Genomic DNA, 72,089 nt, shown 5'->3' on the forward strand with positions numbered 1-72,089 from the left:
GCTTCCTCTATATTGGGAGTTTTAGTAGACAATGGTTGAGTACCTAGAGCCTGAGGAGTCGACATAGTGGGATTTGCTTCAGTACCTTCTATTTCACTCAAGAAGGACAATACCCGTTGAATCGCTTCAGAAGACATGAGGGAGGACCTATGCCCCCAGCCTATGCTGCTACCTCGGGCTTAGCCTCCTTCTCAACCTCAATCTAAACCTCTTCCTCAACATGGTCCTAGGGTTGGGGGGAGGGGGTTCTTGTCTTAGTAATACTCCTGCCTGAGCTGCACCCCTAGCGACTATTGTCCTTTATCTGCTCCTTCTCTTACCTCGCACAGTTGGCTCTACTGCTGGAGTTACTTTCTTTACACTGTTATGTTTCGTGTCAACCATCTGCAGATAGAAGAGTGAAAGAAATAATTAGATACCAATTTGGATCATCATATACCAATCAGAATCAAGTTATAGCACAAAAGAAGAAAGAAGAGAGAGTTTTCCTTAAGTCTTGTAGCCGCTTGAAGAAAAATACAAACGTCTCTTCTAGAATCATTTTATTACAATAAGATCAACGAACCTAGGGCTTTGATACCAACTTTGTCACTATCCCGGCTCACCATGAGTCACACCCGTACTAATTGTAACACCCCTCAAAATTTTCCCTAAGATTCGGGCCTTCTTTGTATACGTGTGGGGGCCATCGTATTTATTTCGAAGTATGTGCTTGAGTTAAGATGAGTCCCTGAGGAATTTCAGAGCGTTGGAGGTGATGTGGGGTCATTGAGGACCCCTAGGACCGAGTTAAGTCCAAAGGATCCGTCGTGGCTAAGTTTAGGACGAGTTCATGTAAGGGTCAACTTTTAACGACCCTACCTTTGGAAGGACGTCAGTTTGGGTGGACCATGACCTATCAAATTAAAGGTCGTCGAGTCTTCTTTCCAACGCCACCAAGGACGTAAATTTTGGAGTTCGGAGTCAAAAGATATGACGATCCGAAGATGAACTAGCACGACAGGAATTCTATTTTGTCCTGGGTTGCAACTACTGGGGAAATGGTCTTGGTGCTGTAAGGGCGCGACGCGCCACTATCGCGCTAGAAACATGCCTCAGTAGTTTGGTCCCTGACGCGACGTGCCACTAAAAGTTGTGCAGGGTTTTTCAGGCCAAATTCCCAGAATTCAGAACAATGGGCTTGGCGCTGTAAGGGCGCGACGCGCCACTATCGCACCAGAAACATGCCTTAGTAGTTTGGTCCTTGGCGCGACGCGCTACTAAAAGTTGTGCAGGTTTTAGGCGTGATTGGCCTTGGCGCTGTAAGGGCGCGATGCGCCACTATCGCGCCAAGGGCGTTTTAGCCTATTTTCAGAACTTTTGAGGAGGGGCAATTTGGGAACTTACCCAAATTATATATATGTAACCCTTGGTCTTTTGGGAACCCATTTGGCAGCCCCCACTCTCTCTCTAAAAAGCCCTAGGAGCTTCTCTCTCTCTCTCTTCTTCATCTTCTCCATTTCCAACAAAAAGAGTCCAAGAGCTTCAAGATTTGAGTCCCCCATTGAAGACCCAACATCAAGGTTTCTTCAAAGTCTTCAAACAAGGTATGTAAGGCTATCCAAAACATGGGCTAAGTTCACCCATGTGCCCTATTCTTGCTTGAGGTTAGATGTTCATGAAAAAAATAGAGTTCTTGGTATGGTGTATGTCTATATGAACTTTGTCTCCTATTTATATAATGCTATATGTGTTGATGTTGTTGAGCCAATAAGTCCTTAAAATTTCTTCATGATTAGTATGAATTGATGGAGATGAATTGTTGTTATATTTTGTTGACCTCTTTAGCCATGTGAATATGTTGTTTGAGTCAATTTCCTTAAATGCGTTATTCTATTTGAATGGTTGAGTTGAAGTCATAGAGTTGTGTTAAATCTTGAGGAGATGTCATAAATGTTCATATAGAGGGGGCTTGATTGAGTTGATATGAGGAAGGAATTGGCAAGTGGACAAGGTCCTAAATGAGACTTGTCATTGTGCCTCAATTGAATTGCAAATGAGAACCGAGTTGATGAGGTGGTATTGTACCACATGAAACTAGCCGTGAGGGCTTGTTTGAGATGATTTGAGGAGTCTTATGAGCACAGAGTCATGGGAGGAGTATCGAGCACCGAAGCAGGTGAGAGTATAGTCCATACTCGAACCCCAGAAACTACGCCGCCAACGTAGGTAGGGATGGAACCGTTAAAGTCGGATGCTTCCCGAGGGATTGGAACCGTTAAAGTCGGATGCTTCCCGTGGGATCGAACCGTTAAAGTCGGATGTTTCCCATTTGTATTGTCCTGAAATGATAGGACTTGACTAATCGATGGTACTCATGATTAGAGAGGCGTTCATACCCTGGCACGGTATGGACGGACGTGGCAACAACGTCGGATTGTTGTACTATCACCGGCTCATAGGTGATGGTTGTCGGTTAAGAGAAACTCCCATTTAGGCCTTGTTAGTGCTCCGAGTCAGTTGAGTTAAGTGGCTTATGAGTTAGTCCTGTCTAAACTATTCTTGTTGGACTTAGGACATTGAGTGAGTTGTGATGTATACATGTATGAGTTGAGGTCCTGAGTTGATATTGATGTTTTCTTAATGTGGTTTCATCCGGCCATTTTACATACTCGTACATTCCATGTACTGACGCCATTTGGCCTGCATCGTTTCATGATGCAGAGACAGGTACTAGAGATCATCAACCGGCGCTCCGTTGAAGATCCACATACACTTCCAGCCAGTCGGTGAGTCCTCCTAGTTCCCGGAGGATATTGGGCCTTCTTATACAGTTTTGTTGTCTCTTCTTTTATTTAGATTGTTGGTAGCCATGGGCTTGTCATTGGCACCTTTTAGACTTGAATAGAGGCTTCGTAGACTGGAGTGTGGGGAGGATTAAACTGTTATCTTGAGGAGTCTTAACTTACTATTCTTGTTGGGTTGTAAATGTTTAGCCTTCGGCCCTTATAGTATGAAAAGCATTTCATTAATTGAGTTCCGCTAAGAGAATGTGAATGAACGAATGAGTGACTAGACCAGGTGGTTCGCTCGGGGGTCAGAAATGGCCTTCGGGTGCCGGTTACGTCTAGGGTACCCTCCCGGGGTGTGACACTAATCCTCCTATGGGAGAATAATTATTAACCCAACTTAACCCATTTATGAACCCAATCATGCGATTTAAAAATAATAAACACTTTTAAGCAAATTAGGACTGAATTCTCATAAACTCAATCAATAACATAAAATACTTTATGGAAAATACCCTCTAAAATCTGAAGTCATAGTACAAAAACTTTAACAGGGTCCAAAATAAAGGAATGCAACCCCAACAAGAAAATATAATCAAAATTCTAAAGTGTTTGTGCCCAAAGATGGACAAAGAAATAAGAGAAATCCACGACATCCTGAACGAGATATATCACCCTTGGATTCAAATATTGGAAGTCTCACAGTTGAGGTCTCTCAGTAGCCGTCAGAATATATCCTATACTCAACAAAAAAAAAGTGCAATATTAGTACATAAAATACGGTGTACTAGTGTGGTATCCATTCCACTGTTAGTAAACCAACGTGGCACCCGATTCATTCACAATCACAATCACAATGGATAAGAATCGCACTTGTACACTAAAGTAACACATTCATTGCATGCAATTGACAACATTTAGCATTTCAAATCATGATCTTTTATTTTTTCTAATCATATATCATGCATGCAATAATTATGATGTAGTAGACAAGAACATATAACAAAACGGGAAAGCTACAACCATCACCTACCTCGAAACAAGCCTGAATGTTCTAAAGAACTTGACTCTCTCCTTTTTCTAATGACTTGGCTTGATCTTAGTCTAAAACAATAAAAAAAAAATACCACCATCAATTAACAATGACCTAAAAATACCCAAATTATACTCAAATCTTAAATTCCAGTCCATTCTCAAGATCATCCTACCCAAACCAGGGATTTTTTCCACCATTAATCAAGTTAAAACCCTCCCCTAAGGTTTTCATCATAGATTCTAAAGTCTAAAAATTGAATTACAAGTTAGGAAGTAATAACTTACTTTTACCAAAGATATTGGCGGAAAATTATTGAAAATCGCCCTAGGTTAACGAAATTGTAGAATACAGTGCGGTTTTGGGACTTTTCTGTTTTAAATCCGCGACTAGCCCGCTATAGTGGTTCTTAGCCCACTATAGCAGACCTGCGATATCGGAATTATGTCCGCTATAGCGGCTTGCACGGAGATAAAACCTCAAAATTTTCCCCTCAAACCTTGACGTTCTAAAATCTCTCTAAAGTTGGCACGACTTTTCACTTAGATGCCACAATTAAACCTTGTACAGTTTAAAAAATCGTGGTAGGGGCCCCATTATGTGTCATTTTTACACTTTTTTCTGACATGGTATGGTGAGAGTGATACACTCATTAATTAACTGCGCGTAAGAGGCTTATTTAGCTAATTTTTATGGTGAAATAAATTTAAAGAAAAAAGTGACAAAATTTTAAAAGATGTTGTGCTTCTGTAAAATATTTTTTTCTCAAACTAATTTTTTAGATTTGGAGAATCAAAGACAATAAAGCCCCATCATTTGGAGAATATTCATTAAAGTCCTCTTTCACGAGTATATGCACAAGTGTATGGAAATTCCTTATATTTCATTTCTTATGTAGAATCTGTTCACATGTGTGAAAGTTTCAATTTTGTTTAAAGTTGTAATTAAGGTGAATTTCGGTGTGCGGTAGCGGGGCATGAGGTTGTTTCTACAAAATAGGTTGTGCTTTTGTAAATAATTTTTTAAAAGTCTTTTAAAAAATGCCATGTGTCACCGATTTATTGGTCATATTTTTTAAACTCAAAAGTTATCGTTTAAGAATTATTTTTTACAAATGACAAATGTCCTCATTTAATTCAACATTTTACACGTCATTCGCAAGAGTAACATACATATTATATATTTTTTCTAATTGTAATAAAAGTGTCAAAATGACACATCAAAACCTAATTATCGGTGTTTAAAATGTACAAGACGTACTTAAGGAATCTAGGTGAAAAGTCATTTTAATTTTAGGGAGCTACCCATCGGTCCACCCTAACTTTAAACATAGTACCTTTCTTCCACCATGAGCAATCTCCTTCTTTGATAAGTAAGGTTGAACTTTGAAACCAATCAAATCATGAGCAATTTCTAAATGACTCCATCTCACTTGTTACCTGTTGTTTGAGTTTGATATTGCCTATTCCTTCTATCGCAATATTAGCAAGGAAATTTGAAGGAATAAGCATAATTCGACCAAAAAGTTGTCTTTCATATATTCTATAACGGCGCCGAGACAAGTTGTGGTTTGAAATTCTGTAAGGACCAAGTTCTGTTGCATCAACTAGGAAAAAAAAACTATTATTCTAACCACGCGTTTCTCCATAAATTTCAAACATTTTTCACAAGGCATAATACATAAACATACCCTTCAGCTTGTCCTCCACTCACATTTATGTCCTTCAATTTTGGATATGCATAAATAGACATTTAAATTTATATAAAGTTGAACAAATAGACACACGCATCTTATGAGACATCTTACATGACAATTGTGTCCTACGTGGCGGTCTACGTGTATTATGTCACATACGACTCATATGTCTACTTGTTCAACTTTATACAAGTTTAAGTATTTACTTGTGCAAACTCAAAGTAGGAGGGCATAAGTGTGAAATGTGGTCAAATTAAAGGGCACATTTATGTATTATATTCACAACTTAGCTATTATCTGTTTGACCATAGATATTTCCAAAAATATTTGGAGAAAAACTTGGCACATCTTATTTGGCCATATAGTTTGTCATTATTTGACAAATATTTTTGGCAAACAATCCAAATTTTCAAATACTAGAAAAAACTAGTATTTAAGCCAAATACTATTTTTTTATGGGTACTTTTAAAAATTTAAAAATTACCCCAACACCTTATATTTTATAAAAATACCATCAAATATAATTATGGATTGAATTTAAGTCCTAGTTCATTGTACAATTTATATATATATTAGTTTTTATCCGAGCTTGCTTTCCAAAATTACTTTCAATTACAAGTAGAAATAATAATTTTTCGTATACAAATCAATGGTATTTTTCTTTTGTTTTCTTCCTCTTTTTTTTTTCAAATTCAAAATTGTGTTTGTCGCCATCACTTTCAATTACAAGTAGTAGTAATAATTTTTCGTATACAAATCAATGGTATTTTTCTTTTGTTTTCTTCCTCTTTTTTTTTTCAAATTCAAAATTGTGTTTGTTGCCATGACTTTTCACAGAACATGTTCATTATAAATGATAATACAAACTTATGAGTATTTTTAATAGTTTTTAGAACTTATAAGTATAAATCATATTTCTTTAAAAAGTCAAATAGTTCTACCAAAATCTATGGTCAAAGCATGGTGAAATTTCACTCAAAAATAACTTGTCAAAAATATTTGAAAATTTATGGTCAAACGCTAGCGTAATTGTGTTCCTTCCTGCCTGCCTGGTTGTTATGGGGATACTTTGTTGGATATTTTGCATAATCACGTTGGATATTTGAAATCCATAACTGTTATTTTGCGTTCTTTTGCCTGGACGACAATGGTCCAATTGATTTGATAGTTCCTTTTTTTAGTCTATAGACATGGATCCAGTTGACCACCTGTTAACTGTCTTCGTTTGGCAAATTGAACTCACTTAACTCGACTCTCTAGGCCAGTGGCAGAGCCATATATAATTGAGGGGTATCGACCGATATTCCTTCGTCGAAAAATTACACTGTGTAGCTAGGTAAAAATATTTTTTATATAGTACATATTACATATTGACATTTTTTGACTTCTACGTGATTTTACTTCTTTATATTTGACACCCCTTCATTGAAATTTTGGCTCCACCACTGCTCTAGACATGGAACATGATGATTTAGGGTAAATTACCTATTCATCTTAAATTATTTGGCTAATTCAACATATGTCATCAAAAAATGGAGGAAAATTGTTAATACTCACTTTTAATGATGAAAATGGATATAATAATTCTTATTCTATGCAATACAAGCACGTTCAAATAAGGAAGAGAAACATCACACAGGGAAAGACGCACTGGTACTCAAGTAAAGTATAGTATCAAATATTTGAAGATTAAAAGCTAGCTAAAAGGAAGAACAAATCAATCATATAAAACCAAAGATCGACCAAAAGAAAAGCAGTTTGGATAGGCTGTGTATCAACTTAGAGAATGATGTATAGTTAGAAATATCACAAAAGACACTTGTACACAAAACTTCAAAAAGTTAGCCCTGATTGAACTAGGATTCACGTTGAATTCGAATTAGTATAAAATATCGCGTGTCAATTTTAATTTGTGCACTCAACAGTATGTAATTTATATCTTTCTGCTTATTTCTTAGCTTATGTCGACTAACCATTCAAACTAATAATTGAAAAAAAAAACAAATAACCAACGTAACCCACAAATATGTACATGGAGAGCCAACCCTACAATTCCTGTTTAAGGAGTTAGACGAGTTTGCTACTGAAGAGGTGTGGGGGAGGAAGCACCACAACTAAAGTTTGATATAATAAGTAGTATGAAAATAAATTGGACACGAGAATTTTACGTGGAAACCCCTCTAACTGATAAAGGGGAAAAACCACGGGGTAGAAGGATCTCACTATTTTAATATGGAGTACACAACTCTCAAATACAAGGAGAAAACAATAATTAACACTTCTCTCTTGTAAAAGGAACAACTACTAAAGAGGACATTCAAGACTACAATATTTATCTTGGTGTATAACTCTTTTTGTATTCTTACTCTTTCTTTCTGGGATAATTTAAATGAGTGCAAGAGGCCCTCTATTTATAGGAAACAAGAAACGCATTTCTGTCAAAAGAGGAATGCGTTTTCTACGCGTTAATTGTCAAAAAGTAGAAAATGTGTTTCTGCCAACACGTTTCTGCCAACTACAACCAACCCTTTTTTTGACTTTTTGCATTTTGTTTTTCTTTATGCTTTTCCCTTTTTTGACTTTATTTTTTTTCTTTCTTTTCTTGCATTCTCCCACTTGAAGATTTAATGTGAGATCATAAAACCACTCTCACCTGCCACATCATCACCATGTAAGCACCACATCACTGTCATGTCAGCACCACGTCATTAATTTTATTTATTTCTTTTTATTTATTCTTTAAGACTTCTTAAATTAATTTATCCTAATTAATTAATTAAAAATATATATTTTTTAAAATCAAAATATAAAAATGGCTCATTTTTATTTTCCCCCCACCCCCACCTACCCCTTACTTCTTTCTTCTTTCTTTTTCACCATTTTTATTCCTTCATTATTCCATTTTTTTTTCCTCTTCACATTTTTGGCTCGATTTTTCCCCTTCTTTCTTCAATTTCTCAAATTCGCCATTGATGAACATCTTAGTGAGAAATTAAGATACATCAATGGTCTTTATTTTTAGAGAAAAAAAGCCTCCATTCTTATTTGCTTATCTTATTTTGAGAAAAAAAAGAAAGGAAGAGGATAAGGAAAACAAGGAGGAAAAAACGAGCCAAAAATCTGAAGAGGAAAAAAAAGGGAACAGTGGAAAAATAAAATGGTGAAAAAGGAAGAAGAAAGAAGTGAGGGGTAGGTGGGGGTGGGGTGGGGGTGGAGTGGGGGCGGGGGAAAAATAAAAATGGTTCATTTTAATTTTTTGATCTTAAAAAATATATATTTTTAATTAATTAATTAGGATAAATTAATTTAAGAAGTGTTAAAGAATAAATAAAATTAGTCAAAGAAAAAGATTTTAAAAAAATTGTGGCGAATAAGAAAATTTACATATTTTAATAAAAGTTAATATATGAAGAAAATAATATTTAAAATATTAATTATATATTGACCTATAAAAAAATGTCATGTGTATGATTTTATAATTTCTTTTAAAAAAAACTGTCTTCACTCGTTTTAAGGAGAGTGCAATCACTCTCTCTGCTACGTTACCTTTTAGGGTGATATTTAATTCACTTGAAGTTGTTAAGGGGGTATTTAAACGTCCGTGAAGTTAAAGTACTAAAGTAAGTTTTGTTGCCAAGTTCAGGGGGTTTTGATGCCCAATCACAAAGCAAATAATAACAATTACATCCATCTCCAATTTTATGTGAAGTCCGCATTGTCACATACTAATAGCTATTCCTCCACAATTAAAATAGCTAAGTTGAGCTACATTTAATGCACGATCCATACAATTTGTCCAAGGTAAATTTTTAGGAAATATTGAACTTTCAATAAACTTGTTATGTTGTCACGATCCAAAAATAGGTGTGATGTCACTCATTTTTTTCCACCAAGATAAGTCATCTAAAACCCAACAAAAATGAAGATATGTAGAAATGAACCAACAATAATAACATAAGGGCGCAAAACTTAGTCATTCTCAAATACTCTCAAAATCTGATTGTCACATGTACAAACCACTAATATAAATACAGGACTAAAAGATAAATATAGGTCTTAATGTCTTTATTTTTCAAATAGAATGAAACATAAGTAAAGACACAAGAGGGGCCCGCCGAGATGACAAGCAGCTACCTCTCAACGTCTCCTCAATAAACCTCAAAAAAAGATGAAGAAAGCTAACACGTTTATCCGAGATCGGAACCTACACAATTGTAGAAGCAAGGAGTGAGTACCAATAACACGGTACTCAGTAAGTAACCCAATAAAATAAGGAAAATCTAGAAATAATACGAGAACCCCTTCCATCCCAACTGAACCACCACAACTGCAAACTGCACACAAATCAGCCCAACTTAATTATTCACAGTGCATAGTTTAGAAGTTTCATAATCACAATCTAACTATACAACTCACTATTCACAAGTATCACATTTATCAAATACAAGTATCAAGAATCATCAAACACAGATATCAGGATTGTCAAGCACAATTATTAAATGGGACTCATGGGGATCACCCCTAGTTCCGTATACTTGCAGGAAAAGACTTTGGCATCAATAACACTTGTCGGTAATGACCTCGAACTCTATACCACTCCCTAGCAATGCGGTATCAATAACACTTGTAGGAAATGACCTCGGCATCAATAACACTCGTCGATAATGACCTCGACATCAATATAGTTGTTATACCCCCAAAATTATTAAAATACCCCTAGAGGATAGCACGTATAACATATCATCCCTAACTTTTTTGGCCAATTCGAGGTCGAAATATCCATCAGGGGAAAGAATCATGTGGGTAGGGGTCTCGACTGAATGTTAGGTCAGCCGGGTCAAAAAAAATTATTTTGGGGCAAAATTGCATCTCCAGAAGGGTGTGCGACAAGTCCACATCGCGAAATTGCTCCTACACAGTGCATTTTTTCCCAAAATTCGAAAAAAAAACAAATTGGCCATAAATCGCACTTGATGTATTTTATGAGTTACTCATAAATGCATTCACTGAATGCGTTTTATGTGTATTTTGTTCACACATTTTTCAGTTTCAATGAGGGGTATTTTAGTCTTTTCTCCACCTTTTCCAAACTTAACCCAGATCATTTTGGAACTAAATTTAACCTTTTATCAGTACCCAAAGGGATTTTCTTCTCATTCACCCTTAGAAACTTTTGAGAGCGAGGAGTAAAGTGGAGGAGAAGAGCTAGGGTTCTTGAATTTCAAGCGAGTTCTTCAATTTTTGAGAAAATAATCATTGTTTCAGGTATGTAAGGCTAAAAGAAAGCATGGACCTTGTTCTTCTATATGCCCCATAATTGTGATTGGTTGATTTGTGAATGAGTTGAGTTCTCATGATTGTATTTCTTGAGAATTTCCTTAAATTTAACATGTTTTACATAATATTGTGTAATTGATGTTTTCTACGAACTTATTTCTTAAACAAATGATTTAAACTACTTATTTCATAAATCATATAAATATTTTGACTAATATGGGATGTATATGCCTAAAGATTGAGTCGAGAGTATTGAACTTGTGAATGCATAATTGTGATTGGGATGTGATCATGATGATAGTCTTGATGAAACTTGGTAGTCCTTTATATCTTCATAGTTGAACCCAAATGAATGGTCTCAACTGAATGTTGCCATAAATGATTGTCCAAACTACTCTCAAATAAATAATTGAGAATGATTGGATAATTGATTGGTTGAAAGAATTGATTGGATAGAACTGATGAACTGATAAGAGTTCATATAAAACTTATTGATTGGTTTGATTGGGATTAATTGTCTTATAAGCATTGAGTGTTGGGAAGAGTATTGAGCGAATTGGGTAAGAGTGAGTAACAAATCGAACTTAATAACTATACAGCCAAATGTAGGAGAGGATTAAACTGTTAAGTCAGATATTTTTCTATTTTATTGTCCTGACATAATAGGACTTGATTGATTGTTGGATTCGTGATTAGTTGATTCGTTCTTTGGCAAAGTATTGAACAGACGTGGCAACAACGCCGACTTGTTGCACTATCACTGGCTCACAAGTAATGATTGTTGGATAAGAGAAACTTTCATATATGTCTTGGTAGTACTCTGATTAGATTGGATTGTATATGATTAGTCTCTGTCTAAACCTTACTCTTGCTTTAGACTTATGACATCCTGATAGAGTTCCTTACTCTTGATTAAGTTACTTGAGTTGATTTTATTCTACCTTATGCATGTTTCATTCTGCCATATTACATATTAGTACATTCCACGTACAAATGTCTATTTGGGCCTGCATCTTTTAATGATGCAGGGACAGGTTTTAGTGATCATCAAAAGGCGCACCATTGAAGATCTTTTCCATATTCCAACTGATTGGTGAGTCGTTCCTACTTTTAGAGGATACCACTCTTTTATCATATAGCTTTAGAGTTTAGACTTTTACTTTTATTTTGATTAAGGTAGACATGAACCTATCATTGGCACCACTTAGACAGTTGATAGAGGCTTCATAAACTAGATTATTGATGTGTTGATTGGATATTGTCTATTGGCCAGTTGATAGAGTCTTGTTGATTGGATTAGATAGATTATTGGCCTTTGACCTTATTCTATAAGTTATCTATTTGATTATCATGTTGAGTTATTTTCTTGATTAGTTAAGTCTTCCACTGATAGAATGTTGATTGAATGAATGTGTGGACAGGCCAAATGGTTCACTTGGGAACTAACAATAGTCTCTGAGTGCTAGTTACACCTAGGGTACCCTTCTGGAGCGTGACAAACTTAGTATAAGAGCATAGAGTCCAAGTGTCCTAGTGTGTCTATGAATCCATGTCAGTAAGATCTTGCTTTTGTTTGTGAGGGCTCCACTTCTATAAATGAGGGTTATAAACATTTAAGAAAAGTTTCCCTTCTTTCAAATCCTAAATCATGCAATAGAGTTGTCCCCTAAGAAACTTATCCAAATTTGTGCATTCTCAGATCCATTCAACTACCACACATACTCAAGGTGGTTAGAACAGTAAAGCTTATATCCTTATTGATGAGTTACTTTAAGATAGAGTATTCAGAGGTTAAAGTCACTGCACCAGTCTTGAGAGGAGTTGATTAGTGTGCACATGTCTATTGATTTGAAAGAATGCACCCCAATCCATATGAATCATACATTAAGCTAGAGCAAGATGTATTTCCATACTCTCTTCTCTTAAACCTTGATTTAGATGTTATTCTCGAGAGGCAATTTATGTCTTTAAATGATTAGTGATACCATCCAATAGAATGTGATTTGATCCATGGTAAGCTATGATTCGTAGAATGATCCTAGAGCTAGAAAGATGGAGTTAGAGGAATAGAAACCAAATAGTGAGAATAGTGGTTGATTGAGGCATGTACCTAGAGTTAGGTATCTATAAGGTCAGCAATGAGTTGGAAGTCAAGTCCCTTCGGGTTTGACTAAAGATGTAGTAAGTATCGCCTAGCTTTCATGATAAAAGGTAGAGGAAGAGTTGTTGGTTAGAATGAGTTAGAGTATACTTGAACCTAGCATAGAGTGATATGTCAGCGTGTTAGTAAAGACCAGTTGGAGGTAGTGGATAGAAGAGAGGAGTAGTCATGAGTTGATAGATTTAAGCTAGGCTTATGATTTTGAAGGGAGAGCCCTAGGATATTCATAAAGTTATGATCCTAATTAGGCAAATAGGTATAATGAGTGGTGGATAGTACTTAGGTTATGAAAGGAAAAAGAATAATAGATTATAATTAGCCAGACTATGAGATAGAGATCGAGTACTTGTCATGAGGTTTTAAGTTAGTGTAATGTTTCTCAATTTTATCTAGTAGCTATAAGTTAAAGTATTATGCGAGGAGTGTGAGGATGTGCATATTTAGTACTAGTCACTAAGCTTGAATTTTAGAAGAGCATTGTGAAAAAGAGATAACACTATGAGAGTGATAGTGTTAGTGTTGAGATTTGCTCTAGTAGGCTTGGCCTAGCATATATGAGAAATTAAGATATTGACTTCCAAGAAGTGTGATGCTATGAGTGTGGTGTATGTGACTCTTAGATGAAAATTGTGAATTATGTCTAAGTCATTAGGTAAGAACAGGCTTAAGATATGTATCCGAGATAGTATATAGTTATATGAGGCTCTAAGCTTATGATTTTATATTGATTCCTAGTTAGTATTTGTTAGTTGCCAATGGAGAGAATGTTGAGGTAAGAGTTATATCTTATATAGTATCCATAAGAATTGGGTCAAAGGGGTTAGATATAGGTGATGATGAGTCTCTTGTTATAGTTCATATTTCCTTCAACTGAATTAGGAATATGTGAACTTAGAAGATGGGTGTTAGCAGACTATGGAGAAGAGGTTAAATCATAAGAGTTAGAGAAAGTGTCTATGTGTGCTGATAAGAGTAGAAAGTATAGAAAGATGCCTATAAAGATAGAAGGAAGTTAAGAGAAGTACCTTAGAAGGAATCCCTAACAGCGGGTTTATATCTTTGGGTATAGTATCACCAGAGAGTTTAAGTTTTCTTGTGGAGTGTTGCGCTAGCTTATAGCTTAGTCAAGAGAATCAGTTCGCAGACTCAGGATAGCGACCTTCGAGCTACGGGGGAAACGATGAGGTAATGAACCAAAGTGGGTCTTGAGTTTTAAGAAGTGATGAATTGACCAGGATGAGACATTAATCTTTTTCCATCTCTTACATTCCTTATACTTCAGTTGATGTGATACCCTACACCTGTCTTGTGTATGATCTCCATACCCAAGGCGCAGACCCATGCACTTCATGTTGATTTATGTTTATGCTCAGTTCCTAAGGTGAGAAGTGGTAACTTCCTTCAACAATTCTGATTTTATTCCTTGAATCTAATAATTTCCAACCCTATGATATATGAGACATGATATATATAATCACATTTCACGATATGTTCAGTTCCATGAACTCATGATAGGTCCTAAAAGGCTAGAGAATCCATGTTACATTATGAATATTCTCAGATCAGATTTCTTGAATGAATCGTGCTTATGATCTTTCGCTCTAAGCCTTCCAGTGGTCCTTCCTTTTCATTCTTGATAGTGACGTTGATAATAGTAGATGAGTGATGGTAGATGGGAGAGAGTGGGTGTTCCTTATTGTGATAGTTGTGGTATGCTTATTCCATTTAATATTATAGACGTAGAGGAAGAACGAGATAGGATCATGTTGTGTGAAATAGATAGGTAAGAGTATTTTGGTGTACCTCTTGGTAGAAGTTAATGCAATTGCCGGTGTAGAGATGCTAAGATTAGTATGAGAATTCTTAAGAGATGTTGACTTTAAAGAATCCACAAAGTGGTTAGAATGATAGGCTTTCATGTGTGGTTCATTATTTGAGTGATTGCAGTAGGCTATCGATAATTTCTTGTTGAGGGTTTCAAGTAAGAGTATTGGGATGTTATAGAACTAGGCTTAAAGGTGGTATTGATGGCATGTGGATGAATTCAAGATGCATTAGGTGCTACTTGATTTGGACTCAAGGTTGGTTGAATGTAATGGAAAGGAGTTGTACTCTTGAGATGATGTTCTCTATAGAGGTATAGAACATGAAGCTTGTGGTCTAGATTAGCATAATTATATTATGTGTAGTATCCCATGACTTAGCATTAGGATTGAACATAATTAGAGCATGTAGTTAGACTTGGAGTCCTAGGCCTTGGTAAAGGTGGTCATTTGTATCTTTGTGGGAGTTACGAGTTGCAGCCGAAAAAGAGTTGTATGTAGAAAGAAAAGTATTTAAGCTCAAAAGTTATCGGTCATGTCGCTTAATCATAATGGCCATACCCTTATATCAGGCTCATAAGCCTCTTTCCCAAAGTTATGAGAAGTTTCGATGGAAAAGTTGGAGATTATAGCTCTCCTATTATTTTTGCTTCAGTGTCGATGTTGAAGGTAATGTTCCTGCTCCTATCTCTGAAATAGTACCTTCTTGAGTTTGATTAATCGAGTAAGTTATTCACGATCTTGAGCCTTTGAGTTCTTGCATTGCATTTATGCCTTCCAATGATGATATTAATGGTAATATTCATTTTTCCTATCTTAGAATTGATGTTCATTCCGAGTTTAAGTATATGATGAGTATTGTTGTGTCAAAGTAATAATGGGTTGATTGTTTGACTATTTGAGTATCTGAGTTCTTGAATTACGCTCATGTATTATGCAATTTCCTAGCTTAGTCATCATTCAAGGATGAATGATCCCAAAGAGGGATATTATTATACCTCAAAAATTACCAAAATCCCCCTAGAGGATAGCGCACTCGCATAACATATCTCCCTAACTTTTTTTGCCAATCCGAGGCCAAAATATCGATCAGGGGGGAAATCATATGGGAAATGGTTGAATTTTAGGCCAACCGAGTCAAACGATAATTTTTGGGGAAATATTGTATTTCCAGAAGGGTGCGTGACCAGTCCCATTGTGGACTTGCTCCCCCACAATGCTATTTTTCTCAAAATTTGACCAAAACCAAATTGGCCATAAATCGCACTTCACAAATGCATTTATGAGTTACTCATAAAACGCATTTACTGAATGTGTTTTATGTGTCTTTTGTTCGCACGTTTTTCAGTTGCAGTAAGGGGTATTACAGTCTTTTCTCCACTTTTTCCAAACTTAACCTAGGCCTTTTTTAGACTAAATTTAACCCTTTATCAGTACCCAAAGGGGTTTTCTTCTCATTCACCCTTAGAAACTTTTGAGAGCGAGGAGTAGAACGGAGGAGAAGAGTTAGGGTTCTTGAATGTCAAGCAAGTTCTTCAATTTCTGAGTAGATAATAGTCGTTTCAGGTATGTAAGGCTAAAAGAAAGCATGGACATTGTTCTTCCATGTGCCTCATGATTGTGATGGGTTGATTTGTGAATGAGTTGAGTTCCCATGATTGTATTTCTTGAGAATTTCCTTAAATTTAACATATTTTACATAATATTGCGTAGTTGATATGTTCTAAGAACTTGTTTCTTGAAAAAATGATTTAAACTACTTATTTCATAAATTCTAATAGTATTTTGACTAATATGGGATGTATATGCCTAAGGATTGAGTCTAGAGTATTGAACTTGTGAATGCATGATTGTGATTGGGATGTGATCATGATGATAGTCTTGATAAAACTTGATAGTCCTTTATATCTTCATAATTGAACCCAAATGAATGGTCTCAACTGAATATTGTCATAAATGATTGTCCAAAATACTCTGAAATAAATGATTGGGAAGGATTGGATAATTGATTGGTTGAAAGGATTGATTGGATAGAACTGATGAACTGATAAAAGTCCATATGAGACTTATTGACTGGTTTGATTAGTATTGATTGTCTTATGAGCATTGAGTCTTGAGAGGAGTATCAATCACCAATTTGGGTAAGAGTGAGTAACAACTCAAACTCAATAACTAAGTATCCAAACATAGTAGAGGATTGAACCATTAAGTCAGATGTTTTCCTATTTTATTGTCCTGACATGATAGGACTTTATTGATTGTTGGATTCGTGATTGGCTGATTCGTTCTTTACCCTGGCAAAGTATTGAACGGATGTGGTAACAACGCCAACTTTTTGTACTATCACTAGCTCATAAATGATAGTTGTCGGATAAGAGAAACTCTCAAATAGCTCTTGATAGTACTTTGATTAGATTGGATTGGATTAGATTGTATATGATTGTCTCTGTCTAAACCTTACTCTTGCTTTAGACTTATGACATTCTGATTGAGTTCCTTACTCTTGATTGAGTTACTTGAATTGATGTTATTCTACCTTATGCATATTTCATTCTGTCATATTACATACTCGTACGTTCTACGTACTGACGTTTATTTAGGCATGTATCCTTTAATGAAGCAGCGACAAGTATTAGTGATCATCAATAGACACACCGTTGAAGATCTTTCCCACATTCCAGCTGATTGGTAAGTCATCCCTGCTTTCGGAGGATACAAATCTTTTATCATATAGCTTTAGAGTTTAGACTTTTACTTTTATTTTGATTATGATAGACATAAACCTGTCATTGGCACCACTTAGACAGTTGATAGAGGCTTCATAGACTAGTTGTTGATGTGTTGATTGGATATTTTCTATTGGCCAGTTGATAGAGTCTTGTTGATTGGATTAGATAGATTGTTGGTCTTTGGCCTTATTCTATAAGTTATCTATTTGATTATCATGTTGAGTTATTTTCTTGATGATTTAAGTCTTCCGCTGATAGAATGTTGATTGAATGCATGTGTGAACAGTGCCAAGTGGTTCACTTAGGGACTAGCAATAGTCTTTGAGTTTTGGCCATGCCTAGGGTACCCTCCCGGAGCGTGACAATAGTATAACTCATCATAGTGTTTCAAAACTAATGCAAATAGGCATGTTCACACAATAATGAGAGAATGTCAAGTTCGAGTAATTCACAACCACAACAAAAACTATCAATGTGTTTCTTCAACTACCACATCAATATCAGCATCACGATAATTCACACTTCTCAACACATCATTATCAATACATTGCCTTTTTTCATTAACTCATTCTACAATTAAGATTAATTAATTTGAGTAACTAACCCATCACTTTGTTCCCATTACTCCCCAATACATACAACAAGAAAGTTTCAAGATTCTACAAGATTTACAAAGGCTTAGAGGTTCGCTTGCCTTAATCAATCCAAGACTTGAGCTTTCCCCATCCGAATAGTGGCCAAATCAATACAATCCAAAAGATCCACCACAAACAGTCTCTTCAAAATTGCCATCAAGATTTTCCAAAACTCAAAATGGAAGAAAATGGGATTAACCCTGAAATTTCTGACAAAACCCCCCTCATATCTCACTTTCACGAACCTAGGGTTGCTGACGGGATCATCGCGATTGTGACCTATAGTTTGCTTAAGCGAACCCCACAAAAATTGAGCCCTCACAAAAGCAAAGGTTCTTCACTAAAGTAAAGGTCGTAAAAGCGACCACCCTCTCGCGTTCGCGAGGTCAGAGGCACCCAATCACTACACAAAATTAGCCACCATTCACTAAACCTGTCATTACATTCCGAGACTCATAACTCTAAAAGACACCGAAAACCACTTTTTTAACAACGTTAAGCCTTTCAAAACTCTAAAATTTCCACACTTCACAACTCTTTACTCAAAACTCATAACAAATTTCACAAACCAGTCAGAAACGACTCATGGTCAATATCAGAAGGGGTAAAATGATAATTTCATGCAAATTTTCAGAAATGGCTAATCGAGTCATTACATATGCCAATCGAGAGCCTCAACAATTGGACTATCAATTTGGACTTGCAAGAACTCAGCTCCAATGTCATCACAATGGATGATAGTGTTATCAGGTAGCCTCCCGGCATATGGATAATATGAGGTTAAAATTTACGAAAGAGAACTTTCAAGAATTTGAGATACTTGTGAAGGGCTTTTTGGAATTTAATCAAGTTGTTGTTTTGTGTAGAAAAGGGCAAAGGGTATGTAAACATTTGCAATGGCTTGATCTATAAGAGAAAGTTTGTGCACTTATTTTGTAGGAGTTAGGATGAGGGTTTGATGAATTTTTGAGAAATTAGTAGTACTGTTGAAGGGGTTGGAGAAAAAGAGGGATTGGTGAGATTTTCTTGAGGTGACAATGTAGTTGAGGCCATCTAACTAAATGTTACTAATGTAAGTTTGGTTTCTTGAATTGTGCACAAACTTGCCATTGCCGAAGTGGGTCATACATAGCCTTGAAGATTGCTACGCACAAAATAAAATCTCTCTCTAGTGGCGGAAATAGTAAAAAAATTCACAGTATATTCTATTTGAACATCATTATCTTAAAATATTTGAATTTATATATGTGTGAAATTTATGTAGTTCTACTTGAAGTTTAGGCAAAATTAATTAAACTTTAGCAATATGTGTATGAACCTCAGATAAAAATGACTGAAGTTCATATAATAATTACTGATCGATTGAATTTAATTACATATGATTGTGATTGACATCCTACTTTCTTTAATTCACAAGCATCAAATTCTCATTGCTCTGAAAGTTACTAAATAAATCTATTTTATTTTAATTTGATCTAAGAAGAGAAATATCACGTTCCGTAGGATTTGAAGTAAACTTCCTGGCTAAATTCCTGCATATGTCACTACATATAAGTACGACCACTACAAGAAAGTAGAAATACAACGACATTTATTCAGTGACATTTGAAAAAAATTCGGGAAAAAAAAGATTTTTTTGACATTTAAGAACAAAATCATAAAAGCAACAACATTTTCTTGCAGATGTCATAAAAGCAACGACATTTAGTGGCAGAAGTCATAACACGGACATTTGGAAAAAATATCGTTATTGGTACAAATGTCATGTTATTAGTCACTAATAACCGACATTTACACCTAATGTTGGAAATCGAAATCATATTAAATCAAGGCTAGACAACAAGCAATGCAGGTAGCTAGACAGCTACATTGAAACAATTAAGTTTACATTTTTCTCAAATGAGCTGATTAGTTACTGTTAAGTGATAATCTTTAAATAGCTTCATACAAAAGCATAATTTTATCATGAAATAGAAACTTTAGGAACTTGATTTTCCAAGAGCTGAAGCAGCTGAATCAACATGAAGAAGTAAACACGCGTAGAGTTTTTGCTTCAATCTATCAACAGTCTCGGCAACATCTTTATTCAAAGTTGATTTACTCTTTAGCTTGTCCAACAACTCATTGGCATGTTTAAGTTGTGACAATGTGAGCGCAATTTGATTGTTTGTATCCGTTTGTTGTACAGCGCGTGCTTTCTTTTTGTATTCTTGTTCATTCAATTGGAAGCCAACATCAAGTGCTTCTTCCATGAATTTAAGAAACCAGGATTGCATTTCATTAAACAGAACATCTCTTAACTCCCTTATGCCTTTGGAACCGTCTCCTTTTGCCCATTCTACCTTTTCAACCACGGAAACTTCAATCAAAGACTTGGGGGTGTTTTTAACATTCAAGGAACATATCTTCGTGCCTGATTTCTCCTTGTCTTGTAAAGATGATTTTGAAGCAAAGTTATCAAGGATTTGTTCATTTATCTTAGTGGTATTCGGTTGATCCATGAGCTGGTTGAGTGTGAAAAATTTGGACAAATTGAGATGAGGGCTCTCTGGTGATGCAGATGAGCATAGTTCAGCAAACATGCTGAAAAGAACAAAAATTGAAGGCATATAACCCGATGTGAAACAACCTTGTTGATTTTGCACCATGACATGTTACGACTGAGTTAACGTTGTACTTACCTGAAGCAATGAAGAAGATTGGTTGCTGTCAATGCTTCTTCTTGAGCTTCTGCTGCTATTAAAGAAGCTAACTTTTTCCTTCTAAGGATCCCCTTATTATAATGACGAGAAAAACAAACATAAGTACATTTGGATCATGTTGATTTTCAAATGAGTCATCGACGTCTTCTTTACATCATTTAATCATACGACTCTTTCTTTTTCATTTGCTGCATTATCATGAAAAACAATGGCATGAATTAGTAAAGGAGAATGCGAAGAAACAAGTGTACCTTCCTTGGCTTTGCGAGGCTGGCTGGTAGTGAGGACCAGGGTATGAGTGTTTCAGAAAATGGATCGTTGTCTCTAATGTTTTCTAGTTTGTTGCTAGTGCGTTTTATAGTTGAAAACCTTGGAGTTGTCAAAAGCTCCCTGCTATTAAGAAAATTGACATCTGAGTTTGGAGAAAATGCATCAGAACGACTTCGAGAAGGAGTTGTAGGACGTGTCTGAAATTCAAAAACAGAAAATCTCATCAGCAAACTTGTTCTATAGAAGAAAGCGCATCATACAAGTATTTGTTTTCCCCTTCCATATAAGTTGATCGTTCATAAAAGAAATAATGGTCAAAAACACACCTGAAGTTTCACCTTTTTGAGAATTTTCTACCTGAACTATCAAGTGTTCACTTTTTCTATCCGAACTATCACCAACTATTTATCAGAACACATTTCAACTATCATTTGTTCCCCTTTCCTCCCTGAACGATGGTGATATTTCAGGTAGGAAAAGGGAACAACTAATTGTTGAGAACTTGAGATGTGTTTTGATAAATAGTCCATGATAATTCAGATAAGGAACTTGCAAAATGTAACACTTCAAGTGTGCTTTTGACTATTAACTCTCCAAGAAACAGCAAAATTTCAGTTCTGATGCACACAGATTCAACTTTCAACTAATAGAGCTTTTGGTCCTGGAATACAAGTTTCGCAAATTTAGCAAAATTTATGTCAGACTATTTGATACCTCATCTTATGAGAGTAATTTTGGTCCTGGAATACAGGAGCGACTAAAAATGGAAGCTTTTATTAATTACAAGTTAAATGTAGTTCCGATGAATAATATGTGATGCAGGATCATCATACCTGACATTTAACCTCTGGTTGTTTCCCTTTCAAAGTTACAACCTTGTGATCTGCTCCGTTACCCTCATTTTCGACGCCTTTTGCACCAGTACCTTGATCATTTCCACCAATCTTTACGTTCTGGTTTGACACACCTTGCATATACCTGGATGCAACAACCGCCTTCTCCTCTTTGATAACAAATTTCTTCTTCTTCTCATTCTCCTTTTTTGTTTCAGGCAATTCGTTCAACTTTGGACCAGTAGTATTATTTTCCTGATCAGGGACCTCAGATTGTTCCAACATTTGCATCAGATCCTTTGGGTTGCCAACAAATGGATGTCGCCCTGGAATTGGCCTCACTCCAACTAAGACTGGGACGGGTGTTCCAGCCTCCATTTTGTCAACATAGAAGAACTGGCCAAGTTGCAATTTGTTGTTCAAAATGAACTCATTGTCTTCTTTTGACAGTGTAACATAAGTCGAATGAGAAGAATCGGAGACTTTAATAAAGAATCCGTGGTTTGGCCACAGTTCTGAACCACTCAAGGCAGGGACAATGCTGATAACTTGTAAAAGAACTGATCTATACTCCCCGCGGACTTTTACATTGGAATTCATACTCTGTAGAAGCTTAATCAGTACTTCTGGTACAAGGGACGCCATCTTTTTCCCTAAAACATGTTGTGATTCATGTTAACAAAATCGAAGCAGACAAATCCAAAAGGAAGATCAAGAAGGCACTTTCAAGAAGAGATAATGGTCAAGAACACAGCTGAAGAATCATTTTTTTGCAAGTTTTCTATGTGAACTATCACTAACTATTTATCAAAACACGTATCAAAATTAATGAGTCCGCTGTCATGTGGAAAAAAACTTATGGGCAAATTAAATTGTCACGCGCCTTTTGGTGGTTGTATTTGGTCTAGTCAACTTTGACATGTGTTTTGATAAATAGTTGGTGATAGTTAGATAGTTAATCAAAATACATGATAGTTCAAAACTCGAAAAAAAGTGAAAATTCAAATATAGCATTCTTAAATTCTTTTTGAAAATATCCTTGTTAGAATTCCTATAGTTTAGCATGTTTAATACGTTGAGAGCAAGTAAAGCATACCTGAACAATGTGGTGCACCAATAAACAGAAAAACAGAAGATGGAAGAAAAATAAACACCAGAGGCTGAGCAAACACGATGGAACATGTAAGAGAAATCCTTGTGCAACAAAAACATAATTCCCAAGAAACAACTTTTGTGTAACTTTCTATTGCAGTCAAGTTTGTGTCCAACTTCCCTTGGCTTCTAAGCCAAGACAACCAACTTTCTGGTCCTATTTGTTGCCAGCTTCATAGGATTGGTGGGGGGGGGGGGGCTATATTCTTTTTCAAATGACCATTGTGCCCAATTTGTTAATATTGAGTCTTTTGAGACATTCTTGTCATTTTGGGTGGGTAATATAGTCAATTTGATTATATGGTTGTTCGTGCTGGTTAGCATGGCCATTTTAAGGAAGAGGGGATAAAGTTGTTGATAGAGTAAGAAAGAATAATTTTTTTATTTAGCAAGTATATGTAGGACTATTGAAAATGACATATTCTCTCCATTTTAATTTTTTTTTGATTTTGAGTAGACAAGGAATTTAAAAAAATAAAAATGACTTTTGAATTTTATAATTTTAAACATGTCATATAAAAAAATTGAAATTAAAAAGAATCGCCAAAAGGGAAAAGAAACATGCTTTTTGAAATGACTAACAAAAAGTAAGGGCATCTCCAACCCTAGTACCAAATTTTGCACCAAATTTGGTGCAAAACAACTCCAATCCACTGCGCCAAATTTTATACAAAAAAGAATATTTTTTCTCTTTATTATTATATTATTATTTCTTATTTCATTTATATTTTTTTATTTCATAAAATAAAATTCTTTCAAAAAAGCATTCACTATATATAATTTTCATATTGTTTCAAATTATAGTCGTTTAATATAAAATTATTTTATATCATAATTTTTTAAATAATGTAAATTGCTAGCAAATATTACATATTATACATAATAATGGATAACACAAATAAAAGTGAAATTATTAACGAAATCTAATTAAATAAATATTACACAATTGAAAATTTTATTTTTAAGTTCTACATGAATATTCAACTTTCAAGATCACTACAGTGCTCCCATAAATGCCCTATTAATGTATTACGTAGTTCAAAATGAGTTTCTTTATCCTTAATTTTTTTATGTCGAGCAAGGAATTATTGAAATCGGTAATTTTCATCTACTGTCATTTCTACGGTCGAAGTTGACCCATCTAAAGCATCTTGAATTGGTGCGTTAAGATAACGCTCATCCTCAATTATCATGTTGTGCATTATAATATATGAAGTTAATATATTCGCCAATTTATATTTTTACATATTTAATTTTTGTCAAGGTTAATTGTATTTATATCCAATTCAAATTTATAGTAGAATTAACATAAATTTAATTTCAAAAAAATTCAAGTAAAGGAAAATAATATATAAAAAAAATTAAAATTTTAATCTAAAATTAATATTATAAAAATATTACATAAAACTAATAAAGTGTTTTAATTAAAACATACCAATTTATATAATATTTAATTAAAAGTATGGTATAATAAAATAATAATAAAGGACAATTGATGTGATGAATAGTGTAGCATCAAATTTGGTGCAAAATTTGGCATGGATTGGAGCAACTTTGCACCAAATTTTGCTATATTTGGTGCAAAATTTGGCATGGATTGAAAAATAAATTCAAATACTGCAAGTAATGATTTATATGTAAACTTCTACTTAGATGATTATTAAGTACTACTTAGCTTGATTCCTCACTTTTGAGCCGAGGTTCTCTCGAAAATAGCCGTTTTATCTTGATAGGAATAAGGTTTGCGGATACTTTACCCTCTCCAAACCTCACGTTGTGGAATTTCACTGGGTTGTTGTTGTTAGCTTGATTCCTTAAAAAGCTTTTGTTTGCATAGTGTAATCATTATTCTTGACCTAGCAATTTCCTTTGAAATGGCCACATAATTGGTAAATTATTTCCTTTTTTAATGATTCTGGTAGTATTGGTAGGTCAGCTTGTAGGCAATAGTGAAGTTCTGAACAACAACCAAAAAAAACCTTCGACGCTGCACTTAGTTTTCCTTGTTATTTATTCTCCTTCCCCTTAGGGTGTGTTTGGTACGATAAAAAATATTCTCCTAAAAAATCAAAAAAGGATCTAAAATGTACTCGAATTACTGAAAATGATACAAAAATGCTCTCCGTCTATCTATTGGACCTAAAATGCTTTTGTCATCCACCTTTGGATCCAAAAATGACTTGTTTTTTAATAAAATTTTAATTAAATAATTTAAATAATTTTTTTAAACAGAACTATTGATTACAATTTAATTAATTATAAATCAAAATTTATAATATCCCATCTTCTTATTCTTCACCTCCGTGATCATAATTTTAGAGACAATGGCGTGTATTTGGGGAAGACTTCTTTGGAGTCGAAGATAGGACATAATTTTAGAACATTTGCATCAGAAAGTATAACCTGAAATTAGGGTTGTACAGGGCAAACTGATAAACCGCACCAAACCGACAAACCGAACCAAGCCGGAAAAAAAACCCGACTAGTGGTTTGGTTTGACTTGGTTTGGTGTTTGGAAAAAAAAACCGACCATTATAGGTTTGGTTTGGTTTTAACTAAAAAAAGTCAAACCAAACCCAAACCGACCCGATTATAGATATACTACTCTTAAATTATGTTATACATAAAAATATTTATTAAAATGTAATTTATAAATATTTTTTTAAAATTTTTCATAATTGTTTTTTCTTTCTTACATTTAGATTTGGACTTGAGAAACTCATCTAAATAATATACAAAAAAAAAAGTTCATCTTATAAAGTTAAAACTTCAAACAGTGTTCTGCCTCCATCTTATATATTGATATTTTGTACTAGAATTCTTTTTAAGAATCACCGGTCTTTGTTTTTTATTAGATACTATGGAAATCCGAAAAACCCGAAAAAACCGGAATAACCCAAAAAAACTCGAAAAATCCGAGAAAAATTAATATCGAAAAACCCGACTTTATTGGTTTGGTTTGGTTTATAGATTTAATAACCCGACACAAATAGTTTGGTTTGATTTATAAAAAATCCGAACCAACCCGATCCATGTACACCCCTACCTGAAATAATAAGCATGGTAATTATTCAACATAGTAAACAGGGCAAAACAAGAAAAGAGTATTCAAAGTAAACAAAATATAAACAGAAAGCATTGATATTTTTCCGATATAGGGTTTGAAGACATGATAGTCAAACAAACATAAAATCGAAGGTATCCCTAGTCCTAATAGGACGTCTTGCTCTCACAGAACCGCTAATGTGAGTGTTGGACACAATTAAATATACGGCTAATTATGACCATTCGGCACTTTTGTTTACAATTAAATTAGACATTGCATTTTTTCTATTTAGTTGTAAACAAAATGAAAAAGAGCCAAAAATATTTCAGATGTTTTTACATGTTTATATATCATTTATACAATATTGATACATATTTATACACAATTTATACAATATTGATACATTATATATACATTACATATACACTACATAACTATTTATACAATATCAATACATTGCATAACTATTTAGAAAAAATCGATACATTACATATACACTACATGATTGTTTATATATATACATGTTTTTACACTATTTATACAATATTGATAGATGAAAAAAAATCCATGAAATTTTTTTTGAAAAAATGAGAGGATATTTTTTATTTTATTAAACAATAGCAAAATAATTTTTATTTTCTTAAAAAAATCAACACCGCAAAGGAAATATGAAAAAGAAAAGGAAAGAAAGCAAAAAAAATCTAATGGTCTTGGACCGAATTGAGCCTGTAGTGTTTAGTCCATAACTTCTTTTTGACTATTTTTTGTGTAAATAAAAATATAACTAATTAACGGATGTATCAAAAAGTAATTAACTGATGCACATGCACTCCAAACCTTTCATGTGAGTCCGCCTCTGTTGGTAAGTAAGCTGAAATATTTATCTCAAAAACATCTACTTATTATTTAACAAACACTATATGGTCTAGGACTGAAAGTAGAGGTGTGGGAATGGTGGAGCGGGACTTTGGGGTGGAGTAAATGGGACGAAGAGGGTTGGAGGATGCGAAATGTCAATAAAGGAAGTTATTTTCTGAACTTTCATTTGGAAAGTCATTTTCGCAATGAATTTATTTTTCTAGAGAACATTTTTCAAAAATTTTGACAGAATGGAAAATTGAAAAATATTTTGTGGCACCATAACACAACCTTAACCTTCATGGTCATAAAATCCCAAATGAAGCCTCATGCTACATCCAAAAATATGGAAAATTTGACCCATTGCTATACTACACTTGCATGAACAAACACATTGTATGGGCGCCGTTAAGAAATTCCAGAGGTCTAGGCAATGCAAAATGACATTGTGGCACTAAGATAACGATGTCATATGTCGCAATATGCCTTACATTACAACCTATAATACATCAGAATCAAATAGTTACCCTTCTACTTGTGCAACATTTGATTTTTGAACACAATTCCATCTTCTGATATTTACCCAAAATCAATGTATATGGCAATGTAAGAAAAGAATGGCTCTAACTTACAAAATCACATTAACATTCCTCTTCAGGGACTGCCATCTCAAGATAATATACAAAACTATATTCCGACAAAATTTCTAGAGATAGCTAAGTGGAAGGAAGGCTCTCAAGCCCCATGATACACTAACTATACACCATACACAGATGATTGTAGAATAGCCTACCTCAGTCTCTCTGTGTAAATTACTGTTTGAATATCGTGAAGGAAATTCCAATCGTTTGACCAGTGGGAACTTTTAATACTTTGAAAGACCTATCTCGGTTTTGAATCACTTCCTTTGCTTCTGAATGTCGATAAGGAAAAGAATGATTTTGGAGCTGTACAAACAGTAAATTAAACAAAAGTTAGCAATTAAAATACTTTGGATCGCTGAAACATAATAATTTTACAGACTTCAATTTTGTGCAATAGAGTAATACTGAGAAATACAAAATGTGCTATAAATATGATGATATGCAGTCTCAATTTTTACCAATTTAACACAGGAAGTAACAAGCTAGTAGAATTCAGATAGAACAGCAGTACTTATTTTGCAAATGTTCAGATGCAAGCGCGTACAAGACTTGTGTGTTTCAACTGGATGTCTAGTCTAAATTGGTAAGATCCTAAAATTAAGTGACAAAATACCAAGAAAAATGTATATTCAAACATGAGTTTTTCTAAAAACTTAACTGACATGTCGGTGGTTTTTAACCGTAGGCATTTTGCCAAGTTTAAAGAATCTAGTAGCAAAAATCATAAACAGATTATCTCACTCACAAAGCTAATTGGAAGCAAGGTTACAAATTATAGCTTCTAAACGGAGTTCTACTCAAGTCAGACAAAACACTGTTCACCTCAAACTAATGGCAGCCAGTCCTCATTTAGAAAGTAGGTTAATACCTTTTTTTAAAAAAATAGAAAATAGAAACAATTTTGCTAATATTTAAACTAAGTAGGTGGCAATCTACAAAAATGAGAGTACATCAAACTGATTACTTTATCTAAAACGATGATTTACAGTATTTTCTTTATCTAAAAAAATCTTGCTAATATTGTTGGGTTTTAAGGGTGTAAATGAAAAATGAAAGGTTGTCACCTTTTCGAAAGGTTGTGACTTTTCCAAAAAATTATGACTTTTTTAAAGAGTTGCGACTTTTGTGAAAGGTTGTGACTTTTGTGAAGGATTGTGACTTTTCCAATAAGCCACAATAAATACATGTTCACACTATTCTTTGTTGTCTATAAATAGAGGATTTTCCTCTCATTTTTAAAAATCAAATTTCTCCTTCTTCTGCATATATATTTTCATTCAAACAAAGTTGAGTCTTTGTGTGATTTTGTTGCTGGCTTTTGAATTCACTGAAATTATTGAAGTTTGAGGTACCGCTACTTTTTTAATAGTTTATCCTTTTTATCTTAGGAGGAAATAATCCTTAACCTCGGGTACATTGAGGGGATTAAATTTCTTAAGGACACACAGTGAATTCTGTGGACTCGGATACTATTTTTTATTTTCATATTTATTGTTTCTGATTTGCTAATCTTAATACAGGAGGGATAACAAATATAACGTTAGCCTTGCCCTCTTCCATCTGCATTCCTTAAATATATTGGATGTAAATGGTCAAATCCTAAAAAACCATATCCATATACCCCATACACATATTCATCATCACCACCACCATGAATACCAACCATAGATGATGATCCCCGAAACCTTATCTTATGGCTGCAATCCATTTTTAGGTCATTAAGGCCCCTACTGCTCATATACTATATAGACACAGCTAGGACCCTATCTCTGATCGACTGCAGAGTATTTTCCCTCGACAAATTGACAAGCAGCTTAAGCTCCCTTCTATGTTTATAAAACAAAGTGCCAACACGGTGTTTTTAACTCTTTCAAGGGTTGTATCTAGGTCAAGCTGAGGATGTATGAAAGCTGTATTTGCAGCCAACCAAGAGGAAGAGAGAGAGACACAGAGAGAAAGAGGGAGAGATTTATTTAGCTGTTGGTTTTGAAGATTCTAGTGTAACAGTTGGAGATGTGAATATTTGGAGATGAAACGAGAGAGCATTGTGGATACAACAACAGAAACAGAGAAAACCAAGGATGAATTTCTTTAGCTGTTATTATTATTCAGGTTTTTAACATATTAGATGGTATAAAAACTGCTTAAAAATATTTGTAAGCTCTGTAGGAAAAATCTTTTAAATAATCTCTTAGTGCTATTCCATAGACTAAAGAAGGTGTTGTACGAGACAATGTTTACGTTCGTGAAAGGAAGACAAATCTATGACGCAACTTTGGTGGCAAAGGAAGCAGGTAGAGCCAAGGATCTTAAGCAAACTAGACCTTGAGAAGGCTTATGATCATGCAAACTGAAAATTCCTAGAATTTATAATGTTGAAGATGGAATTGGGGAATAGGTGGAAAAAGTGGATCATGTTCTCCATGTCAACGGTCAGATTTTTAGTCCTAGTGAATGGTAGCTCGTGTGATTTCTTGGGCAATTTGAGGGGCTTGAGAAAAGGGAACTTGCTATCTCCATTAGTAATCATCCTGGCACTGGAAGTATTGAGTAGAATGATAGATAAAGTTGTCGTAGTTGGTTACTTGAGGAGGTTTCCTGCACCAATTAGGGGGCAATGTACATTGAGGGTTTCACATCTCTTGTTCCAAGATGATACTTTAGTTTTCTGTGAGGCGAACATTAACCAGCAAGATTATCTTAGACAGGTTCTTATATGATTCTGGATAGTGTCAGACCTCAAGATCAACCTCAGAAAGTATGAGATCATTCATGTTGGTGAAGTGAACAATATTGAGAATTTAGGACCGCTGCTCAATCGCTGGGTTTATGCTCTTCCAACTACTTATCTTGGCTTAGCCTTGGGCTCTTACAATAAGAAGCAACCAACTTGGAGCATGGTGATTGAGAGAGTCAATGTTGCCCGTACCCTTCAAAATCCCTGCCACAACCATGTCGATCCGCGTGGATGTGGGATCCACACAGAATATGGTCAACTCATCCTTAGTTCTTTGATTGCATCTATGACCAAGAAGTATAGATTGATTAGGTGTTTGGTTTGACTTTTGGGTTTATCCCATATAGAGAGAGTTATAATATGAAGACGCTTTATTACACAAGATATCTTATGAATAAAATATTATGTGTTTATACAGAATTAAATTTTATTAGTTTTAGTTCAATAACTTTAATTAATCAGAATATACTTATAGATGTCATATATATATTTATTGGTTGTATCCCAGCACTCGTATCCACACCCAGATCTATACCACCAAATCCTAAAATTAATGTGACGAGGAATCCGACCTCTAGATCCGCACCCGAGGCTCAGCATCATAGGAGAGAGTTGAGAAGAGGTTAGCAGGTTGGCAAAAGAGGTACATGGCTTGACAGAGTGTTGATTAAGAGCACTCTATCCAGCATCCTTACATGCTTTATGTCATTGTTTCACGCACTAGCCAGTCTCCCAGGTAAATGGAAAGGCTCAAAAAGAACTTTCTATGGGATTTAGTAAATGGAGATAAAAAGTTCCATTTAGTCAACTGGTCATTATGTCTCCAAAGAAATTGGAGGCGATGATGGAGGGAGGGTCTCGGGGTGAAAGATATCTGAATTTCAACAAGACTTTATTAGGGAATTTCCTTTGGAGTCGAGATTGAAGAGCATTTTTATGGAGGGAGATGATAGTGGAAAAGTATAGAATTGTTGATTGGGATGGAGGCCAAAATATATCACAGCTTCCTTTTGGATGCAGCTTTCAAAGGATTATTGAAATAATTGTTTAGACATCATCTGTAACATAACCTTCAAAAGGCAGGACTGGAAATAGAATCCTCTTTCATTGTCAAAGGTGGCATGGAGGAGAGACATTCAGACTCACATTCCTGAATATGTATAGCATCTCAAACCATAAAGAAATGACAGTAAAACAGATTCACAAGATATAAGAGGGGGGTGTTAATTGGGACGTGAAGAGTAAGGAAGAACATTCAGGGCTGAGAAGTAGCAAAATTTCCAGGCCTGGTTGAAATGCTTTACAACCAGAGTACATACCTACTAGTCAGGATTCATGCAGGTAGAGAGTGGGAAGAGATGGATTGTTTTCAGTAAAATCATATTATCATAAACTCTTGGTGAGGGAAGAGTAGGATTTTCCACACTTATCGATTTGGATTCCCAAGGCACCAAGACATGCGCGTTTTTTCACTTGGTTGGCACAAGAGGAGTAATATTGACAGCTGAGAACTTGAAGGATAACACAGATACATATCTCAACTGGTGTTTCATGTCCAAATGCTTAGCTGACGAATTGGACCACCTCTTCCTACTTTTTCTAGTGGCAACTCACTTGGGGTGTGAGATATTGAGATGGCTCGGATGCTATTGACGAAGTCAAGAACTCTCCAGCTGAAAATTTAAGAGAAGAGAAGTCAAAGAGTAGGATGCTACCCCACTAGCACTCATGTGAGTCCTGTGGAAGGAAAGGAATAGGAGTGCCTTCGAGGGGTACATTTGAGGAATAGCATCTCATTCCTAGTTTCTTGTAGGTGCTCATGAAATACCAGTTTAAAAAGAAGATAGGGTGCCATTTGTTGAGAATCGTATTATGATGTAGATTCTCTACTTTTTTTATTGCTTGAATACAAGAGATTTTCTCCTTATTAATAAATTTTTTACCTTAAGAAAAATAAATTTTTGTAAGCTCGTTTCTTTTTTATGTTCTTTATTTTAAAACAAAAACCTGTACGCTGACTACTATGCTACCACAAGTTCTTTACCAAAAGAAGTTCATATCCCTGGTGCAAAGTTTCTTCACATGATAGCTTTTTAATTGATAGAAAATAAAGAACACATAGAACATGACAGGAAAGACCAATTCTATATACTAAGTAGTCACCTTTAATTGAGCTCCCTGATAAATAATCCTCCCTCGATATGAAATTATCTGGAGGTGCCAGAATAGAAGTGTGCAACGATTGAACTGCCAGAAGAAAAGATCGCTCAGATAGTAACCTCAAATCCAGAATGTTAAATATAAAGCTGAACAAGATGACTGGATAATTCACTCAAACATGCATCGGAAGGAAAGTGAATAAGACAATCACCAACAGAACCTCCTAAACATCCTTTTACATTTACATGCATCCTAAAAACTCCAGGGTTTGGAGTTTTTTCCATACACTTCATGCTCGTGAAAGTGACTTAACAATAAATAGAGCAAAAGTGAAATGGACCATTTTGCAAAAAGAAAAACTGAGGATCTCCTTTTCTTCCAAGTTTTCTCTATAGAGAAATCTCGGTAGCATCATCCCTGAACTTTCGCTGGACATACAAGAATTACTACAGTGATCTGCACAGAATATCATTTGTTACCACTTAAATTTTTTTCATGCATTGATGTAGAAAGACATTAATTGGAAGTGGAATGAAATGGATCTAAATAGAGTTGAATGGTTATAGAGGTATCATATAGGCAACTAGATTCAATATAGCTGATTGAATGATGTAGAAAAAAAAACAATAGGAACTTCAAAACTCAAATAGTAACAGAGTTAAAACACACCAGCTGAAGTTGCAGATAATAAGCACGTTTGTTTTCCTCAAGAATCATAACTATTTCCTTTTTCTTTAAAATAAATTTCATAAAATAATATCTACCTCTAATTACGTGATGTATGATTCATTATCACCTTTTCTCCTTGACAAAAATCGTTGACTAAAAAAGATTCCTTAATCTTAATATTCAGTTACACAATTCTTATCAGATACATTTGCATGTAACTGTAGTACTATTTTGTTTGTTCAAATGTCAAATTTCCTCAATAAAAGCACCACAAATCTGGGTATCCTGAGCTTATAATATATTTGAATAAGCCATTCTGTAACTGACCAATAATATCATTCTGTTAACACTGTGCCACCATAAAACAACTAACAATCAGAACAATTATTCAAATTTCAGGAGACCAGTATTAGTCTGCCATATAGAAACAAGAAATCTCTCTTTTATAGAATGAAACATCAAAATTTCACCTTGTTCACTGAAAACCTCATCCCCATACAAGCTATCATCCAGTGGATGCCCTTGTGAGAGGCCCATTCTTGACTTTCTAAGATATTCTGAAGATCGACTATAAGGATCACGTCCATCTACTGTGTCATCATCTCCTTCAGAGGTAGTTGCAGAAATCAGGTCAACTAAGTTATCTGTGCCACGACTTTTCTTCCCGAAGTTCAATAACCATTTAAATCCTCCAGCTGTATCCTTGCGCGATTGACTTTGAGAAGAATTTGCAACAAACATAGGTTTCTGAGCCATTCCCCATTTCTTCCTATTTCTAGTTGCATCACTCTCCATCTGAATTAGAGACTGTGAATTCCAGGACACAGGACTTCCCACAGGTGAGTCCACAGATGCATCAACATCAGACAGCTCTTGAGCATAAGAAAAAGGGTGGTGAGCATGTAAATTCCATGAGACATGACTTTCTCCCAATGAATCTTGTACAGTTCCACCAGAAAGAAACTCAGAAGGCAATACAGCTTCCAGAGCAGAGTCCACCTGCGAATATGATCTCAAAACATCACCACTTTCTGATCCAGAGGTCACCATCTTCTCAAAATCATGGCTCAGACTTGGCTCCCCATTATCAAAGCATGCCTGAAGTTCAGTTGTCATGTTCTCAAATTCTTCCTCTTCTTTATCCTGGACCATATCTGCTGTGTCTTTAGGCTCAAGGACCATTTCGTCATATTCATTATCATTGTCCTCAACCTTAGATACGACAGAAGACCCTTTCTTAGTCAGACCAGCTCTAGTGCTAAAGACAGGGTCTTTACCCTTTATTAAGAAAGTCTTCGAGTCTGAATTTTTTTAGAAATTTATCATTGAGACGTTGCTCCATCTGAAACTTGAGTGGTTCCACAACACCATCTGAGTTCAACGGAGATGCTTCCCTAAATTCTCCCACATTGGCAGAGCTTTTCCTCAAGGATTGTGATCGCCATGATTTGTCCTCATTGACAACAGATACCCCTTCACTGGAGCTTTTATCACGGGTACAGTTTCTAGATTGTGAACGAGTTGTTTTACCAACTGCAGAAGAAGACTTGGTGTTTTCCTTTCTGATGTCAGAGAAGTTTGGGACTGACTGAGCAAGAGGATTGTCGGATGGAAATCTTCGTCTACCTGAAGTACTACTAGAAACTTTCCTGCCAGACCTTGGAACAGGTACAACTGAGGTGCGAGGTGTGGATGAAGAAAATTTATTGACAGGTAATAGTTTCTTGTTCTGAGTGTTTTTAGAACCATCTTCCCCAACAAATGTTTCATCAAAAGACCTATCTTCACCATATTTTTTCTGCTTTGGAAATTCAAAAATACCTTCTTCTTCATCACTTTGCTCAAAAACTAATTGTTTCTGTCAAAGGAAACTTCTTCAAGGTTGGTTACACATAACAGAAAAACAACCAATCAACTCTAAGAACAAGAAGCAGAAATGTGCACGTGTGTGTAGGTATTGCTTAATTTGATGATAGAACAAAACTAAAATACCTGGTCTCTCTTCAAAATGGACCTAGAATTAAATGATTGAAGTCTCTCAGCACGTCGACGAGCACAGGAAACAGCACTGTCCTTGTCAGTGGATCCTGCAAACTTGGCCTTCATATCAACTCTACTCCTCTCAAGGCTATCCTCCAATGCCTTCAGTTTGGCTTCCTTCTCAACTCTCTTAGAATTCCATTCTTCCCTAAGTTTTGCATCCCGTTTCTGCATATATCTCTCATAGAATTTTCCTCGAGAGTCATCAGAAAAATTAAGCTCAGAGGAAGTCCTATTTAAAACATCTCCAAAGGTCTGATTGTCAGCCTCTTTAGTCGGTGGAGTAACAGCAGATCTCTCTATATCATTGGAAGTTGTGGCAGGTTCTCTCAACAAGTAATTGTCAGATAATTGAACAAGAGTATTATCTACAACAGGCTTCTTGTTGGAAGAAGTTACAACTTGCCAGCCTTGCAAGTTGCTGGCCTTGCTCTTCCTGGTAGAATTAGATTGGTCTTCAGGGGCACATAGTTTGTGGTCAGCAAAAAGCCTTTCAAGCTCATTAGCTTTCATTTTCAACTCGTCATTCAACTCCTGGTTTCCTTTTGACTGCTTTACCCTCTGATCTTGCCCTATAGGGGGTGTCAAAAATGACTTGGGTCCCTCCTGAGCCTCCATAAACATTTTACCGGACAACATCACTTTGCTAGTTCCAGAATTGCTTTCATCTCTGCTATCTTGTGCCTTCCTGATTTGTTCAGCAGCACCTTGTTTTTTAAGCTTCATTGGTTGGTGTCTGAGATCCTCTCCCTTTGATGCAGAAGCACCTGCTAATTTCTCAGACGGGGCCAACTCATCCTTTTCAACCTCCTCAGTTCCACGAGGTGATCGCCATCTTGATTGCAGGTAAGGAGAATTATTTTCAATGCCTTTAGCAGAAAAAGATTCTGTAACTTCTACTCTAGAACTACTATCCAACTGCATAGAGTCCTCTGTAGTCCTTTGAGAGGCCTTATCTCGTAATTGTGATACTGAAAGATCACTTGATCCAAGTTCCTCCTGATTCCAGATCTTGGCCTTCGCGGATTCACGCTCTTGCTGAGCACCGTGTTTCTTCAGGCCAGCAGCCTGATGAACCAATTGGCCTTTACTCCCTCCAAACTCATCACCCCCTAGGAACCCCTTGAAGTTTGAGTTGGGAGTTGAAGCAATTTGATCACTCGTACTGCTAGGGGATGAGAGGAACTGTCCTCCAGGTTCCAGTTGATTTTTCAGACTCTTTTCCTCAGCCCTTCTAATAAGTGTGATTGACCTAGACTTTCCACTAGCTTGATCTTTCCATCCATCACTATCAAAGATACCTGAAGAGGAATTCGATAAAGACTTAGAAGAACCTTCAATATTCCTATAGGAACCAGTAAATTGCTTTGCACCAGCCACCTCTTCTTTTTCAACCCTCGAATTAGCATCTGTCTGTTCATTTAATTTGCTGCTACCAACCATAGATGGAACACTACATAAATTTGGCCTGCCAAAACTTGCTGTGTCAGTCAAACCTGATGCCTTTTGGTCCTTTGACTTGGACTGAGAAACAGAGGCAGAAGAAGGAGTGCATTGAGGACTCTCAGTGTCCTTGTCACCAGTCAAATCAATGCTCATATCACTGGCACCACTCCATCTTCTCAACACTGCCTTTTCAATGACAGGTAGAACTGAGACACCAGATGACAACCTCTGAAGCTCTACAGGTTTTCCAACCACTGGCTTGCCAGCGCTCCCAGAACTTTCCTCCTTCTGCTTGTTCTCAAACAAGATGATACGGTCCTGCACGCTAAGCCGTCTTTTATGTCTACTAAGCTCGGACGATTCAACTTGCTTGGATGAAGTATCATCTTCCTTATCTTTCTCAACAATGACTTCCCTTTCCTTACTCTTCTCTTCTGATTTTATGTTTGATTCTCTGCTATGTTGCAAGAGGGGCGTCTGTTGCTGACCTATCGCGGGCATATATTGATCAAGGTGGTGTGGATGTTGCTGTTGTTTGATAAAATAGAATTCTCGACTGGTAGAATGGGACAGAGTGGATGGCTGGTCGGGAATAGCAGGCTCCTCGTCAATCGACATGTCTGATCCATAAGAGCACCGAACAGCTTGATCATCTCTTTGCACCCCTTTCCACGGATTGATCAAGTCTGGCCGCCTCTCACCCAAGGATATAAATTTGTTGCATGCTTCACTGGAAAAAAAAATAAAAGATCCATTCATATATTTGAAATTGTAAAAAGGTAATAAAATGATCTGATTCCATAACCCAAAGGGGACAAAAAAATAAAGTTGAAAGTATATTATCTAGTATAAAATACGAGGTAGAGTTAGTTTTGTAATAGGATCCCCGTTGGGCTTTTATGGAATATCATTGCTATGCAAGCATTGATGAGCTCAACATTTCATCAAGCAATATAAGCAAATTATATTTGGTCAAATGTGACGTGATAATATTGTGTCACCAAGACTTGAGGGTAAGTTCTACAGAGCGGTGGTTAGACCTATTTTGTTGTATAGGGCAGAGTCTTGGCCGGTCAAAAATGCACATGTTCAGAAGATAAAGGTAACGGAGATGAGGATGCTCATATGGATGTGTGGCACACTAGGAACAATATGATTAGGAACGAAGCTATATATGGCAGGGTGGGAGTGGCCTCGTTGGAGAACAAGATGAAGGTAGCGAGATTGAGATGGTTCGAGCATGTGAAGAGGAGGTGTACGGACGCATCAGTGGGACAGAGCAAGAGGTTGGCAATAGTGGGTGTTAGGAGACGTAGAGGGAGGTCGAAGAAGAGTTGGCAGAGGTGATTCGGCAAGAGATGACGCACCTCCAACTTACTGAGGATATGAACCTAGATAGAAAGGCAGGAGGTCGAAGATTAGGGTAGAAGGTTAGTAACTTGCATAATATCTTTTACTTCATTTTATTATTTGTTATCTATTGCTTCATTGGTTGTGTTTATCTTGCCACTTTGTTGCCGTTATTTTTTCTTTCTAGCATGTTTTGGTAATGTGTCATTGGCCAAGGGTCTATTGAAAATAGTCCTTCTACCCCACAAATGTAAGGGTAAGGTTTGTGTACATCCTGCCCTCCCTAGACCCACTTGTGGGATTATACTGGATATGTTGTTTACAAACTTTACATTTAGTCAAATGTTTTGGTGAGTCAAAACTTTTAAATGGTAAAAGTTTATTGCTATTTCAGTTACTTGTCAAGAAACAGTATTAAATACAAGTATCTAGTGGAATAGTCGAGGTGCATGCAAGTTGACCCCAACCCTACCATTGTCACAAAAAAGGAGTTCTTTCTTTAACTTTTGTGAACAATGTCCACTGTTAACTTCAAATTGTTTGTTTGTTATCCACAAGTGTTGTCAAAATGTCGCTCTCTTGTTTTGCAATTACATGCTTTTCATTTGTTATCGAAAATTCTTGTGTATAACCTTTTTATGCACCTCGTCTTCATTTATCATTCACTGAAACTTTACGTACTAATATTTTCATTCGTATAGTGACTTTTGCTAAATTTACTAGAACTTTGATTTATTTTGTTTGAGTTACATGAATATGGTCTACAATTTATCAATGATAAAAAATCAGCTTCCTGCTAGATGCACACTTATCACATTGACTTCCCTTATAGTTGCAAATTCTGTATAGTTTTGGATTCAACACAAATGTGAATACATTATAAAGTAGACGGCATATGTCACAAAACATTATGGTGGAAAACCTTATAAAATGTGGTTTAAATAATCTAAGAATTGAGGATCAGTAAGATGAGATATCCAGTAGTATGCAAAATGAGGTTTCATATTGCAAACGATATTGTGTTAATTAGTGATATTATCGAGGGATCAATAAAAATCTTGAAATGTGGAAGAGCATTCTAGAAAGTAAGTTATCAAAAAATAGTTTCAGGTTAAGTAGAAGTAAAACAGAAAAAAAAAACAGTGCAAGTCCAGCTTCATAGAAAGAAGGCGGAACTCATGGACAGCCCCCTAAAGTTGGCACGACTTTTCACTTAGATACCGCAAGTAAAACTTGTACATTTTAAACACCTAAAATAAAGTCGAACTGTATCATTTTGACACTTTTCACTGACTTGGCAACTTGTGTGATTTTCACCTCAAATGGGCGCGTGAAGAGCCCAAAAAACCATATTTTTTGCTTTTTCTGTTTCCTTCTTCTCCTTTATTCTTTTTCTCTTTCTTCTCCATTTAATATTCTACCATTAACAAATCTTTCACCATTTTTATCTTGTTCACCAGAAAAACACTCCATTTTTTATGATCAACAGGTTGAAGGGAGGGCTTGTAAGGAACAGAAAGTGGAGCAGGAGAGCTCAAATGGGTGCTTGGAATCTTGAAGCCACTCGATTGAGACATCACGGAACTCAAGTTTGGGCTCAGTTTCAACTTGGGTAAAGCCCTTTTGGTCACTGAAAATGTCTTGTTACCACACACCACAGGTCCTCTGACGTTTATACCCACCGTGATTGTTGCCATTTTTGTTCCAATTCCTTAGAGCAAGAATCTTTTTTTACTCTTTTTTTTATGTCAAGAATGTTGTGGTTTGATAAGATATAACTCAGGTCTAGGTTTCAAGAAATTTCCGACAAACACTCCCCTTTTTCCAGCAACGTTCATGTGTATTTATAAACTTTTTCCGGCAAGACTCAGTTCTTGCTCCTTGTGTAGAATAAGGAAGAAGATCCTTGCACCAATTGAGAAATGTGAGGTAAGAAGGTGGAGTGGGGATGGCTACTGGTGAGGGAGTTCTAATGGCTAGGGGAGGGAAGGGTTGGTTAAGTGGGGGGGGGGGGTGAAGATTAAGAAAATGCTTTTTTTTCTTCTTTTTTTTTTTGCTGAGAAGTAGATTTTCTTTTACTTTTCTTATAATTTATTTTTTAATTATTATTCCAGACCCAAATGTCACATGTCCTCTTTGAATTAGTCATCATCTCACGTCACTCGCAAGCGTAATACACACACTTTGTAATTTTAGCGGATTGTAAATAACACAAATTTTAAGTGTTCAAGTGTTCAGAATGTACCAGGCTTACTTGAGGTGTCTAAGTGAAAAGTCGTGCTAACTTTAGGGGGTTGCTGATGGGTTCCGCCTAGAAAGAATGAAGTATAAACGAGATTAAATTGGATTGTTGTACCTAAGTGTAAACAATTAGGATATCTAGGCATAATGTGCTAGGGTAATGGTATGATAGATAAAAATGTAAAATATAGACTTCAAATAGGATGACTAAAACGAAACAGTGGTATGGGACTGTTAGGCGATATCCATCTACCTGGATTTGAGAGTACACTTCTTGGTTAATCAAACAAACTAATTTCTTCTCATCTGCCTAAGCTTTAGTGGTAGAGTTACCCGGAACCTGTATTACTAGGAGAGTGCAAGTACACAGTACAATAATTGAGATGCACACAAGTAACATCACCATTATCAAAAACAGGAAGTCAGACAAACTGCTCAGTCCCATCATGGATACTTATGTTGATCCAAGCCTTTAAAACCAGGCACCACAACTTAAAACAGGCGTGTTGTTTAATATGAGAACCAAATTGGTATTACTTCGATATATTTCAGGTCATCTGGGGTGAAGATTAAGAAAATGCTTTTTTTCTTCTTTTTTTTTTGCTGAGAAGTAGATTTTCTTTTACTTTTCTTATAATTTATTTTTTAATTATTATTCCAGACCCAAATGTCACATGTCCTCTTTGAATTAGTCATCATCTCACGTCACTCGCAAGCGTAATACACACACTTTGTAATTTTAGCGGATTGTAAATAACACAAATTTTAAGTGTTCAAGTGTTCAGAATGTACCAGGCTTACTTGAGGTGTCTAAGTGAAAAGTCGTGCTAACTTTAGGGGGTTGCTGATGGGTTCCGCCTAGAAAGAATGAAGTATAAACGAGATTAAATTGGATTGTTGTACCTAAGTGTAAACAATTAGGATATCTAGGCATAATGTGCTAGGGTAATGGTATGATAGATAAAAATGTAAAATATAGACTTCAAATAGGATAACTAAAACGAAACAGTGGTATGGGACTGCTAGGCGATATCCATCTACCTGGATTTGAGAGTACACTTCTTGGTTAATCAAACAAACTAATTTCTTCTCATCCGCCTAAGCTTTAGTGGTAGAGTTACCCGGAACCTGTATTACTAGGAGAGTGCAAGTACACAGTACAATAATTGAGATGCACACAAGTTACATCACCATTATCAAAAACAGGAAGTCAGACGAACTGCTCAGTCCCATCATGGATACTTAACATGATCCAAGCCTTTAAAACCAGGCACCACAACTTAAAACAGGCGTGTTGTTTAATATGAGAACCAAATTGGTATTACTTCGATATATTTCAGGTCATATGGGGTGAAGATTAAGAAAATGCTTTTTTTCTTCTTTTTTTTTTGCTGAAAAGTAGATTTTCATTTACTTTTCTTATAATTTATTTTTTAATTATTATTCCAGACCCAAATGTCACATGTCCTCTTTGAATTAGTCATCATCTCACGTCACTCGCAAGCGTAATACACACACTTTGTAATTTTAGCGGATTGTAAATAACACAAATTTTAAGTGTTCAAGTGTTCAGAATGTACCAGGCTTACTTGAGGTATCTAAGTGAAAAGTCGTGCTAACTTTAGGGGGTTGCTGATGGGTTCCGCCTAGAAAGAATGAAGTATAAACGAGATTAAATTGGATTGTTGTACCTAAGTGTAAACAATTAGGATATCTAGGCATAATGTGCTAGGGTAATGGTATGATAGATAAAAATGTAAAATATAGACTTCAAATAGGATGACTAAAACGAAACAGTGGTATGGGACTGTTAGGCGATATCCATCTACCTGGATTTGAGAGTAAACAAACTAATTTCTTCTCATCTGCCTAAGCTTTAGTGGTAGAGTTACCCGAAACCTGTATTACTAGGAGAGTGCAAGTACACAGTACAATAATTGAGATGCACACAAGTTACATCACCATTATCAAAAACAGGAAGTCAGACGAACTGCTCAGTCCCATCATGGATACTTAACATGATCCAAGCCTTTAAAACCAGGCACCACAACTTAAAACAGGCGTGTTGTTTAATATAAGAACCAAATTGGTATTACTTCGATATATTTCAGGTCATCTGGGGTGAAGATTAAGAAAATGCTTTTTTTCTTCTTTTTTTTTTTGCTGAGAAGTAGATTTTCTTTTACTTTTCTTATAATTTATTTTTTAATTATTATTCCAGACCCAAATGTCACATGTCCTCTTTGAATTAGTCATCATCTCACGTCACTCGCAAGCGTAATACACACACTTTGTAATTTTAGCGGATTGTAAATAACATAAATTTTAAGTGTTCAAGTGTTCAGAATGTGCCAGGCTTACTTGAGGTGTCTAAGTGAAAAGTCGTGCTAACTTTAGGGGGTTGCTGATGGGTTCCGCCTAGAAAGAATGAAGTATAAACGAGATTAAATTGGATTGTTGTACCTAAGTGTAAACAATTAGGATATCTAGGCATAATGTGCTAGGGTAATGGTATGATAGATAAAAATGTAAAATATAGACTTCAAATAGGATGACTAAAACGAAACAGTGGTATGGGACTGTTAGGCGATATCCATCTACCTGGATTTGAGAGTAAACAAACTAATTTCTTCTCATCTGCCTAAGCTTTAGTGGTAGAGTTACCCGGAACCTGTATTACTAGGAGAGTGCAAGTACACAGTACAATAATTGAGATGCACACAAGTTACATCACCATTATCAAAAACAGGAAGTCAGACGAACTGCTCAGTCCCATCATGGATACTTAACATGATCCAAGCCTTTAAAACCAGGCACCACAACTTAAAACAGGCGTGTTGTTTAATATGAGAACCAAATTGGTATTACTTCGATATATTTCAGGTCATCTGGGTGAAGATTAAGAAAATGCTTTTTTTCTTCTTTTTTTTTTTTTGCTGAGAAGTAGATTTTCTTTTACTTTTCTTATAATTTATTTTTTAATTATTATTCCAGACCCAAATGTCACATGTCCTCTTTGAATTAGTCGTCATCTCACGTCACTCGCAAGCGTAATACACACACTTTGTAATTTTAGCGGATTGTAAATAACACAAATTTTAAGTGTTCAAGTGTTCAGAATGTACCAGGCTTACTTGAGGTGTCTAAGTGAAAAATCGTGCTAACTTTAGGGGGTTGCTGATGGGTTCCGCCTAGAACGAATGAAGTATAAACGAGATTAAATTGGATTGTTGTACCTAAGTGTAAACAATTAGGATATCTAGGCATAATGTGCTAGGGTAATGGTATGATAGATAAAAATGTAAAATATAGACTTCAAATAGGATGACTAAAACGAAACAGTGGTATGGGACTGTTAGGCGATATCCATCTACCTGGATTTGAGAGTAAACAAACTAATTTCTTCTCATCTGCCTAAGCTTTAGTGGTAGAGTTACCCGGAACCTGTATTACTAGGATAGTGCAAGTACACAGTACAATAATTGAGATGCACACAAGTAACATCACCATTATCAAAAACAGGAAGTCAGACGAACTGCTCAGTCCCATCATGGATACTTAACATGATCCAAGCCTTTAAAACCAGGCACCACAACTTAAAACAGGCGTGTTGTTTAATATGAGAACCAAATTGGTATTACTTCGATATATTTCAGGTCATCTGGGGTGAAGATTAAGAAAATGCTTTTTTTCTTCTTCTTTTTTTTTGCTGAGAAGTAGATTTTCTTTTACTTTTCTTATAATTTATTTTTTAATTATTATTCCAGACCCAAATGTCACATGTCCTCTTTGAATTAGTCATCATCTCACGTCACTCTCAAGCGTAATACACACACTTTGTAATTTTAGCGGATTGTAAATAACATAAATTTTAAGTGTTCAAGTGTTCAGAATGTACCAGGCTTACTTGAGGTGTCTAAGTGAAAAGTCGTGCTAACTTTAGGGGGTTGCTGATGGGTTCCGCCTAGAAAGAATGAAGTATAAACGAGATTAAATTGGATTGTTGTACCTAAGTGTAAACAATTAGGATATCTAGGCATAATGTGTTAGGGTAATGGTATGATAGATAAAAATGTAAAATATAGACTTCAAATAGGATGAATAAAACGAAACAGTGGTATGGGACTGTTAGGCGATATCCATCTACCTGGATTTGAGAGTAAACAAACTAATTTCTTCTCATCTGCCTAAGCTTTAGTGGTAGAGTTACCCGGAACCTGTATTACTAGGAGAGTGCAAGTACACAGTACAATAATTGAGATGCACACAAGTTACATCACCATTATCAAAAACAGGAAGTCAGACGAACTGCTCAGTCCCATCATGGATACTTAACATGATCCAAGCCTTTAAAACCAGGCACCACAACTTAAAACAGGCGTGTTGTTTAATATGAGAACCAAATTGGTATTACTTCGATATATTTCAGGTCATCTGGGGTGAAGATTAAGAAAATGCTTTTTTTCTTCTTTTTTTTTGCTGAGAAGTAGATTTTCTTTTACTTTTCTTATAATTTATTTTTTAATTATTATTCCAGACCCAAATGTCACATGTCCTCTTTGAATTAGTCATCATCTCACGTCACTAGCAAGCGTAATACACACACTTTGTAATTTTAGCGGATTGTAAATAACACAAATTTTAAGTGTTCAAGTGTTCAGAATGTACCAGGCTTACTTGAGGTATCTAAGTGAAAAGTCGTGCTAACTTTAGGGGGTTGCTGATGGGTTCCGCCTAGAAAGAATGAAGTATAAACGAGATTAAATTGGATTGTTGTACCTAAGTGTAAACAATTAGGATATCTAGGCATAATGTGCTAGGGTAATGGTATGATAGATAAAAATGTAAAATATAGACTTCAAATAGGATGACTAAAACGAAACAGTGGTATGGGACTGTTAGGCGATATCCATCTACCTGGATTTGAGAGTAAACAAACTAATTTCTTCTCATCTGCCTAAGCTTTAGTGGTAGAGTTACCCGGAACCTGTATTACTAGGAGAGTGCAAGTACACAGTACAATAATTGAGATGCACACAAGTAACATCACCATTATCAAAAACAGGAAGTCAGACTAACTGCTCAGTCCCATCATGGATACTTAACATGATCCAAGCCTTTAAAACCAGGCACCACAACTTAAAACAGGCGTGTTGTTTAATATGAGAACCAAATTGGTATTACTTCGATATATTTCAGGTCATATGGGGTGAAGATTAAGAAAATGCTTTTTTTCTTCTTTTTTGTTTTGCTGAGAAGTAGATTTTCTTTTACTTTTCTTATAATTTATTTTTTAATTATTATTCCAGACCCAAATGTCACATGTCCTCTTTGAATTAGTCATCATCTCACGTCACTCGCAAGCGTAATACACACACTTTGTAATTTTAGCGGATTGTAAATAACACAAATTTTAAGTGTTCAAGTGTTCAGAATGTACCAGGCTTACTTGAGGTGTCTAAGTGAAAAGTCGTGCTAACTTTAGGGGGTTGCTGATGGGTTCCGCCTAGAAAGAATGAAGTATAAACGAGATTAAATTGGATTGTTGTACCTAAGTGTAAACAATTAGGATATCTAGGCATAATGTGCTAGGGTAATGGTATGATAGATAAAAATGTAAAATATAGACTTCAAATAGGATGACTAAAACGAAACAGTGGTATGGGACTGTTAGGCGATATCCATCTACCTGGATTTGAGAGTAAACAAACTAATTTCTTCTCATCTGCCTAAGCTTTAGTGGTAGAGTTACCCGGAACCTGTATTACTAGGAGAGTGCAAGTACACAGTACAATAATTGAGATGCACACAAGTTACATCACCATTATCGAAAACAGGAAGTCAGACGAACTGCTCAGTCCCATCATGGATACTTAACATGATCCAAGCCTTTAAAACCAGGCACCACAACTTAAAACAGGCGTGTTGTTTAATATGAGAACCAAATTGGTATTACTTCGATATATTTCAGGTCATCTGGGGTGAAGATTAAGAAAATGCTTTTTTTCTTCTTTTTTGTTTTGCTGAGAAGTAGATTTTCTTTTACTTTTCTTATAATTTATTTTTTAATTATTATTCCAGACCCAAATGTCACATGTCCTCTTTGAATTAGTCATCATCTCACGTCACTCGCAAGCGTAATACACACACTTTGTAATTTTAGCGGATTGTAAATAACACAAATTTTAAGTGTTCAAGTGTTCAGAATGTACCAGGCTTACTTGAGGTGTCTAAGTGAAAAGTCGTGCTAACTTTAGGGGGTTGCTGATGGGTTCCGCCTAGAAAGAATGAAGTATAAACGAGATTAAATTGGATTGTTGTACCTAAGTGTAAACAATTAGGATATCTAGGCATAATGTGCTAGGGTAATGGTATGATAGATAAAAATGTAAAATATAGACTTCAAATAGGATGACTAAAACGAAACAGTGGTATGGGACTGTTAGGCGATATCCATCTACCTGGATTTGAGAGTAAACAAACTAATTTCTTCTCATCTGCCTAAGCTTTAGTGGTAGAGTTACCCGGAACCTGTATTACTAGGAGAGTGCAAGTACACAGTACAATAATTGAGATGCACACAAGTTACATCACCATTATCGAAAACAGGAAGTCAGACGAACTGCTCAGTCCCATCATGGATACTTAACATGATCCAAGCCTTTAAAACCAGGCACCACAACTTAAAACAGGCGTGTTGTTTAATATGAGAACCAAATTGGTATTACTTCGATATATTTCAGGTCATCTGGGGTGAAGATTAAGAAAATGCTTTTTTTCTTCTTTTTTGTTTTGCTGAGAAGTAGATTTTCTTTTACTTTTCTTATAATTTATTTTTTAATTATTATTCCAGACCCAAATGTCACATGTCCTCTTTGAATTAGTCATCATCTCACGTCACTCGCAAGCGTAATACACACACTTTGTAATTTTAGCGGATTGTAAATAACACAAATTTTAAGTGTTCAAGTGTTCAGAATGTACCAGGCTTACTTGAGGTGTCTAAGTGAAAAGTCGTGCTAACTTTAGGGGGTTGCTGATGGGTTCCGCCTAGAAAGAATGAAGTATAAACGAGATTAAATTGGATTGTTGTACCTAAGTGTAAACAATTAGGATATCCAGGCATAATGTGCTAGGGTAATGGTATGATAGATAAAAATGTAAAATATAGACTTCAAATAGGATGACTAAAACGAAACAGTGGTATGGGACTGTTAGGCGATATCCATCTACCTGGATTTGAGAGTAAACAAACTAATTTCTTCTCATCTGCCTAAGCTTTAGTGGTAGAGTTACCCGGAACCTGTTTACTAGGAGAGTGCAAGTACACAGTACAATAATTGAGATGCACACTAGTAACATCACCATTATCAAAAACAGGAAGTCAGACGAACTGCTCAGTCCCATCATGGATACTTAACATGATCCAAGCCTTTAAAACCAGGCACCACAACTTAAAACAGGCGTGTTGTTTAATATGAGAACCAAATTGGTATTACTTCGATATATTTCAGGTCATCTGGGGTGAAGATTAAGAAAATGCTTTTTTTCTTCTTTCTTTGATTGTGTGGTTTGTTGGTTTTGTTTATCTGTGCAGGTACTCCAAGAAGTTTAACCACTTCAAAACAAGCAACAAGGAGCTGCACACAAACTTGCACCAACCTTTTCACTTCCCACAATTGCTAGACCTTTTTTTAGTTGCTAAGGCAGGTTCACAGTTGGACACCTGCTACAACTTCAAAGTTGAGAATGCTTGGCTTCTCAGGGAACCTGCAGCCATCATCACCCACCCTCTGTACCTCCCATATGCAGCACAGCAGCAGAAGTACCAAAAGAGGGATCTACCACAAGTCCAAAATGCAAGCTCCAGCAACCTGCAGATTGGCAGGTTTGTATGCTTTCCTTTTAGGTGCTTGTGCAGGTATACTAAAGAACTCCTACACATGGAAGCTGCTGAACTGACACACTGCAACAACCGACAACATCAAACAACATATGGGAGTCTCTCAATATTGCAAATACAGAATTTGAGGAAGCCAGCTGCAACAGAGGAATGGCACCACATTCAGAACTTTTGGAACTGCTCTTGGAATTGTGTGTTTGCTTGTTTGTTTGCTTGTTTGTTTGTGCAGGTTGTTGGAGATACAGGCAACAGTGGAACTCAGATGGAACTCCAACAACCTCATAGACAACATCCAAGAACCAACAACAATATCATGAGTAGCTGTAACATGTTACATCTCCATCAACTTCATATACATACTGTGGGAACACAACACCAAACAACTGCTCAACCACACACCAAACAACAACTCAACCACAGAGCTGAAGCTGAAAGTGCAGACTTGAAAGATGAAGTTCAACAGCATCAGCAACAACAGATGCCAAAACCAACACACTCCCATGTACAGCAACCTCTAGACTTGGTTGCTTGTGTATGTTTCTGGTTTTGTCTGTCTGTGCAGGTATCCCAAGGACTTGACCATCATCCAACAGAGGGAGAGACAGCAAGGAGCTGGTTACAGAACTACAACAACCATGTTTGTTTGCTCCCTTGGCTACTTGTAGGTGCAGGTCTGCAGCAACCATACATTTGGAACCCCATGCAGGTGTTCGAATGCAGCTACACTTTTCTCCACAACAAATCCAAGGTTGTTGGCTACTATAGCTCCATATACTTCCTCTCCTTTCAGCCTCCTTAGCTGGTAATCATGATACTGATACAAAGGCACACTTCACCTGGATTTACTTGGTACGACAAGACTAAAAAGAGCAAAGATGAAAGGAATTTCCCATCACATGCGAGATAGAAGTTTCGTATACTTGTTCTTCTTCAATGTAGCTATGTCTGGTACGTAGCATAGTTGAATAGGACTAGTGTAGGTTACTTTCCTTTTTTTCTCATGGAAGGGGAGAGTCTCCCTCATTTATGCTTTCATAGTTGAATTGTACCGGGAGGAGTCCTCTCACAGGTTTACTGCTTTCTAGTTATAGTTAGTCTCTTTTTTGTATCGAGAATGAGTTAGCCGACCTTAATAGGTTAGCCGACTTATGAACCACCATAGGATCGGAGGTAAGGTTTATGTCCCTCTCCTTGTATTTTTATTTTGGTTATTTATGTTAAGGCTTGGGGGTGTTGCTTAACCCCTGACTGTGCACGAGAGGTGGGAGCCTCGTGTAGGGTCTTTTCCCAAAAAAAAAAAAAAATTAGTCATCATCTCACGTCACTCGCAAGCGTAATACACACACTTTGTAATTTTAGCGGATTGTAAATAACACAAATTTTAAGTGTTCAAGTGTTCAGAATGTACCAGGCTTACTTGAGGTGTCTAAGTGAAAAGTCGTGCTAACTTTAGGGGGTTGCTGATGGGTTCCGCCTAGAAAGAATGAAGTATAAACGAGATTAAATTGGATTGTTGTACCTAAGTGTAAACAATTAGGATATCTAGGCATAATGTGCTAGGGTAATGGTATGATAGATAAAAATGTAAAATATAGACTTCAAATAGGATGACTAAAACGAAACAGTGGTATGGGACTGTTAGGCGATATCCATCTACCTGGATTTGAGAGTAAACAAACTAATTTCTTCTCATCTGCCTAAGCTTTAGTGGTAGAGTTACCCGGAACCTGTATTACTAGGAGAGTGCAAGTACACAGTACAATAATTGAGATGCACACAAGTTACATCACCATTATCAAAAACAGGAAGTCAGACGAACTGCTCAGTCCCATCATGGATACTTAACATGATCCAAGCCTTTAAAACCAGGCACCACAACTTAAAACAAGCGTGTTGTTTAATATGAGAACCAAATTGGTATTACTTCGATATATTTCAGGTCATCTTTAGACAATTTTAGCTTTTATGAGTTAGGAATCACTTGGACCAGTTCAAGGATTTGTTGTCATTCTCCCAAACAAGCCGAAACCAGAATTCATCCACAAAGCTCAAACCTTTCTAATGAGTAACCAGCTAAGTTAAACACAATAGACACACAAAGAGAGTGTGGACACTTATTGTGCAGATAGGCAATTGGATCAGCATGCTATCCTATAGGCAATTGGATCAGCATGCTATCCTAGCTTAAACAACTTCAATTACAATATTGGGATAGATTGAACCCTAGACTAACTTCTGCAAGATGAAAGACATAGGAGGAGGAAGGAAGGTTTGAAAGGAGCTAATGCACAAAGAAAGGCACAAGATATCCTTACTTCAAGCGATGGGCACCAAACTGATCTGCAAACATTTGAAGTTCTGATACTGTGTCTAGATTGAAACCAGCAGCTGCTGCACGAGAATAAGCTGTACTTAAGTCCTGCCGTACAGCAGTAAGCCTCACATCAATAGCTCGCAATAACTCCCTCCTGTGTAAAAAGACAGTAGGGAACATGAAATGAAGCAATAAATGCTACAAGCAACCATGCATGAAGAAGCAAAAGAGATTATACTTCGTTGCATCAGCTGCTACTGTAACTCCAGATCCACCACTTCCTGGAAGAATTATGAAGCCGATAGTAAGGTCAGAGAAAACCAACCGAGAGCCACAGAACTAGAAGGTTAAATACAGTAATCGAATAATAATGCATCTTGAATTTCAGACCTCATAGCCAAAATTGAGACACATGAATAATGGAACAACAAACTTGGTACAGTATTTAAAACATGCTCGAGTTTAAACAAAGAGAACTTATTGACTAATAACTAAAGAAACCAGGCAGACTTATCGAAATTAATGTTCATCAAATGTTGTAAAGGAGTCAAGACCACCCAAAAATGCCCATGATTGCATGGTTTCTACCCAGAGGGTCGTTCTTTAACCAATACAGATAGGTTATCGGGCATTCTTACCTGTGCTACTAAACTGATACCCTTCTCCCTGAAATAAAGGAAAAAGAAAGTTATAATTTTACTAATTAGTTAAGTTACTTGTATATGACCGTTCACAATGCCAGTTCAGTACCTGGGAATACATTCTTTGGGCAGCTTCAAGTTGAGACATTTCTGCATCCAAGGTATTGACAAGCTCCAAAACTTCTGGTGTGCTAACAAACCTCACAAACCTGGAATACATGTGACATCAGTGATCAATCACATCACTCTTCACATTCCCAGTTTTTCCTGGATAAGTAGGACGGGTAATTACCTTTCTAGAGTTCCCTTTGTGAACCATATTTCAGAATTTTTACACCTTTTAACTTCAAGCTTGATAGACTGAACTGCCAATGCAACTTGTTCTTCTGCAACCTTTAAATGGGTCACAAACGGCTTCAATAATCCTGATGCCAGTTTCTCCTTATTTCCATCACTGGAGACAAACAATTCACATCTGCCCAAGCAATTTACAATAATAGATGAGAGAAATCAAGAAAATTTACAAAATTTCTCCATAAGTGCAACAAATGCATAGCTATCACTCACCGAGAGCGTTTTGGTGACAGCTGGAAAACTGCATAATCAAGCAGCATACTGGATTCCATCTTCCCCCTCCTCTCCTTGACCAAGATACTAGAATCTTCAGATTGGCTTCTTTCATATACACCCTCAATGCCTCTTAAATTTCAGGACAAAACAAGAATAAGTGAGAGCAACACATAGAATCCCAAATATATATATATATATATATATATATACAGAAGAACACGACTTTGTCAGTTTAAATAAGCTTGAGAGCCAAAGAGAGTATTGAATAGTTTCCATAAGCAAACAAAAAAGAGAAAAAAATTATATTTCATGATGAATAAAGAGAATGAGTTATTTCAAATATAATCTTTTACAAGATGATACATCTTATTTGGAAAATATGTGATTTTCATCAGAATGTGTGTGACGAGTAGAATTTTATTAAAGCAAGATTTGATATGGCATACTATCAATGTGAAATTCCTTCAGATCAGGTTATACAGCAATCAATCACCTATGCCTAAAGCCCAAACTAGTAGCAGTTGGCTAGATATAATCGTCAGTATCAATATTCAAATGCCAAATTCGGTTATAGAAAGAACAAAAAACTTCAAATGACAAATGCAATGCAAAATTCCGTATAAATATAACAAGCAGAATAAGCTGGAAGTCCTCAGAGATAAGTCCTAGATAAGCAAAGTTCAATGAAAATGAAATGGAATTTGCAAACTAATCAGCATTCTTGAGCAACTGAAAAGTAAATACCCACGCAATTACTAGGGGAACTAACAAATATAATTGAAAAGGAAAGTGACCTTAACAATGTGAAGACAGAGATCTTCAATAATCGAGCTGGATTGTCCCAATTAAGTTCACGTCTGAACCAGCATTTTGGTTTTTCTATCAGTTAGCAGAGCATGAAGATAGTTTCCTACTATCAGAACCTTTAATTTTCTAGCTGTTTAGTCGTAAAAAAACCAACAAATTTCAAATAGCCAAATCCAATATGCAACAAGAAGTATGCAAAATAAATTTCCAAGTCTCAGAATCAACTCCTCACAACTCTTAGATAAGCAAAATTCAAAAAACTCATCTAATAAGCACAAAAGAATTGCAGCTTGTGATGTGTTTTTTTGTGCATAATATCATTATCCACCAAAAAAGAAAATGCAAGCACATGAACATCAACAACTGAAAGAACCCTAGCAATTAGTGACAATTAATCGGGAAAAAAAAGTAAAAAAAAATAGTGTAAATTAGAACTAACCCTAGCAATGTGAAGGAAGATATGTGTAATATGTTAGCTAGATCGTTTTAATTCAGTTTAATTCTGAACCAACATTTTGGTTTTTTGGGTTCTGTGTCAGTTAACAAACCAATGAAGATATAGCTTTGTTTTTTCTTTAAAAAAACCCTAACAATGGTGACTGAACTGCAGGTGTCAACAATGGTGTTCGCTTTACTCTCTCTATCTCTGTGGCGCTTTATATATGGTGAAATTGGAGATACAGTACAGAGACAAATGTTGAGTGGAAGGGAAGGGGGTATAGGGGTGTGTGTAGGACAAAATCGTAATTTTGACGAGTATTCTGTTTTCAAATGAACCAATAATCGTTTGACATTTGTGTTTTGTAGCCCAAATTATTCCCATTAAAGCAACCACGCCAACAATTCTCTAGTTTTTGTTGTGTGCATACATTGGTATTTTTTTTTCTTTTTGGTTTTTCTCACTCGTGTTTCGTACATATATTAAAGCTCAATTAAATTTGAATTTATGTTAGGGGACTTCATATCCAGAGATAGTCAAACTCAAGACCTATGATTACTACAACAACAATATATAAGTGAGATTTTGAGAGGATAGAGTGTACGCAGATCTTACCACTAGAGAGATTGTTTCTAAAAAAATCTTCGACTCAAGTACATCAAACTCAAATAGAAGAAGAAAAAAATGAATAAAGTATAATAGTTAATACGAAAAGCATTATAAGGTCTACAAGAAAGAAACAACAAATTAGTGTGATAATCGAAACATAATAAACAACATATGGCAAAAACTACAAGAACACGACTAGTTCTACTAACAAGCCTAAGCTTTCGCAAGGCAAACAACACTTTATATCTACTAATCTTCTATCCTTATACCGACATCTACTCTTTCTTATCTAGATTCATGTCCTCGATAATATAAAATTGCACCATGTCCTTTCTAATCACTTCTCCTCAATACTTTTTCAGCCTACTCTACCAGTTCGTGTACTTCTACAACCAACCTCTCACAACTCCTCACTCGGGGGTCAGTGCACCTTCTTTTCACTTGTCCAAACCATCCAAATCTCGCTTTCTTCATTTTGTCTGCCACAAAAAATGAAGAAATATTTACCAATCTACTACAACCCTTGTTGGTTCATACATAGGGTGTTGATTTATAATACGTACTTGTTCTACTTTCATTTTATATAGTAAGTCTTCATGTCAATTTTAATTTTCTAGTAGATTGGATATATATCATAAAATAAAGGAAAAATTACACAAAGTAGACTCAATTATGAAATTATTTATAAAATTATACAAAATGGACTCAATTATGAAATTATTTATTCCAATTGAACTCAATCCAACTTATTTACCCTTAATAGACTCATGGTCCAAACTATTTATCCTCTTACCCACTTTCTACTTTTTAATTTTGCGCTTGACGTCATGTTGACGTTAACATCACTGTTATGAAACAATCATTTGTGATACCCCATCGGTATATTGATACTATATCTATATCATATAAGATTGAGCTTAATTCTCCGTGATACTCTGTCGATATATTGATACTCTATCTATATCATATATGATTGAGCCTTTTTTTTAAGAAATGCAATACTCCGTTGGTATATTGAAACCATATCGGTATCATATAGGTCTAAGCTTAATCCTCTGTGATACTCCGTCGGTATATTAATAACCTAACGGTATTGGGCGTTGATGACATCAGCGCGCGAATTTTAAAATATATTTATGTCATTTCAAAATAAAAAGGGATATGAAAATAATGGGACATTTAAAAATAAATATCTTCCCTTTTTAGAATATAAGTGTTGCATCCTCTCTACCTTCATGAGGTAATTGTAAGGTTTGCGTATATCCTACTCACCCCACTTGTGGAATTTCACTGAATATGTTGTTGTTGTTTGTAATATAAGTGTTATTTTCTCTAAAATAAATCAAAGTATGGCACAATTTTCGGATATTTAGTCCCTTTCATTGCCACGCTTAGAGTGTAAAACCATATGAAGAATTTTTTGTCACAGGATGGGCATGCAGGTTTTGTGTCTGAGTTTCTTTTTGGAAACAGAGTTGGCCACACTTGGAAGAGTCATAACTCATCACTCCCCATAGTTGATTCAAAATTTATAATGATTTTAACTTAATATATAATAAGCGAGTGACACATAAATATTTTTATATAAATATAGAGTTTAAATAAAAGCTAAAGATGATTGTCTTTTTCCTCTTTCTTTATAAACCATTAATTTATAACATAATAATAATAATAATTTTCCTCTTTCTTTTTATAACTTTATGCATTTTGATATGTGGTTATCAGTGTTCGGTTTAAAAATACTTTCTTGCTCAAAATTAGGATTAATCTAAACAGGGTATATTTATATAAGTTCAAGATTTTTTAGGGGGATTAATATAAAACTCTCAAAAAGTTAAAATATTGTGTTAAAAATAAAATGTAAATCAAGGGAATAGTTATGTATTATCTCTAAAAGTTATTAACATATGCAATATCTTGTAGGCTAGGTCCTCTCTATCAATGCATGCAGATGTATGTCGTTGATTTTATATATGTTGTGAAATGAAATATCTAGTAAGGTTTTTATGTTTATGAGAAAATTATAACTTGAAAAATTTAAAGTCATGATTGTATGTCCATCTTGATAGGATGTTAAACGTACATGCGTGCCTACGTAAAATAGAAAGGGAAACATGAGAAATAAATAGTGGTGTATGTAGTTGTGGATTTTTTGTTGTGAAAAAAAGGTTATATTTTAAGAGTGAATAAAGATAACGAAGATAATATGATGTTATTTTTACCTGCAGGATGGGGCATAAAAATTACTGCAAAAAAGTGGAGATGCGGGGGATCGAACCCCGTGCCTCTCGCATGCAAAGCGAGCGCTCTACCATTTGAGCTACATCCCCAATATGTTGTATTGTACATACAAGGTCAATCTAATAATGTTATATTATGATTTAGTGTATTGCATTAATGATCTTATGATATTTAGACCTTTACCGTAAAGATATTATTGTCTATAACTCAAACTATTTCATGGATTGAATGTTCACTTGACTGTTGTTTGCATGTAGCTTTCATTGTGTAGCTTAAGTAGTTTTGTATAAATATATTGTCATGCTATTAAATATATTTATTTAAGTTATTTTTCTTTCTAAGAATTAGAGTAAAAATATCTTATTAAAACGTAATTAAGTTTTTTACATTACACTGACGCGTACATAATTTATTGAAAATGATTTAAATTATATTTGTCTTTCTTCCGTCTATTGGATCCCAATTACCCTTAATGTTGAATTTCTAATCCCTTCACAAATACCTTATTTTGATATATATAAAAAAATTATATTGATTTGGAAGTAGTATTGAAACACACATAATTTTCTTTGATTGCAACATGCTTTCAGTTCGGAATATCTAATAAGTGGCAGATTTAGGATTTTTAGAAAAGAGGTTCGAAAAATAAAATGTAGTGCTTTAGATTTGAGTTTGGAACCGCAAGATGAATTTTGAATTCTCGAAATTACTGAACCAACCTCTAGTCTTGTGTTTGGAAGATTCAATTTTTTTTTTAAAAAAACTACCTTATATATATAGTGTGATTGGCTTGCCGAGAGGTTCGAGTGAACACCCTCAGACTCCCCTAGATCCGCCCCTGATAACACATACGAGTTTCATTACTTTGTGAGTTTACGTCTTCAATGTTGGCTAAATATTTAATTTGTTTGCTGAATTAATCTGCAATAAAATTAGAGAGACAAATACTCAGTTTCATGACTTCATATCCAGTTTTGTTGAAGCTGCACATCTCCTTTGGTTCCATAGCTCCTTAACTACCTGAGCTTAGTGTTGTTGTTTTTTACTTGAGTTATTTTTACTATTTTTATGTCTGCATTTCTGTTTTCTATTTTTATTAGAGATAATAGTCAAAACACACTTAAACTATCTAATTTTTTGAGTTTCATGCCTAAATTATTGGAAGTGTGACTTTCATACATAAACTATCACTTATTAGTTTGAGAAACACACATATGTGGTGTGTGTTATACACTCTCTCTATTTTTTAAAAAAGCCTTGCCACATAAATAAAATATTTCATCTTGACAAAAATTAAATAAATTATTAATATTAGTTAAAAGTTAAAGAATAAATACATATATCCCAAAAAATAAATAATATTTTTTAAAAAAAGAAATTATTTTTTAAAAAATAAAATTTAAAATATTTTTCTCACCCATTCTACCAACTCCCTTAACCGCCCCCCCCCCCCGCCCCCCCCCCCTCTCACCCAAAAGTCACTCAATTTGATTTTATAATCCAAAAGCCACTCAACTATAGGTAGTTCTTTTAGAAAGTCATTGAACTTGATTTTATAACTCAAAAGTCATTCAACTAAAGGTGATACTCTTAGAAAGTCGAGAATTTTAATTAAGGGTGACAGAAGAGATTCAAAATTAAGAAAAAATGACTCAAGTCTTAATTATTGAGTAGATGTGACAATTTTAAAATTAGCATAATGACACTAATTTTAAAATCCTCAAGTTTTATTATTTACATTTTATTTGTGTTGCTTTCGTTATTTGCTTTTTCATATCGCTTTGAACTTCTTAGCCTTATCTGACCTTTTTTTATGCTTCTATTGAGCTGAGGGTCTCTCGAAAACAATCGTCCTACCTTGGTGGGAGTAAGGTTTGCGTACACTTTACCCTTCCCAAACTCCACGTTGTGGATTTCACTGGGTTGTTGTTGTTATTTACACAAAAGCCCTATCTTTCCTATCCACCCCTTCCCACTCTACTCTTTTGCTACCATCACTGCCGTCGTCAATCACCACCACCACTTTCTCCTACGCCATCACCATTGTCATCTCCTTCTCCTCCACCCTCGCTGCCACAACAACCTCCACTTCTACCTTCGTTGTCGTCACCACCTCCACCACCACCAATTTTTCCTCTTCTTTCTCCATCACCACCACCACTTCTTCCTCCACCACCACCGTTGCAATCTCCTTCTCCTCCTCTTCGCCACCACAACAACCACCACCTCGACCTTTGCTGCCACCATCAATATCAACACGTTTTTTGTCTTCATAACTATCCTCTCTTTTACCTCACAACTGCTAAAATTGTTGCAACAACTAAATCATCTGTTGCAACATGTGTCCTATTTGTGGCAACAAATATGACATATATTGCAACATATGAGACATATATTGCAACATATGACGATATATGTTACAAAAGATGGGGCATTTGTTGCAACAGATAACGACATATATTGCAACAAATGGACATATGTTGTAATAGAAGACGACATTTGTTGCAACATATTGCAACATGCAACCTGTTGCTAACATGTTGCAACATATTGCCAACATGTTATAAAATAAGGACCAAAAAAAAAAAGCGCAATGAAAATTGATGAATGTTGGTGGCGATAACAGCAGCAACAAAGATCATAAAAAAAAAAGAAGAAGAAAATAGAGGAAGAGAGAAAGAGAAAAAAAAAGATGAGGGAGAGAGAAATCTGAAAAGAGAAACAATGAGAGGAAAGGAAGATTAAAAATATAGAAGAAGAAAGAAATTTTATAAAATTTAAAATTTAAAAAGAGAGGGAAGACTTTTTAGAAATTTTGAAATATTAATTAATATACCCCCAAAGCTTTTAATTACTCTAATTAAGTCTACTTTTTATTTAATCTCATTTAATCAAGTCAAAATCACCAATATTAAAAATAAGACTTAAAAGACATCTTTTGTTAAATCTTCACTAGAAAGTCACTCAACTTTGTTTTATAACTCAAAAATCACTCAACTTTATTTTATAACTCCAAAGTCACTCAACTATTGATATTCACCTAGAAAATCACTCAATCAATTTAAATATTTCTTTCATTAAATGTTGTTGACATATAATTTTTATTTTAAGCTGAATTTTTAAGAAATAAAAAAGGTATTCACTTTGCCATTTTATGAACGCGCCCCACTTGATACGACCCACTAAAATTATATGAGTCAAATATATATTAACAAAAATCCTGTTGTGTATGGATGTCTCTATCCAAGTGGGACCCACCCACTTGGATAGTTGGGCAAGTTAGGCAACAAATTGACTTCTTCATGCCTATATAATGTACACATTCTGTGCAAATAAAAAAAATATACAGAAAAACATACAACAATTCTCTTCTTCTCTCTCTTACTCTTATTTCCTTCCTTTTAAATTATTGAGTTAGTCTCATTTTTATAACACGTTATCAACACGAGGCTTCGACTATTTTTTTCAAGGTAACAAAAATTGGTAAGAGTTTTCTTTAATTTTATTTTCATAAAATGACAAATATTTCAAAACTTGAATTTGTGGCTCTGGACATTTCTGGAAAAGGCTACTCCTTATGGGCACTAGATGTCGAAATTCATCTAGAATCGATGAGTCTGACAAACACCATCAAAGATGATAACACAGCATCTAGTCAAGATCGTGCAAAAGTTATGATTTTTCTCCGCCACCATCTTAACGAGGGGTTCAAATTACAATATCTTACATTAAAGGATCCCTTGAAATTATGGAAAAATTTAAAAGAAAGATATGACCACCTGAAGTTGGTCATGCTTCCACAAGCACGTCATGACTGATTAAATCTTAGACTAATGGACTTCAAAAATATAACTGAATATAATTCTGCCTTATTTAGAATTATAACTTAGTTAAATTTATGCGGAGACGAAATCATTGAGTAAGATAAACTCAAAAAAATATACTCAATATTTCCACTTGCGAATATGCTCCTACAGCAGCAATATCACGAAAAAGGTTTTACAAAATATTCTGAATTATTATCTCTCCTTCTTATTGCTGAACGACATAATAAATTATTAATGAAAAATCATGATAGTCGGCCCGTTGGTTCTTTGTCACTCCTTGAAGTGAATCAATCATATTATAACCAACAATAAAAGAGGTCATGGCCCCAGTCGTGGTCATGGTCGTGGTCAAAAAAGAAATTTTAACCATGATACTCGGCTGACACCAAAAAATGATCAGCAATATAAAAGACAAGGTAAAAAGCCAAAAGCTTTACCAAAGAAAAATTCAGAAAGTGTATGTCATAGATGTGGAGGTGTGGGGCACTGGTCCCGGACTTGCCGATCGTCAAAACGCTTGGTTCAGCTATATCAGACATTCTTGAAAATGGAAGAAAATAATCCAGGGACTAATTTTATCTCTGAGGATAATATTGAGCCTATGCATTTGGATGTATCTGATTTCTTTAATTTTTCATATGAAAATATGAATATTGATAAGACTAATAATATGTAATTTTCTTTTATTTACCTGTACTAAATATTATATTTGTATTTTTCAATCCAAGTAAAATTTATGTAATGAACCATGTATTAATAATAATATTTACTTTATTTCCCTTTTTTTGAAGAAAAATATGAATATGCATCAAATTTTGTTTGGATCAATGATCAATCACGAGGATATTTGTATAATTGATAGTGGAACAACTCATGCTATATTTAAAGACGAGAAATATTTTTCTAACTTGCTAAGAAAAAAAGCAAATGTTACTACAATTTCTGATAATTCAAATATGATTGAAGGCTCCGAAAGAGCTATTATAATTCTGCCTAAGGGGACAGAAATTATTATAAAAGATGCACTATTTTCTTCTAAATCCCTAAGAAACTTGTTAAGTTTTAAAGATATCCACAGAAATGGATATCATGTTGAGACACTAAATGAAATGAATATTGAATATCTTGGTATAACCAAGAGTGTCTCAGGCCAGAAATATATTTTGGAAAACTCTGGCCTATATTATGCAAAAATTAGTGCAATTGAAACACATATGATCGTAAATTAAAAGTTTACTGATCTAAATACATTTGTGTTATGGCATGATCAAATGAGTCATCCTGGATCAATAATGATGAGATGAATCCTTGAAAATTCAACTGGACATCCGTTAAAGAACCAGAAGATTCTTACGAATGATGAATTTTCATGTGCTGCTTGTTATCAAGGCAAATTAATTGCCAGACCATCGACCCTGAAGGTTGACATCGAATCTCCTGACTGTTTAGAGCGTATACATGGAGATATATGTGGACCTATTCATCTACCTAGTGGATTATTTAGATATTTTATGGTCCTAATAGATGCATCATCTAGATGGTCTCATGAGTGTCTGTTATCATCTCGCAACCTAGCGTTTGCAAAGTTGTTAGCACAAATAATAAAATTAAGAGCTCAATTCCCAAATTATCCAATTAAGGCCATTCGCCTTGATACTGCTGGAGAATTTACATCCCAAACTTTTAATGATTATTGCTTATCAATTGGAATAAAAATTAAATATCCTGTTGCTCATGTTCATACTCAAAATGGCCTTGCAGAGTCATTTATAAAGCGCCTACAATTGATAGCAAGACCTATACTAATAAAAATAAAATTGTCAATTATTGTTTGGGGTCATGCTATCTTACATACAGCAGCATTTGTACGTCTCAGACTGACACATTATAATAAATACTCTCCATCACAATTAGTATTTGGACATGAGCCAAATATAGCCCATCTAAATTTTTTTGGTTGTGCGGTATACGTGCCTGTAGCACCACCACAACGTACAAAGATGGGCCCTCAACGAAGGTTTGGCATATATGTTGGGTTTGACTCACTCTCCATAATTCGATACCTTGAATCGTTGACTGGAGACTTATTCACTGCTCGATTTGCAGATTGCGGGTTTGATGAAATAATTTTCCCACCATTAGGGAGAGATAAAAAGAAACCAGAAAAAGAAATTACGTGGAAGTTTCATCACTATCTCATTTTGATCCACGCACCCGCACATGTGAGTAGGAGGTCCAGAAGATTATCCACTTACAAAAAATAGTAAATCAAATATCAGATGCATTTACTGATTTGAAACGGATAACTAAGTCACACATCCCTACAATGAATGTGCCTATCAGAATTGATGTCCCCAAAGGACCATCTACTAATATCATAGCTTTTGAATCCCAAACACGCTTGAAGCGTGGTAGACCATTGGGATCAAAGGATAAAAATCCTAGAAAGAGAAGTGTGAGAAATAATAAACATGATACTACACAAGAACCTCCTGAAGAAGGTCAAGATTTGAGTACTCCTGATAATCCTGAAGAAATTAGTGAACCCGAGACCTAAGTGAATGAAGAACTTTCAATAAGTTCTACCCGTGATGAGATAAATCTAGATCGATCGAAAATTATTATGGATAATATTTTTGCATTTAATGTTTGAATTAACCTCATGCAAGATAGTGAAAGTCTTGACCCTAAATCCATCAAAAAATATCGATGTAGATGTGATTGGCCAGAATGGCAAAAGGCAATACAATCAGAATTAGACTCACTTGCTAAACGTGAGGTTTTTAGACCTGTAGTCCAAACCCCTGAAGGTGTAAAACCAGTTGGTTATAAATGGGTTTTTGTGCAAAAACGAAATGAGAGAAATGAAATTGTAAGATACAAGGCACGCCTTGTTGCACAAGGATTCTCTCAAAGACCCAGGGTCAACTATGAAGAAACATATTCATCTGTTATGGATGGAATAACATTTCAATATCTTATCAGTTTAGCTGTATATAAAAATCTGGAAATAAATCTAATGGATGTAGTTACAGCTTACCTTTATGATTCACTTGATAATGAAATTTACATGAAAATTCAGAAGGATTAAAATTACCTGAAGCATGTAATAAGGCTCGGGAAATATACTCAATGAAATTGGAAAGATCATTATATGGTCTGAAATAATCAGGGCGCATGTGGTATAATCGTCTAAGTGAGTACTTAATAAATGAAGGCTATATTAATGATGTTATTTGTCCATCTATTTTTATTAAGAAAACGGAATCAGAGTTTGTTATACTCGCCGTTTATGTTGATGACATAAATCTCATTGGAACCCTTGAAGAGGCCCAATAGGTAATTGAATATCTAAAGAAAGAATTTGAGATGAAAGACCTTGGAAAGACAAAACTTTATTTAGGTCTGCAAATTGAACATTTAGCAGACGGGGTCTTTGTCCATCAATCTGCCTGAGAAAATCTTAAAACGATTTACATGGACAAAGCACATTCATTAAGTACTCCAATGGTTGTTCGATCACTTAAAGTGAAAAGGGATCAATTTCGACCTCCAAAAGAGGATGAAGAAATTTTTGGTCCTGAAATACCATATCTCAGTGCTGTTGGTGCACTTATGTATCTTGCTAACGCAACTAGGCCTAATATAACATTTTCTGTTAATTTGATAGCAAGGTATAGTTCATCCCCAATGCGAAGGCATTGAAACGGTATCAAACATATTTTGCGATACCTGAAGGGTACTATTGATAAGATTGTTTTATACTAACAAAGGTTGCGCAGACCTTAATGGTTATGCAGATGCAGGTTATTTATCTGACCCACATAAAGCTCAATCTCAGACAGACTATCTATTTACACACGAAGGAACTTGTTGACACCCAATATTGACCATCCACAACGTAATTTTTTAAAAAATTAAAATAAAATAATAATAATAAAATAATAATAAAAAAATGAAATATGCATATATATTATCATTATTTTAAAATAATTTTGGTATATATATATATATAAAATAATTCTTGAACATTAATATTTTTTATTATATATTCAAAAATTATCTCAAAAAGAGTTTTTATTTTTAAATTAAATATTTTATTAATTAGCTTGACTTAATTAATAGACTAACATTTCAAGTTAATTATTTTAATTCTAGCCTTCTTCAATTTTAAATAAATTAAAATGATTGGCTTTTATAATATCATGCATATTTTCAAGTGTATTTTCAATAATTTTGTCATCTTCATAACATATGCATTTTTTGTTATATAGTTATTATCTTTTAGTAATATTTAAAATTGACTTATAAAAAAGATTATTTATTTATTATTATTAAATATTTCATAAATTAATAATTAGTTACAATGAGGTTAATTATTTTATTTTTGTTAAAAATTAAGAAGCTCGTTAATTAATTGATATTAATTCGTCTTATTTGATAATCAAATTCACTAATTAATTTTACGTTTTCATTTCTTCCCCTAAATAACACATAATTAATTTTATAGTAATAACATTTTAATTCTTCCATTAATACTACATTATGCAAATAATATATATTATCCCATTTTTGAAAATATTTAGTAATAATCCTAAATAAATATATAAGAAATACAAATAAAAATCATTAATCCGATTTAAAAAATAAACAAATAAAGGGCAGCCCGGTGCACTTAAGCTCCCGCTATGCGCAGGGTCCGGGGAAGGGCCCGACTACAAGGGTCTATTGTACGCAGCCTTACCTTGCATTTCTGCCAGAGGCTGTTTCCAAGGCTTGAACCCGTGACCTCCTGGTCACATGACAGCAACTTTACCAGTTACTCCAAGGCTCAACTTTAAAAAATAAACAAATAAATAAATAAAATAAAATAAATAATAATTGAATAATAATAAATAAAAAATATACTCGCCCATCACCCTTTGTCCCCTTTTAAATATATATATATATATATATATATATATATATATATATATATATTATTCATCCGATGTTGTTTTTTTAAAAAAAAATTAAATTAAATTATTTATTAAATCCACGCGTGCCCCTGCCCATACCTATATTAATACTATATTAATAAAACCCATCATCCATTTCCCCTTTTAAAATATATATATATATATATATATATATATATATATATATATTATATATCATCCAATTTTTATTTTTCTTAATAAAAATTAAAAAAATTAAATTATTTTAATCCACGCGTGCCCCTCCCATCATCCTTTGTCTCTGAAGAATATATATATATATATATATATATATATATATATATATATATGTATATATTCATCTGCTTTTAAAAAAAAGGAAATAATAATAATAAAATATATAAATATATATATTATTTTATTATTTATTTTGCATTATTTTATATTTCCTCCGTTCCGCATTATTTTATATTTACCCACTCCGCATTATTTTAATCATCTATTTTTTTTATTTTCTTATTAAATCCGCATATTCCTATAAATAGAGGGATTAGACAGAACAAAAAAGGGGAGAGGACGGACAGAAACTAAAAGTCCTTAGGCTATAATTTGAATTTTTCTAGCAAAGAACTTTAGAATTTTTTTCTCTACTATATCCAATTTTACTTGAAGAGCAAGGGTAAATTTGTGACCAAAACATCCCCGTTCACTGCCCCACAACAGGTAATATTTACTCCATGTTCTTTCATTTTTCGTTGTCATTGTGATAAAATATTGTCCCTAAAAATGTTGTCTTGCTAATTTCATCACTCTCTTCTTATTTGCATGAACACTTCGGGAGCAAAACAATGGAGTCTTGATTTGGTACTCTAAGAAACTCGAGTCCTTAAGACTCGATGAAATCATCACTTCCCTCACATGGAACCGGTATCTTAGACCTCTCGAATAGCAAACAAAACAAGATAATCTCACTCGGATCCAATTCCGCTTGCTTATATTTTCAGCATTTTTATTGTTTATTATTATTATTATTATTGTTATTGTCGTTATTATTGCTGCTACTATTTTTATCATTATTGTTGTTATTTTTTATTTATTTTTTACTATTTTATTATTATTATTATTATTATTATTATTATTATTATTATTAGTAGTAGTAGTAGTAGTAGTAGTAGTAGTAATAGTATATTTATTTACTGTTATTATTAGTATTTTCGTTATTATTATTATTATCATTATTAGTAGTATATTTTATTTACTGTTATTATTATATTTATTATTAGTATTTTCGTTATTATTATTATTATCATTATTAGTAGTATATTTTATTTACTGTTATTATTATTATTATTATTATTATTTTTCGTTGTTATTATTACCATTATTAATAGTATATTTTATTTACTGTTATTATTATTATTATTATTATTATTATTTTCGTTATTAATATTATTATTATTAGTATATATATTTTATTACCATTATTAATATTATTATTATTAGTATACATATTTTATTACCGATATTAATATTAGTATTATTAGTATACATATTTTATTACCGTTTATTATTATTATTATTATTATTTTCATTATTAACATTATTAGTAGTTGGAGTTGTATTTTTATTTTACTGTTATTATTATTATTATTATTTTCATTATTAGTAGTATATTTATTTACTGTTAGTGTTATTATTATTATTATTAGTAGTAATAGTATTATTTATATACATTGTTTGGGTTTGGGTACCTCTAATTAAAATAGGTCATTATAATGACAACCTTCTATTTTTATGTATAAAAGAGACTAATATTTTTAGGCTAAGCTACTAGTAAAATCATTTATTTAAACACGCACTTATCTTTGCGTAAAACAATATTCGTATATTAATTTCAAGTTCGAAAATCTTTTTTACTTAATTATTTAGCTTTGTTTTCGGAATTTTTAAGCAACCTTTTCCAGTTTAATTATTTAACCTAAGTTTGGCTGGTAATCATTTTTTAACGAATCTTAAATGATGCTTAACCCCTTCCCTTTAGGATAACTAGAACCCTTACCTAGAATCACCTAAGTTAAGTAGACCACTAATTGGAGTTCATTTTTAGCATTAAAATTAGTTAATTATTTAGGTATCCTAATTTACCTTAAAAATAATTAGGTGGCGACTCCTTAAAATTAAATAATTAGGAATCATCAATATGTTGTACACCATTTGACCTCGAGTTAAAATGGGGTATAACAGAACTGCTATGTCACGACCCAAGCCTAGGGCCTAGACGTGACATGGCGAATGAGGAACCCGAAAGCATCTCAATCAAGCATCTTAGCATTCTTTTAGCCTTTCATAGGTAATGATGATAAATAAATAAGCGGAAATCATAATAGTAAATCTTCAACTTACATATGTCCAACAATACCTCTAACTATTAGATTTAATGGGGCTAAGACAAGTCCCTAGCTCACCCTTAATTATAATAGAAGAAATGTCATAGTAAAATATCTTAACATATTATAAGCTAGAAAGATAAAGGAGTATTGTTCCCGGAACATGGGAACTCACCAAAAGTAATCTTCAATGGAATATCAACTAGCCACGTGGAGGAGAACGAGGAGAAGCACCGATCCCTACATGGTGATATCATGTAGGCAAAAGAGTATGCGTTAGTACTTTGAATGTACTAAGTATGTAAGGATGCATGAACATTGAGGAAAACATTAAAACATTTATGTAATATGGAACATAATTTAATGTATGCATAATAAATCATATATATACCCTTTAAAACATTCATTTTGTGGGAAATTAACCATAACCGACATTTAAGACCATGCGAGCTATTAAATGGAATCCAACATAACCCCCTACGTTGGCCGGGGAGACTACTTGCCAGGTAGAACTCCGTCAATTTCATTCATTTCTTTAACTTTAACTTTAAGGGCTTTCATGGATCCATTAGCCTAAGCCTACAAGGGCTCCTATGTTGACACATAGTTAATAAGACAAGGGGTTGCTACTAGGATTCCCTTACCGAATCCCACCTCAATGCCTCATTCGGTGCTAAGTCAATCCCACGGAATAGTTTAATACTTCAAAATATTAATAGCATATAACTTGAGATTTCAAACATCATATTCGGTAGAATAGCTCATTAAAACATTTGATAATTCAAATATGCAAGAATTGTCCTTAGTGCATAAAGAATCCATGATTCATATCATTTCATCATTCTTTCATTTCATAAGACTCCCTTTTTGATCATAGATATTGCTTTCATAAACATTTATTTGGAGTCAAAGCTTTAAAGTCAAACTTTATTAAAAACATAGTAAAACTAGGTGGGTTCAAATCACTTCAACTTGCAAATATGTATGTAAATAAATATTCATAAATACTTTGAAATCCATTAATTAAAAATCATGCTTTTAAACACACCACCATGAATTTCAAGAACCTTAGATAAATAGAGGAATTACTTGTAAACCATCAATTCATACATATAAAATTATGTTGCATCAAAATAGACCAATAATCATTAGTTTAACCATGATTCATACTATTAAGTAAAAATAAGAATTACCATAAGAAAATATTACTTGAAATCAAAAGATTTAATTGAAAGAGTTTTTGGACTACATGGGTGAAAGAACCCATGGATAAACACCCACATAACTTAGAGTAGAGCTTAAAAAAATAAATATAATTTATCATATAATCAAAATAATTTAGACATGAGAGTGGAAGGAATACTCTCATTGAAGCCTTACATACCTGGAATCCGAAGCTTTAGTCGGAATCGAAAGACTTAATGAACACACTTGAGTCCTAACTTTTCTCCTTGCCGGAACGTTTTGTGTACTACCCGGAGTATATGAATCACCGGAATAGTATTTCTTCACTACTAAGAACTAAAACTATATTTGAGAATATGTAAAGAAGTGTATAGAGAGAAGATTTGCTTTGAAAAAGCTTGATGAATAAAATGAGAAAATAAGGTGGGTATTTATAGGTGGGAAAGAGAGACCTAACAATAAATAAAATAATTATAAAGAAAAATCTAAAAATTTAATGGAATATATTGATGTCATGGATGATGTTAAATGGAGGACAATTTATGTCATGAGTGATGTCAAATGTATCTAGATCTTTCCATGGTAGGTGAAATGAGTTATCTTTGACAGAATACTCCTTTTCGTAGCTGCGTTTGAATAGGATAAATTCCTTATTAGGATTTGGTGTCTTCATAAGAATTGTAGATATAGAAGTCTAGTTTTATGTCGTACAAGAATCAACCAATTTGGATAATCCTACAGTAAGATATGATTTTTCTTCTATAAACACTCCTTTCCGTCACAATATTCTGTCTTATAATAATTAATTTATTTGACCTACTTAACCTCCGAAACTTAACATATGGTATTCACAAGAGTTGTAGGTAAAACTCTTGTGGTTACTCAGAAATTTGAATCACCCAATTTGGATATTCCTATGAAAAGTTATGCCCAAAATACAGAGGCTGTATCATATTTGGGCGAGAATTGAAACATCGTATACACCGTTTTTTTAGGGGATGTTATATGCTATATCATGGCGATCTACAAAGCAGTCTATTGTTGCTACTTCTTCAAATCATGCTGAAATAATAACAATTCATGAAGTAAGTAGAGAATGTGTGTGGTTGAGATCGATGATACAGTTCATCAAAGAAAGATGCGGACTAAAAAATAATTTTAAAGTACCTATAATTATATTCGAAGACAATGCCGCGTGCATAGCTCAATTAAAATGTGGCTTCATAAAAGGAGACATAACGAAACATATTTCACCAAAATTATTTTTCACACATGATCTTCAGAAGAATGGTGATATTGATGTACAACAAATTCGTTCAAGTGATAATCTTGCAGATTTATTCACAAAGGCATTATCAACATCAACTTTTGAGAAGCTGAGATATAAGATTGGAATGCGCCGTCTCCAAAATATAAAATAAAGTTTTCATCAGGGGGAGTAAAATACGCGCTGCACTCTTTTTCCCTTAACCAAGGTTTTGTCCCACTGGGTTTTCTGGAAAGGTTTTTAATGAGGCACACCCAATGTGTACTCTTATTCCTTCACTGGCTTTTTCCACTGAATTTTTTCTAGTAAGGCTTTAGTGAGGCACATGATCTATCGGTATTCAGAATACATATATATATTATCTCTTATAGAATTGTTAAGGAGACACATTATACATGGACATCCAAGGGGGAGTGATGTGTATGGATGTCTCTATTCAAGTGAGACCAACCCACTTGGATAGTTGGACAAGTTAAGCAACAAATTGACTCCTCTTCATGCCAATATAATGTGCACATTCTGTGCAAATGAAAAAAAAATATACAGAAAAATATACGGCAATTCTCTTCTTCTCTTTCTCTTGCTCTTATTTCCTTCCTTTTAAATTATTGAGTTAGTCTCATTTTTATAACAAATCCTTTATTTTAGAGAATCTTACGAGTAACTCAAATTTGTAAATTGCACAAAAATCACCCAATTCCTTCGGTGTCAACCTGCAAGCCTTCCTCCTCGAATGATTAGTTTTATCAAAAATAACATGAACACTTTCTTTTAAAAAATTATTTCTTCTTCTTTTTTGAGGTTAAAAAGAGATATTTATTTATTTAATATTATGCATCATAGAATACATAAATAGCTACATTGCTGCTATTATATGCCTATTTTGGCCTAATATATGAGTACAACCCAAATAACATAATGTTTTTTATGCCTTACAAAAAAAAGTTACTTCTATGTTTGCTTTCAAGGCGTTTGTAACAAACATCTGAGGAACTATCCAGTCAATAAAAAGATGCTCCGTTTCTAGCTTTTGACCTGCTTTAGCTAGCAAGTCCACAACCTTGTTTTGTTGTCGGTACTCATGCCTAATTGGAGTGTTCCCCAGCTTGTGTAGCAGATTCCTGCAAGAACGTAAAATGTTTGTGTAAAATTTATGTTAATTGTGCAGTAAGTTGATTACCTTGAGTGAGTCAGTAGCTATTTCAAACTGTTTGACCTACATTTTTTCAGCTAAATATAGACCTTATAGTAATGCATAGTTCGACACTTAAAGAAGACATTACATTTATTTTTGCATTATAGACTTTTACCCAATTTCCTTGATTGTCACGAAAGATGTCTCCAGCTCCTCCTATCTTTTTATCATAGTTAAAGGATACATCAAAGTTCAGTTTTTGCCCATTATTAGGAGGCAACCATTGGATACCTTCAGAAACGGATTCAAGATTTTGAATATCTGAATGTCACGCTGCTTTGAACAGTAACCTATGGCAAAAACTCCAGCGTAGAGCAAGATAATATTTAATATTTATTAGTAAATTTGCATACAAAATTTAGACTTGTTTTGTTGATTTACTTAAGATTTTATTTACAAGAGGTCAAGGGTTCTAATCTACTTATTTACAATTTTTTTTACAATAAATTAGCAAACGATGTCTTGTATGATAAAAAAAGATTTAAGAAAATACATCCCACAACAAGGCTCTCGAACTAGCATCTCTATGGTGTTAAACCGGAACTTTAATTAACCACTGGCACCACAAGACTCATAATTTCTAAGGGTGCCACATTTAATATTTATATTTTCCTTATAAATATATATAAATATACATGTATATACAAATTTTCAATAGAGATCATGGGGTGACGTGAAACTCCCTCCAATCTACATAGATCCGCCCTGGATACATTGATAACAGTTCTTCATGTTGTAGTTCATCAAATTCTCTTTCATGTTAAGTGAATAAATTCCATAGTTCTCACTAAAGGTGTTGATATAGGACTATCCTCTTTGGCTTTATTGTGGCAATTCTGGTTTCTAGTAAGCCAAATATTCCAAAAATAGAAGGGAAAGGCTTGACTCCAGTCGATGGAATTATTTGTTTTAACGTCCTTCGTTGCAGTGTTGGTTGCATTGCTGCTACACATGACGTGTTTATAGGCAAATTTGAGGGTTGAGATTTCGTATGACGGTGGTGGCGTTGATTTTAAGGACCAGTTCCTTGGACAAGATATTAGAAAATTTCTTTAAGTTCCAAGACCCATCGTCTATGATATCATTAAGGGGTGGTTTGGTTTGAAGACAAATTATGATGGGATTAGTTATTCTAATATTAGTTATCTTGAGATTGGTAAGTGTTTGGTTTGTTGTATTAAAACTAATAAGCATTGCATGCTTTATAAAAATAAGTTGTTTGTTTACAAAATACCTATATATATACACACACACACACTAGTGTCTATGAACGTGCTTTGCACGTTCCTCCTTATCAATTATAATACAAAAAAGAATATATATACACACACACACTAGTGTCTATAAACGTGCTTTGCACGTTCCTCATTATCAATTATAATATAAAAAGAACTTTGATGACTAATTCAGAGTCCCATCCCGACACCGACTTGGGACTCGATCCCGACATCCGAACTCGGTATTCGACACCTAAATCGGGAATCTAATTTTGAACCA

At 34.6% G+C, this 72,089-nt stretch overlaps 1 protein-coding gene, 1 non-coding gene and 1 pseudogene across 2 annotated transcripts; all 3 read right to left on the bottom strand.

Moving 5' to 3' along the window:
* Nucleotides 1-19,846: 19,846 nt before the first annotated feature.
* On the bottom strand, nt 19,847-23,195 carry LOC129889085 (uncharacterized). The gene is made up of 5 exons (XM_055964217.1): nt 23,024-23,195; nt 21,928-22,580; nt 21,076-21,291; nt 20,804-20,895; nt 19,847-20,705 (listed from the first exon to the last, which is right to left on the bottom strand). The coding sequence occupies exons 2-5, from the start codon at nt 22,570-22,572 to the stop codon at nt 20,102-20,104; spliced, it is 1,557 nt and encodes a 518-aa protein (XP_055820192.1). The 5' UTR covers nt 22,573-22,580; nt 23,024-23,195; the 3' UTR covers nt 19,847-20,101.
* A 4,167-nt stretch (nt 23,196-27,362) lies between these two features.
* On the bottom strand, nt 27,363-53,190 carry LOC129869696 (uncharacterized; annotated as a pseudogene).
* Nucleotides 53,191-55,810: 2,620 nt separating this feature from the next.
* Nucleotides 55,811-55,883, bottom strand: TRNAA-UGC (transfer RNA alanine (anticodon UGC)). Its single transcript has one exon. It is a non-coding gene; the product is annotated as a tRNA-Ala (tRNA).
* Nucleotides 55,884-72,089: the final 16,206 nt, after the last annotated feature.

The sequence above is a fragment of the Solanum dulcamara genome, chromosome 1, assembly GCF_947179165.1.
Source record: "Solanum dulcamara chromosome 1, daSolDulc1.2, whole genome shotgun sequence".
Classification (NCBI taxonomy): domain Eukaryota; kingdom Viridiplantae; phylum Streptophyta; class Magnoliopsida; order Solanales; family Solanaceae; genus Solanum; species Solanum dulcamara.

Bases quoted from the DNA above. Each gene is read 5' to 3' on its own strand.
- LOC129889085 (XM_055964217.1), bottom strand. From the start codon at position 22,572: ATGGCGTCCCTTGTACCAGAAGTACTGATTAAGCTTCTACAGAGTATG. The intron at 20,896-21,075 runs GTACACTTGTTT...CATTATAATAAG, and splicing joins GCCTCGCAAAGCCAAGGAAG to GGGATCCTTAGAAGGAAAAA. The intron at 20,706-20,803 runs GTAAGTACAACG...TGTTCTTTTCAG, and splicing joins AATCTTCTTCATTGCTTCAG to CATGTTTGCTGAACTATGCT.